The following is a 71712-nucleotide window of genomic DNA, read 5'->3' on the forward strand; positions in this document are numbered from 1 at the left end:
ATGGTCTTTTGGTCTTTCTGCTTCGTATCTAGATGCTGGTGTTAACTGAGAAAACACTTAAATTACATTCCATGGATCTGCAGAAAGTTCACTGTGTCACCTAAGATGGTACTTCTACAAGGCTTTGGAGCTTTGGGTAAGGGAATGCCTCTAAAATTTGCTGGTTTATTGCAGAAAACTAAGTGTATCTTAGATTAAATGGGAAAGCAGCCTTATGGCCATTTTGTAAAGTTTATCCAACATTCCAGTCTAGGATTTTTCTGAACTACCTTTTTTATAGGTGGTAATCCTGCCTATGTTTCAATTTTTCCAATGTGGAAGTCATTATTGTGTTAAAGAATTTGAGGCCAGGTGTGGTGGCTCACGCCTGTAATCCCAGCACTTTGGGAGGCTGAGGCGGGTGGATCACGAGGTCAGGAGATCGAGACCATCCTGGCTAACACGATGAAACCCTGTCTCTACCAAAAAAAAATACAAAAAATTAGCCGGGCATGTTGGTGGGCATCTGTAGTCCCAGCTACTCGGGAGGCTGAGGCAGGAGAATGGCATGAACCCAGGAGGCGGATGTTGCAGTGAGCTGAGATAGTGGCACTGCACTCCAGCCTAGGCGACAGAGACTCTGTCTCAAAAAAAAAGAATTTGAAGCATCAAAAAATGCTTCCATATATTTTGTTGAGATCTATGATTCTACATCATTTAGCCTTTTGTTCTTTTTCTCCCCTTTGAAGAAACATAGGATATGCAGAATATATCTATTATTTCTTCCCTGCACTACTGCTTTAAATACATGTATAGATACCATATCATTCCTTAGTCTACTCAAGGTTAAACATCACCAGTTGACTGAAGCACTCCTCATGTTATGTTTTGTTGTTTTCATTATCTTGATAGTACTTTAGTGCTCTCAATATCTTTACCAATGTCTGTCATACTATGTGACTCAAGCTATAAACAATATCCTACATTGGTGTAAGTCTAGAAGTGAACTATTAATACATGATAGGAAACCTTTATTCAATTGATGCAGACAAAAAACACATAATAGTTTTAAACAGACTTACCATTGCCTCATATTGAGATTGCTGCATAACAAATTACCCCAAAACTTAGCCTGGTGTCATGGTGCATGTCTGTAGTCACAGCTATTTGAGAGGCTGAGGTGGGAGGAACACTTGAGCCCAGGAGTTCAAGGCTGTAGTCTGCTACTATCGTGCCTGTGAATAACGACTGCACCCCAGCTTGGGCAACATAGTGAGATCTTATGTCTAAAAATAAATAAAAAATAATTTAGAAAAGTAGTGGCTGAGAACAACAATAAACATTTATTATTTCACACAGTCTGTGTGGCTCAGGAATTTGGGAACAGCTTGGCTGGGTGATTCTGGTTCAGTGTCTCTCAAGAGATTGTGGTTGACATTTCAGCTGGGGCTACAATCCCCTGAAAGCTGTCTGAGGCTGAAGGTCTGCTTCTAAGATGGCTCACTCACATGGCTGTCAAGTTTATTCTAGCTCAGTTTCTCACCAATGAACTTCTCCATAGGACTGCATGAGTATCTTCATGACATTATATGACAGCTGTCTTCTCCCAGAATGATCTGAGAGAGAGAAACAAAGAGATCCGAGCCACAATATCTTTTATGTGCTAGCCTTTGAAATCACACATTGTCATTAACATAATACACTATTGGTGCACAGGTCAGCTCTATTCAGTATGGGAGGGGGCTACACAGTAGTGTGAATACCAGAAAGCAAGGATTATTTGGAGGTCATCTTGTAGGCTGGCACTATAGTCTAACCTCTGTCTCCCAATGACTAACCTCCATCCTACATGCAAAGAATACTTACATATTCTCAAGGCCATCAAAAATCTCGTTCCATTACAGCATCATCTCAAAGGCTATAATCTTGCTGTTCCAAACAGACCCAGATGTGAATAAGGCTTTTTGAGTGTGGTTCCTTGAGTATAGCTCCTTGAGTAGAATTCCTTGATCTGAAGATCTGTGAACTAAAGAGATAAAAAGTATGCTCTTCTTTACCCACATACACACCCAACATACGATGATGGGCCATAAATAAGATAACCACTATAGACACTCCTGTTCAAAGTGTGGAAAACAAAAGGCATATAAGAATCACTGATCCATAGCAATTTTGAAATCTGGCTAGGCAAATATAGAACAGTATTCATTCCTACTGCTTCCTGGGAATGATTCTCTATGACTCTTGGTTTAGACCTTTGAAGTTTTGGCTCTATCTTCTGAACCAGATTATTTTTCCATGAAAAAGGTAGCCTAGGTTTGCAGCTGTATATTTTTCCTAGTCTGGTTCCTGCCAGTAGAAATTTGGAGGTACAAAAGCCTCATTTAGTGTGTTCTCTTCAGTCCAACCTGTTGATGTTTCTAACAGTGAAATACTCTTAAAAACTTTGTGAGTCTCCTGTGAATCTTACTGGGGTTAATTTCATTATACAAAAGCCACACCCACAAATCTGTTTGAAATAAGCTCTGCTCTACTTAGAGCCTGTGCTGAGATTATTCTTAAGCTTCTTAGAACCTCTAATGTGACTCAATGGTTCTCTGAGGTACAACCTTAGATCTTTCTAAGGTCTTAGCAAAGGATTTTATAACCACATCCTCAGCTTCATTTTTTTTTTTTTTTTTGAGACGGAGTCTCGCTCTGTCACCCAGGCTGGAGTGCAGTGGCCAGATCTCAGCTCATTGCAAGCTCCGCCTCCCGGGTTTACGCCATTCTCCTGCCTCAGCCTCCCGAGTAGCTGGGATTACAGGCGCTGCCACCTCGCCTGGCTAGTTTTTTTTTTGTATTTTTAGTAGAGACGGGGTTTCACAGTGTTAGCCAGGATGGTCTCGATCTCCTGACCTCGTGATCCGCCCGTCTCGGCCTCCCAAAGTGCTGGGACTCAGCTTCATTTTTACACCATAGTTGTCTGACATCTGGTAGTGTCTGAGTTTGATCTTTGTCCAGAAGCCATTTCTTTGTTTTAGCATTGTTTCCTATCTTGAGAGACTAGCAATTTTCAAGGCCAGCAAGTTTCAGCTCCTTTTGGTTTGACAATCTGTCCTTTAGCTTATCTTCTTCTCTCTCATATTTTACTATAAACAACAAGAAGAAACCAAGTGGCACCTTCCAAACTCTGACTGGAAATTTTTTACCTAGATCATCCATTTTATTAGATACAATTTCCAGTTCCACAGTATTGCAGGCAACTGTATTGCTTAACTTTCTGCCACTGTATTAAAACTATCCCCTTTCCTCCGGTTTCTGATAATGTTTTGCTCAGTAGAAGCCTCCTCAAAGACATCAGGCTTATTAATAATAGTCTATTGAAGACATCTTCAGCTGTCACTAACACTCTCTTCAACATCTTTCAGTTTCTGCCATTGCCTAATTCCAGTGCCTTTCCTATATATTTAAGATGTGTTAAAACGGCAGCAACTCACTTCCAAATATATTAGTTGTCTATTCATGTGTAGGAAATAACCACAAAACTTGATGACTCAAAACAACAATAACCATTTATTATCTCATTCCTGAATTTGACAGCTACTTAGCTAAATGGTTCAGGATATCTAATGAGGTTGGATTCAAGATACTGGCTGAAATTGCAGCATCTAAAAATTTGACCATGGCTATAAATTCTGCTTCCAAGACGCTCCCTCACATGGCTGTTAAGTTCATGCTGGCTGTTGACAGGCAGCCTCAGTTGCTTATCACATGGACATCTTCTTAGGGCTGTCTGTGTGTCCTCATGACATGGCAGCTACCTCCTCCAGAGAAAGTGATCAAAAGGAAAGCAAGGCAAAAGTTGCTGTATATTTTACGTGCTATCCTTGAATGCCACACATCGTTATTTCCACAATATTCTATTAGCTACATAGAGAAACTTCATTCATTGGAGAGGGGGTGGGGCATGACATTGCAGGGGAATGTGAATTATAGGAGCCTGGAATCATTGAGGCCATTGTGGAGGCTGGCTATCATATTCACTGAAGTTCCTGATAATTTAATTTTGAGATGCTTCATTCCTTTTGGTATTAATTGATTTTTTTAAACCTAAATTGTACCCCAATCTATCATTAAGTTTTAGTTATAGTTTCAATTCTGTATTTCAACCTCTTCAGATTTTTTTGAATTTCACTTTTGTCATATCAACAATACTCTTGAGCTTTGAATTATTAAGCATTCTAAGTTATAAAATTTTTGAAATCCAACTTATTAATAAAAATGTTGCTAAACACTTGTGTCTCCAGGCCTATATACACTTACAAAATTCATAAAATAAGTACATATATCTTTACCTGCACCATTATAGAAATGACACACACACTAAATTCACTTTTTTGTTAGATATAAATAGGAGTCTAGTTCCCCCATGCACTATGATAATATAGTATACTAAGCAGTGGGCAACTCCAGGTTCACCAGGAACTCTAATATATTTTTTTAACGACTAGATTAATTACACTGACAAAAACCTTAAGAACTGAGTACTAAAGATTATAAGTTCTAAATTTTCTAATTTGGAAAACTGAAACTTATAATCGAATTGCTAGAGTTGTACACAAAATACTAGCTTCTGGCAAAATTATGAGGTAGGATAAAGTCATCAAGAATAGAGATGATATGGTTGTTTTCTCCCCTTGGATTTAGCAAGGTGCCTTATTTCCATTAGATCATTAGCAAATATTTCTTAATTGATGAACTTGTTAATAAATTATTGGCAGATTATGCCCTCAAGTCTCTTGGTATCTGTATTAGTCAGTTTTCACGCTGCTTATACAGACATACCCAACACTGGGTAATTTACAAAAGAAAGAGGTTTAGTGGACTTACCATTCCACATTGCTGGGGAGGCCTCACAATCAAGGCAGAAGGCAAGGAGGAACAAGTCACGTCTTACATGTATAGCAGCAGGCAAAGAGAGAAAGAGTTTGTGCAGGGAAACTCCTCTTTTTAAAACTATCAGATCTCATGAGACTTATTCACTATCATGAGAACAGCATGGGAAAGAATTGCCCCCATGATTCAGTTACTTCCTACTGGGTCCCTCCCATAATATGTTGGAATTCAAGATGAGATCTGGGTGGGGACACCTCAAAACTATGTCAGTATCCAATTCCTCTTTCCCCAAGGAACCTTCCCTTGGCACCATAAAAATGCCCCCAGTGTTCCAAACTGAGTATTTTTAAATCTTCAACTATACAATCAAACTTTGACTATTTCTGATAAGGAAAAAGTTGGTCATTCTAAGAAAATTTAGGGAGCATTTGTTGTCAATGCCTTAATCTATAGTAGACTATCTAATGGTGTAGATTTCCTAATAAAACTGACAAATAAATGAAAAGTTTGAGGCAAGCTTCTGACTGCCTTGCAAACCATAATAATTGTCATTTCTTGATCTCTCAGTAAGGTCAGTCTTAGATGAACATGTTGATTGTTTCATTCTTTACCAAACATCTGGACTTCCTGATGCTGGGATTCTAAAACTTTATTTCTTTTTAGCTGCCTTGCCATGAGTGATTCCCTTTCTTGTTCATCCAACTTAAGAAACTCCTCTGGAAATAAATAGCATTTCTGAGTTTTGTTAATAACTTTCTCATTCAGTCACATAAGTTCAAAAACTTGAAGTTACTTGTTCTTTCTCTAAACCCTGTCATCCATTATTTTGGTGGTCTTCCTCAGCTTTGTCTTCTTTTTTTCTCTACCATAATCCCAGTTTAAACCCTTTAGTTTAGTTCTTGTTGCAGTTCATCTGGCCACATATTATTGCCCCATTAACTCACTAAAGCACAGCATCTTTCCGTTTATTCACTGGTCAGAAACTCCAATGGCAATCCCATATCCTCACTGCCTATACAATAAACTCTAAACTTCTTAGCTTAGTTTTCTATGTCTGCCACGTTCTAGTCACAGTTTAGTGTTCCAGACTTATCTTCTACTGTTACTTCACACTGGATTATTCTTGGTTCACCAAACTCATCCCACATCTACCATCAAGTGTTGATTTTTTTTTTCTTTTCTTTTTTTTTTGTTTGAGATAGGGTCTCACTCTGTTGCCCAGACTGGAGTGCACTGGTGTGATCTCGGCTCACTGCAATCTCCACCTCCCAGGCTCAAGTGATCCTCTCACCTCAGCCTCCAGAGTAGCTGGGATTACAGGAATGCCAACACACCCAGCTAATTTTTGTATTTTTTGTAGAGATGGAGTTTTGCCATGTTGCCCAGGCTGGTCTCAAACTCCTGGGCTCAAGTGATCTTTCCACCTCAGCCTCCCAAAGTGCTAGGATTATAGGAGTGAACCACTGTGCCAGGTCTCCCATCAAGTCTTTACTATGCTTTTTACTCTGCCTGAAATAATTTTCTGATGCTTTAATTAAAACCCTGCCCAGCCGGGCATGGTGGCTCACGCCTGTAATCCTGTAATCCCAGCACTTTGGGAGGCTGAGGCGGGCAGATCACGAGGTCAGGAGATCGCGACCATCTTGGCTAACATGGTGAAACCCCGTCTCTACTAAAAATATAAAAATTAGCTGGGCGTGGTGGTGGGACAGAGTGAGACTCTGTCTCAAAAACAAACAAACAAACAAACAAACAAATAAATAAATAAAACCCTGCCCATCTTTCAAAGTCAAAATCAAAAGAAATCTCAAACATGATGCCTTGATCATCCCAGCTAGAAGTATTCTCAATCATTTCTGAAAGCCCATCATACTTTGTACAACTCCTAAGGTATTCACTGAATTCTAACATAAATTTCAGTTATTTGCCTACATGATTTATCTCTTCTTGTGTATTTTAAGCTTCCTGAGAGCATTGGTTACCATTTTACGCAAAGTGGTTAACACATTTGCCTTACTTAAAAGTGGTTCTTCATGAGTTGGAATCATGAAATGAGTTGGCTAAGTATTATACATTGGTTTGGGGGTGCTGGGTAGGAGCACAGTATAGTGTGGTTAAGAGAAAAACCTTTAGAGGTCAAATGATCCTAGATTTAAATTCAATTTTACTAATTCTTAACTGAATGATCTTGGACAAATTAATTATTAATCTCTTGGTACCTCAAGTTCCTCATTGGTAAAATGGGAATAACAATGCCTATTTCACAGATTTGTTGTCAGAATTAAATGAGATATAAATTAGGTACAAAATACTTTTTTTTTTTTTTTTAAGACAAGGTTTTGCTCTGTCACCTAGGCTGGAGTGCAATGGTGTGATCACAGCTCACTGCAGCCTTGACATCCCAGGCTCAGGTGATCCTCCCACCTCAGCCTCCAGAGTAAGGCGTGCAACACCATGTCTGGCTAATTTTTGTAGAGATTCGGTTTTGCCATGTTGCCCAGGTTGGTCTTGAACTCCTGGGCTCAAGCAATCCTCCTGCCTCAGCGATCCTCTCCAAGTGCTGGAATTACAGGCATGAGCCACTGCACTTTGCCAAAACACTTATCTTAATGAATAATTATGATTTTCTTATCCTCTATTATGCCTAGAACAGAGTCTTGTAATAGTGCTCACCAACTTTTTATTAAACAATTTAGAAAACAAAAACATATTATTAATTTTGATACATCTTAAATATTCACGTGTATTTAACAAGAAAAATCTTAGATACAACAGAGAGGATAGAAATGGCAGGGTAGAGTATGGAAATAAGATGCTGCATTTTTTAAAGTGAGTGAGAAGAAATTTAATTTTTGACACAGTCTGTGTCATCATCTTAACAACAGAATATGCTGGGAATTTCTTAATATTTTCTAATGGGAAAATTGGAGAAAGCCAATTACCTATTGTTAGTTCTAATAGTTCACATCTTAAATTACACATAAAAATGTTTAAATACTGAAGCTTACGGGAGGCCTGGGCAGGCTTCAGATTCTCAGCCAGTGGGGAATTTTTGTGCCAGACCACCCACTGTGAAAGTGAAAAGTTGGTACCTTTGCCAGTGTGGGTATCTCTTCAGAGGAGTGCTCTGGGCTATTGTAACCATTTCCCCCAGGAGGACTGAGGGGAAAAGAATACATGAGAAATTACTGGACAAACACTGTTTGTCCAAGTTTCAAAGTAATAACCAAAACTGGAATTAATGCCCTTAACATCACCACTCTCCCTAACCTAAATCTGTTTACATAGATTTGGGATGACTTGTTTTGAGTCTGCTTCTTTTGGGGACACAAACTTATATGAATAAAGCTAGAATTTCAAGGCAAGTCACGCTAATTAGTTATAGTTTGATTCAAATTTTTTTGTTTATTTTTAATCATCTTTCTCAAAAACATCTTTAGAAACAAGTCATTCAATTAGTAATGCTAAAATGGCATTTACATTTGAAATTCTATTGCATTTTTGGGGGATAAACTTATAAAAACAAAAGAGACATCCAAATAGTGGTAGGTTAAACCTGGAGAAGGTGTGGAAAGGTGCACCTAATCTTTACTCATAACGTTTACATTTTGTAAAGACTAATATTTAACATATTTTATTTTAAAGATATCATCTCATCTATAATTAGGAACAGTGTGAAAATCTAGTGTCTTGGACTAATGTAGAGTAGCTGTTTATGAAAGTGCCTGAAACATAATAGACCTTCAATAAATATTACTGTGTTGGCAAAAAAGCTTAACAGGTGTGGGTGTGTGTACACAACTCTCCTTCCTCACCCCCTCAATAATTCCCAGGCAGTGTTAGTAGAGGACCACTAGAAGATGAAATTTTTCTGCTTACACATGAGCATCTGAGGATCCCAAAAGACTATCTCAAATCCTGGCTTCAGAGGCACTTTTTTTGCTCTCTAGGGGAGAGACTATTTATGGGGGAGGGAGGGAACACCAGTCTATTGAATCAGGAAACCTTTTCCAAGTGACAGAAACCCAATTTGAACCACCTTAGGCAAAACAGGAAATATGATGACCAGAGTAGCAAAATCTCAGGAAGAACATTTAACTGGACCTCCAGAATCATAGTGAAGGACAGGAGAGAGAGCAGGACTCTCTCTCTCCAACTCTGATCCACGCTTCTCTCTGAGTCTGTTCTTTTGGGACTAAAATCTTCTGCCCTGGAGAACCTGGACTTTTGACAACTCATCTCTTCATGTTGAAAAGCACTGCTTCTCTTTTTGAAATTATCATTTGAAGATTCCTGTGGAAGGACACAAAAGGCAGCCAAGCTCACGCGCCTACTCTTGTGAATACAGAGATCAGTTCTAGAATTGGCAGCATCCATTAGAACAATGTAGCACAAGTAAAGAGAAGAACAGGATCCCCCGCAAAAGGACAGTTCTGTTTCCAGAAAGGGGGACGTGCTGGGGAGATAAAATAAGTATTTATAAGATTATATTTTTAAAAACCAGAATTATATTTACTAAATGTGAAATAAAGGTATCGTTTTCAACTGCTTTCTATTTTACATAAAATGTTTTTCTTTGCCTTCTAGTGCTTATCTCATCTTTCTTCTGGCACAAATGCTTTTCTTACACAGCATCACTAAGTCCTGTCCCTTCCCTCCTCCAAATCTGCACTTAATATTTACTTCCTTGGACTTCAAGTAAAATTTGGTGAATTGATTACGTTTGTTTCTCTCTGTTTTGCCCAGAGTGCTATTAAAGTGGCAGCGGAAAAGAAAAATAAAACCCCAAGTGCAGAGGAGGAGAGAGACCATAATAGATGAAAAGTGATGAAAAATTTGGGAATATAGAATGTAGGTGGTGTATTTATTACAAAGCAACAGATTACCCCAAAATGTAGCATCTTAAAATGATAAATATTTGTTATCTCATCCCAGTTTTGAGGTTGAAGAATCTCACAGCAGTTTAGCTGGGTAGTTCTAGCTCAGGGACTCTCAGGAGGTTGCATGTACATTGTTTTCTGGGGCTGCCATTATTTGAAGAGCTGGAGAATCTGCTTCCAAGCTCATTCACATGGCTGTTGGCAGGAGGTTTGAATTTCTCACCATAAAGCTGCTCATGAAATACTAATTACAATGGAAAAAGCATAATGTTAATAGAGAAGCTATCAAATAACTTTTAAATATTAAAGTAATGAAGCAGACACCACCTTAAGTAAAGTAATGAATTAACATAATCAAGTATTGAAAAATCACTATGTGTGCCTCCTGATATGATGCAGGAAGAACATGGCAGCAGTATGATATCCTGAATATCATAAAAATATATAATCTGAGTCTAATCATGCAAAAATAGCTCAAAGGGCAAGCTGTGAGATGCTACGAAATTACTGATCTCTAATCTTCAAACGTGTTAAGTTAATAAAAGTGTGTTAGGTGCTTTGATATGGTTATGGAAACACACAGGAGGGGCATGTTGACCTAACCTAACGCCAGAGTGTCAGGGAGGCCTTTCCCAAAGTAGGGACGTCTAAGCTGAGATCTGGAGTTCACCTTAAAAAGGGTCAATAGGGGTGAAGAGAAGCAAAAAAGGAGTGAACAGGTCATAATGTACAAGGCCAAGGAAAAAAATCACTTGATCTTATGCCAACTGATATGTGTGTATGTGTGTATATATATGTATATATACACGACCATACATATGTATATGTGTATATTTTTGTAATTATATGTATATATATAAAGAAGGTATGTGTATATGTGTGTGTGTGTGTATATATATATATATATATCCTTTTCTTAATATCAGCAAGTTGGCTGCTTTTCCTATCATGTCTAAAATGTCACATCAAACTGCCTTGACAAGTTGTCCATTGCTTTAGTGTGGGAAATGTGCACTGAAACACATGTGAAAGAGTAAAACATCTTTACCTTTGATTGGCTCGGTTACTATAATCTTTATCTTTTTCTTTTACTACTCATCTCATAAGATAACTAGGAAATATTATTTTCATAGCACTTTTAATTTATGAGTCATATTTTCTAATCACATCAGCAGAAAGTGATACAGAAGACTAGCAATTCTTTGGTCCTGTCATATTGTGCCTAACTTGAGTCCTATTCTAGTTCTGACTCTGACATTCATTACCCAGGCAGCCTGAGGCAAGTTACGTCTGAGAATCAGTTTTCTTATCTGTCAAATAAGGAAATAATATTATCTACTTTATAGTATTCTTGTGAGAACTGATTGAGATAATATTAATATATAAAAGGCACTGGCACAATTCCTGGCTCATAGAAAGTACTCACCAAACTATCTTCTGCATCACTGTATATTGTTATACTTAGAAATGGTTATGAATAAAATAAAGGTAAAACGTGTTAAGAGTACTGTGAAAATAATATTGACCCATTGCTTTATGAGAGTATAGATAATTTTTTAAATTATAGTAATTGAGACAATCAAAGAAAATGTGTCAAATCTGTTACCTTTTTGTGAGTTTCCAGTCATCTTCCCCCTAGGTTTCTGGAATCTCCAGCCATCTACCTCTCCCTGCAATGCCGACCCGAACTAGTGGTTTTCCACTAGACACTGGGGTCTTTGAAAGTTCTGCAGGCATTGCAAAACCCACTGCATTAAAATTCATTAAAATTTCTCTTCCATTCCAGTCCCTATCATTTTATTTATTTGTTTGTTTATATATGCATTATTTACTTATTTAGCACAACGAGGTGAAACTTTTTTTTTTTTTGGTATATATTAAGAGTTACCAAATGCTCCATGGATGTTTCATCAAAGGTAATACCATTCTTCCCACTGTTTGCAGTGAAGTGTGTCTAGTTTGTTGTTTAGGTAACAGCTGGAAAGTAGAAGTGGATATGGTTAGTGTTCTAAGGAATATTCTACCACCCATAAGTTCATCAAAACTGTGTGAGGCCTACTGGACAAAAATGAGTAGAAATAAAAATAACTATAACTTGTTTGGTCTGTGACCCTAATCGAAGTCTGATTGGGTTAAGTCTTTCTTTTTCTTTCTTTCTTTTTTTTCAGACAGAGTCTTTCTCTGTTGTCCAGGCTGGAGTGCAATGGTGAGATCTCAGCTCACTGCAACCTCCATCTCCCGGGTTCAAGCAATTCTCCTGCCTCAGCCTCCCAAGTAGCTGGAATTACAGGTGTCCCCCACCACTCCTGGCTAATTTTCTGTATTTTTAATAGAGACAGGGTTTTGCCATGTTGGCCAGGCCGGTCTCGAACCCCTGACCTCAGGTGATCCACCTGCCTCAGCCTCCCAAAGTGCTGGGATTACAGGCCTGAGTCACCACGCCCGGCCTGGGTTAAATTTTTTTTGTTGTTTTTGGATCAATATTTTTAATTTCTTAGGTTTTTATATCTCTAAGAATAAAAAAAACTTTGTCCATAATATATTTTGATACACTATATTTTACTACAAATTGTGAGCAGTGAAATTTAAAAAAGCACAAAGTAAGGAAGAATTGGACATCATAATCCCTTAACCAGTAAAATGACTCTAGACAATTGCGAGCTGGAAACTTCTGTTATCTATGTGTCTCCCACCTTTTATACTTCCCTTACCACACATATTCCTGAAACTAGATTTTTCAAAACGTCTTTATTTTAATAATGTATTAGGAAATACTAAAATTTGTTCAGTATCTTAGGAACCCTGATCGTGACTCACCATCCTGAAACTGCTCTCATGTAGGGAAGATGCTAGCAGTGTTGAAAAACATTATGATGGAATTTCTGCTATAGAATTCTTTTACACTTCTAGTTTGTTGGGAAAAGGATTAGAAATTAATTAGAATTAATCTGAGATTTAATTTATGCCAATTCAATAGATTTTAATGTCTTTGAACTCTTGTTTTTGTGAACAAAGATTTTAATTGTAACATTTGATCAATAGGCATTTACTGAACATCTACTCTGTTACAAGGTATTGTGCCAGGCCACCAAAAGAAGCCAAAAAAAAAAAAAAAAAAAAGACCCTCAAAATCTTAATTCATAATAAAACACCCCATAAGGTAATTGCCAAAGGAGTAATATGGATGAAAGTTAGTTTGGGAGTATGGGAACAATAATTGCCCAGAAATAAAGTGAAAAAGTAAAAAGGGAGAGAATCATGAGATTTAGAATTAACCTCTAAGTGAGATTTTGGAAGAAGTTAGAAAGGAAGGCCGGGTGCGGTGGCTCAAGCCTGTAATCCCAGCACTTTGGGAGGCCGAGGCGGGTGGATCACAAGGTCAGGAGATTGAGACCACGGTGAAACCCCGTCTCTACTAAAAATACAAAAAATTAGCCGGGCACGGTGGTGGGCGCCTGTAGTCCCAGCTACTCGGGAGGCTGAGGCAGGAGAATGGCGTAAACCCGGGAGGCGGAGCTTGCAGTGAGCTGAGATCTGGCCACTGCACTCCAGCCTGGGCGGCAGAGCGAGACTCCGTCTCAAAAAAAAAAAAAAAAAAAAAAAAAAAAAAAAAAAAAAAAAGAAGTTAGAAAGGAAAAGGAGCCAAAGAAGGGTGAAATGTGGCAGCCCTTCTGTGAAGTTAAAGATATGTTTCAACCAAGTTCTAATCTAATGAGTAGCAGGATGACAATGAAGGTGTTTCTCAATTGTACAAGGAAGATACATCACAATAAAATACTGCTGAGCCAATAAAAAGAGTATTAGCACAAGAAAAACAGATGCATTTGTGTGAAAAGATGTGTAAAGTTTAGTACATAAACTTTACAAACTTTTCAGTGTTTTCTTGGAACATACGAATTTGACAATGTGTGTGAGTCCACAGATGGTAGTTTCAGGGAAGGAGGAGCTTTCAAGGTGAGAATGGCAAACTGGAGATTTCTCACTTTGGTGGCCATAATGCCAACGGTCATATTGCCTGGGTGAAAGAAGCCTGCTCACTCACTCTCCCAGCCTCTCCAGCATGCAGTGGCGCTTTATTAAAGAGTGTGCACAGTTCTTTTTGTGCTCTGAAAAGACAAGCTATACAATATTGCATGCTTTACTTATTCTACCTGAAACTTTTATTATTCATAGAAGCACTCCATATTCATAAGTACAAATGGTTTACAGGTAGACTCTTGACTGAATAAAATAATGTATCATATCTGGAAAAGTGAACACTACAAACAATCTGAAGCCTTAATTCAAAAGAGAAGATAAGCCGGGCATAATCCAGGAGCAGCCAAAATTCTGGGGAGTCGCCTGTTGTAGAAGAAGGGCAATAATAAAGAAGGAAATGAAGAAGGTAGAAAATAAAGGGAAGGTAAAGAAAAGGAATGGAGAGAGAGACTTACATTTCTCTCATCCATGAAGCTGTGTTGATTCTCTGACAAGGCATTTTGTGTAAATGCAGGGTCCAGCAGAGACTTTGTGTTGCCAGGCTGCTCCAGCCACTGTGGTCTCATCCTCTCTCCACCTCCATGGTGGCACCCCACCCAGATTCCTTTCTTGTCAAACTTGTTTCCAGTCACCCAAGCCCTCTAGTCTGTGACCTCTTGGTCAAACTGTCTGTTACCCAGGACACAAATAGATCGAGGGTGTCAGATAACATGGTAATTTGGTGGGGGAGAAGAGGGTTTGAGTGAACACTGCAATACCCTTTAGAATACTCCTTTCCCCAACTACTCAAACCCCTAAAAGTAAATTGCCCTTTCTCCACCTACGTTTCTCTATCTCTAAGTCACTGAAAAGCAACTGAGCATGTGATTCATAGTTCTTTGTATTTATTTGCTTCGATGCATTCATTGTCTCTCTAGAGCTAACTTAGTGGAACATTTGAGTCAATTCTATTTTTCCTGGGAGAGTGGGACAACATCAAGTTGGGTGCTGACGAAGTTGAGCTGTATTTCTCTATAGGAATGACATAGAGCATTGCGTGCACTGAAGTTAGATCAGTGACACTACAAGAAGTGATGAACACTCTGTAACCACATCTTAAACAGAAAGCCATTTTCACTGAGAATGAACTGATTGGTGATGTCCAATTAGTACACATACACAGCACTTGTCACATTGTTGATGCCTGCTGAGACTCTGGAAAGCCTTGTTTACTGCATGTCTCTGCTGCCACCCTCCAACCCCTGCCAGAAATTCTCAGGATCACTACACAGGCTGTGAACACACTGAAGCAGGAGCAGTGGCCTTTGAAGAAGCTAGGATGTGACCTTGAGAGTAGTGCAACGATGCAGAGTTCTCAGCAGACATGTACACCACCACAGCCACTTTCTCACACCCCTAAGCACAGAGATTTGAGTGAATGCTCTCAGCAAAACTTCTGTTTCAATAAACAAGTCAGAGGTAGGGTCCAGGTTGAGGCTGAGCATGCCATCTGTTCGAATATATATATACACACATACACACACATACATATATATATTTACTAAGAGGTTATAATAAGTCAGGCATGCATTTAAATAAAACTATTTTGTATAAGAAAAAAACAATCGTCTTAAGAGGTACAGGAATTGCTCTGTAGGTTGATTGGCAATTCCTGAAAGACCTAATAACATCACATCTCCCTTTTGCTTGCACCCACCTTATCTCAGATTTTTCTTCAACGTTGGTGGGGGCGGGGGGGTTGTGTAGGGAACAGAAGTTAGGCAGAGGGAGAGAGACAGAGATACAGAAACAGAATCATCTTCCTATTCAGGAATTTGCTGAGTGCCTGAGTCAGTAACGTTTCCAGGTGAGGGCACAGGAACTTAGGATGTGCACTGTCTTGAATTCTTCCTTCAGCTCTGTTATCTTTTGGTAAATTCTGTATATTTTGACTGGGCACGTGAGCCTAGCACATAAGTCAGTGCAGACGTATCATTTTACTTTCCATTACTTACGATTAAACAAAAAACAAATAGGTCAGAGTTGGAACGAGGCAGGATCCAGATCAGTTGTGGGTGGGATCCGATGGGAGCCTAGGATTTCAGCGCGACCTCAAGCCAGGACTTCTGCGAGGTCTCAGGTCCGAGGGCTCTTGCTGCCACTCCCCACCCACTGAGCCCGGCCTCCCGGGATCCCACCCCGGGCGCCAGGGATGGCAGCAGCAGGACAGTTCTCGGCCCTGTGGACAGACGCTCCTCCTAGACTCCAGCTTTCCCCCACGAACCTTTATAAGAGATGAAAAGCTGTTCACACTTTCTCAAGTGTGAAAGAAAAGGAAATGCTCTTGTGTTAGAAGCCCTGAACCTCAAACTCCTCAAGGAGAACGGTTGACTCAGCCACCCCCGCCTCCAGCCCCTCATTTGTCCTCCGCTTCCTGCGGCGGATTGGTCCTTGATAAGTGGCCTCCAGAAGAGTCGGTACTTTGGGCCAGGGACACGGCTGGGGCTGCTCGAGGTGCAGAGCTCTCTATAGGTCCTCTCTCCCAGGACCGGATAGATGATTCATTTTTATACGTAACGTTTTACCCCAGTCTATAGCCGCAGCTGGTTAATGTTCAACCCCCGGGCTTCGAGAGGCAGCTCCAAGGAGGCAGGCAGGCATGACCCGTTCAAGGTATACGGCTGCTCAAGGCCCGAGAAAGGGTGAGAAGGGATGTGGCAGGGGGATCCTCCCACCCTGGACTCCCTGGGTGGACTAGAAGAGAGCAAAGAAGCTGTCACATCTGTGGGCCAGCCTGGCGCGCGATCTTTGGAGGCGCAGCGGCAAGGCAGGGCCAGGGTTGAGTCCAGACCGCCCACGAGGCGGGCCGCCAGGCCGGGAGCTGCGGCGCGTGCGGGGTCGTCCCGAGCGCAGGCGCCAGGGCCCCCGCTTAGCCCCAGCTGGACCCTGCGGGCGGTCGGTGCAGTTAGAGCGTGTGGGCTGCTATGCCCTGCCTGAGGCTTCGGGCTAGGGATGCGGCGGGAAGTGGGGATGCGGAGGCAGCTGCAGATTATATTCCGGTTTTGTTGGCCGGAGGGACGCGCAAACTTCGAGTGCCGGGCCAAGAGGGCGACCCTGGAGGTGCGTAGGTGGCCCTCCGGGTTCCAGCTTCTCCTAGTGCCTCTGAAAATACCGTCAGGGTAAAGGGAGACAGGCAGTTACTCTTACCACCACTGCCCTTCCCGCATGTCATTGGCCAAAAAATGAACGTTAAGATAAAGCAGCTGTTTTAGTAAATGGAAAGCGGTAGGACCAGGTTGTAACTGAAACCCTGTTTAGACGGGCAGTGAGGTGCTAGGAAAAGCCGCCCCTGGGGTCACGTTCAGGTGGAGCGGCTGTACCTCGGGTCGTTCTAAGGGATGGACTGCGTGGTCTCCATGGAATTCATGGGTCCAAAAGGTCCTGGTCACCTGTCCAAATATCCATACCCTGGCGCATGGCGGATGACAAGATGGCCCGGCCACCCAGAGGAAGGAGGATCCGGGACGGGGAGCTTCGCGCCGGGAAGCTGTAGCTCAGAGCTGCAGCCTAGCATTCGCAAGAGATTCTTCTTCTTCTTTTTTTTCTCTCTTGTTCAAAGAAACAGATAAACAAGACACCGCCTCATCAGATAAGAACGTCTCCCTCGATGTCACGGATTTCAAGAGGTAGCTGGAGAAGCTGAAGTCAGGAGTGTCTTGTGAATGAACATCGCCCGAGGCCCAGCACCCACAGAAGAAGGGTTCTATTTTACTCTACTTCGCTTGATATTATTTTATTTTCTAACAAAGTGATCCGTAGTCTGCAACCTCAGGTTCTGAGAGGCAAAGCCCATTTCTTAGCGCTGGGAATGGCTTGCAGGGTCTCCGCCTTTGTCCTCTCTCTCCCTTCAATCCCCCACCCCCATCCATCCCCTGAGCCCGCACACAGCGGGGTGAAGCTGTCCGGGAGACGAGTGGGCAACCAAATGTGGGCACCCTCTGAAGCAACGCCGAGAAGGCCCTGCAGTCGATCCAGGAGGACATAGAAAGATGCCACGAAGTTCTATTGGGTGCAGCAAGCGGCTCCCCACACACACTCCCTGTGATACGTGCCCAGAGAAGCAGAAGCAGTTTCGAGGGCTGTTGACACACGCAGAGCGGGGAAACTCGCCCAAGAATTGGGCTGCCACTGGTCTGAGTCCCAGGTCACATTCAATAAGCTGCCCACCGCTTTCTGGGGGACAGCAGGGATGGTTCTAGGTCTCATCTTTCCAGAGCGACGAGGATAAAAGTTCCTGCCCAGGACTGTGTGCTAGGTTGTCCCGCACTGCTGCAAACTGTCAGCGGAGGCAGAGAGGCTTTGCTGTTTCTCGAGAGAGAAAGCATTGGCAGAGGGAGTCTGGCTGTGAGAAATCCACCCCCAGGCCTTAGTGTGGGTACATCAGGTCCCAGCATCAGCGGGCCATTTCCTCAGTTGCATGAATGGAGGAAAAACAAAACAAGACAAAACCTTGGCTGTGAACAAAGAAAATAGGAGAGGGAGAGAATGGAGGAGAAAAAGAGAGAGCACGAGGGAGGGCAAACACCTTAAACATTTTTTGCCTGAAGACTAGAAGAACTAGGTCTGGAAAGATTCGTCAAAGTCCCAGGGTGCAGACACCCACCCTGCCCAGGGAGAGGCCAGCGTGTCTGCACTTCTCTTAGTCCTTCTGAAGGAAGGAAATTTAAAAAGCACCCCCACTACCACCCAAAAGTAAACACTTTGACCATGTAGTCATTACGTGTTTTTAAATGTTTTTAATTGTAAGGAATTTGGATGGCTCTTATAGCCATTCTTCTGCAGAGTAACTTAAGCTTCAAATAGCTCCTGTTTTCCACAGCTACTACTGAACTGTTAGCAATGTATTGTTACAAAAGGAGTAGAAATGATTTTTAAAGGTAATTAAGTAGAGTTAAATATATCTTCAATGGGGTATTCCATTTCTTGCAGGATTTCTCTAATCTTCAAACAAAATCTAAAATCAACATTTACTTTTTAGAAATGCATAAAATACTCAGCACAGAAGTGAATGAAGTTATGCATCCCAAACACAGTAAATTCTGTTTTCTATCTTTTCGGATAGACAGTCAACAATGGGAAGTCCTCCCTTTGGGGAGGGGGCAGGGAAGGGTGGGAGGGGCCAAGAGTGATACATTTTTAAGATTAGAGTAAAATTTCCCTGGGCTCATCTGCTAGAACCTGAAAAGATAAATCAGTTACATGTTTACAATGGTGTTTCCACTTAACCCTCTTTAAAAAAAACTCGAATTACCATTCCCTCAAGTTCAGTTAATGCAATTGTTTGGGAAGCTGGGGAAGAAAAGCTATTTTTAAAAAATATTCCTTCTGAAAATCTGCTACCAGAAATTCCTCTCGTTTACTTCCAGACTTCTTCAGTCAGCCACGTTTCTTGCTTCCCGGTGCGCTTAGATTAACTGCAGTTCGTCAGGGGGTTTATAAATCAATCAATAGGGAGTCTATATTCATAAAGGCCTCTGATCTAATTACACCCCCTCCTTTTTTCTCCTTCTCTAAAAAAGTTAAATCACGGAGCCAAGGACTCCCAGGGTAGCTCCGTCGATTATGGGCGGCCGGAGGCTGGGGAGTCCCGGCGACGATGGCGGAGGCGCCCGTGGATTAGGATGTGGATTGCAGGACAGACCTTTGTTTGGTCACATTCGCGACAGGGATTGGGGGAAGGGTCGTCCTCCTTCGGAATCACGCTGGATTTTTATAGACTCGCCTTAAAAGGGCTCAGTCTTCACAGGGTTAATTTATAAGGCTTTCGAGGAATATTAGGACTTTGAAGACATTGTTCATATTTTCCCATTCATTTTTTTGTTACACTCCTAACCCCCCACACCCCCCCGCCCCCCCCCTTCAGCGCCTAATAGAAAGGGGGTGGGGATGAGAGAAAAAGCAGGCAAGGAGGCGAAGAGGATTTTGCCTTCTAATCAAACTGCTTATTCGGCCCAGGCTCTCTGACATATTTTTAAAAATTAAATTTCTAACCAAGTCGTAAACACTAAAACTCAGATTTAGGAATTGGGAGGAAGTTGAGACAATCATGGGCTGTATACACCTTTTCCCAGGTCTCCACCAATCTGAAATCGGTATTAGCGGAATGAAGAATTTGGGGCCTTGGAAATTTTTAAAGAGGCTTACTTTTTTTTTTTTTTTTTAATAAAACAAAACCCAAGGATAGGCCAAAGACACCGAGAGAAAAAAAGGTGCCTGAGAGTAACAGGTGAGGGATGGAAGGGGGTGGAGGGAAGAAAGCCCCCAGACGGCGGATCGCCTGCGCGGGGTTCCTGCCCTAGGCCTGGCGAAATTTTGAGCGCTCAAGGAGCGGGGCGGCAGTGGGCTGAGGCCAGTGAGGCCTGGAAGCCTCCGGGCCCAACCTCGAGCTCGCCATTTTTGAACTCAAGCGGGGGAGGTTGGTGCTCACGCTATAGATTATGTTAAAGGTTTCTTTAAGCACTTTAATACACAACTAGCTCAGAAATCATTAAGAGACCTAGAGAAGGAGAAAAAATACCCTCACACTCACCGGTAATAAGTGTTGACATGCAGCAAAAATCGATTGAGTGGAACCGAGGTGGTGGATGCAGCGACTGCTGGAGGGGGACCCGCGCAGGGGCGGGAGGGGCGAGGGGAGTGACTGCACCGGCTCTGGGAGCTAGGTTTCTCTCGCAGGATGGGAAAAGGAGGTGAGGAAAGGGGCAGGCGGCCTGCGGGCTAGCGGGGATGAGAGTTGGGGGGAGAACAGAGGAGAGAGTAAAATTATTCCTTTTAGAAGTCCAAGGGAAAGGAGCTGAGGTGAGAGAAATGGCCTCTCTTAGGTCTCAAGTCTCCGCCCCCAGCCTGCACCACTCCAGTCGGGGAAGTGACAACTCTTCCTAAACCTCGACTTCCATTTTTTGTTTCCTGCAGATTGATTGATTTCCTCGCGTTGTTCTAGTTCCGCAACCAAACTAGGCCGAGGTACACCTCCTCTACCCAGAGCTCTCAAATCACTCACCAACCTGCAGGAGAACCAAATCCTCCCGGCAGGTCTCGTTAGCGCTTCCAGCCCCTATCCCCAAATCCCCTCTTCTAGCTCCTTCCTTCCCCTCCCCGCTTTGCCCCTCCCCGCCCCCTACCAGGCTGAGAGGCGAAGGTGCCAGGACCGCAGGGCCCTGCAGCTCCAGACGCCAAAGTCCGCCCGTGGGGACCGTTTTGCTCTCCACTGCTCTCAAGCGAACAACATGGACGGAGGTGACCCTCGTCCAAAGGGCTTTTATCTGCCCCCGACTGCTGCGTGATCCCTCCGCAAGTCGGGGGCAGAGCTTTAAAAATAAAGAAAGTTAATGTGCGTTGAGCACTGATCTTAAATCGGGGACATTATCTGCGATCTCTTTAAGTGGCAGCAGCAGTTTCTTGCAGAACAAAGACTCAGTGTCTGAGCTCCAAAAGCTTCTAGGTAAAGTTTCATTCAGATGAAAGCAACTAAAGCGCGAAAACAATGATATTCTCGCTTCCAGAAAATCGGAGGTTACTTTTTGCTCTAAGTTCCCCAGTGTGGTGTTTGTTCTCGCCCACTCTGGTTGTGCGAGGGGTTGACAAGCATAACAAAAGATCTCAGCACATCCCTCCCCCCACCTCCACAACGACCCTCGTAGCGCCATGAGGATGAATTCTCTGGGACTAAGTGGTATGTGCTTCTATTTGTTATGAAATCAAATTTCACATTTTTTTAAAGCTGAAAATCGCTGATAAAGGAGGATCGGGTGCTTAAAGTTCATTTAAACACTCACACCAGACTCATTCCCTGTTTAGATGTCAGAGGATGGGAGGGAGGGCCAGGGCTGTAATTCATCTTGATTTGCTTCATTGTCCTGCAGTTTGCAAACTATAATCCTGTATAATTTCAGGAACAAGCAGGTTTAGAATTAATGGGTCAATATTATTTAAAACAAAACACCGGGAGCATGACCTTTGCCTCAACTACATATTGCTCGACAAGACTCAGGAAACTCCACTCTAACCTCTCAACCCCTGGGCTCTTTGAGAAACTGAAGGGCTGTAGTTATTAGAAATCGTCTTTGTTTCTTTTAATGTCTCCAAAGGATTTGGAAATAGTAATGCAATATAACATGAAGGATCTCTCTACTTAAGCCTGAAAGATAAACGTGGAGGCCTAAATATTTTGAACTGGAGATGTTTCCTTGTAAATTTATTATAGATGTATTCCTCCTAAGAGAAATGCATATAAACTGTACATGTATAAATGCACAAATATTTCTCCAGAGCAATTTGCTAGAGGTGTGGATTTCCTCATAAAGGAGTAAACTTGAGAGTCATTCTAAGCTGACCGACTTGCTAAATTTCTTTCTCCTTTTTTCTTTCTCATATTATTTGCTAGCCATAATGGAATCCCCTGGGTTTAAGCCAAAGAAAAATTGGAGAGACAAAATTAGATTTTGCAGCCTTTTCCCCCCTCCCCAGGAATGCCTTTTTTTTTTCTTTTTAGTTTCTGACGAATGGCTATAATTTATTTCTACCAAATTTAAATAAGGATTGCTGCCTTGTATGTTTAACTAGGCAGGCAGAGGAAACTGGTTTGTTTAGGAAGCAGTGACTGAGATGCCCTGGCCAAGTTAGTGACAGAGGAGGGCAGAAAAAATCCAGACCAATTTGTATGCAGTATATTTTACTCCCATGAAATAAAACACATTTTTTTCATATTTGCTGAAAAGTAAAACAATAATATTGTACGAAATGTTATACACAGGGTAGGTTGTACATAGCAGTTTCAGAAACATCATTGCATCCACCAGAGAAACTATTCTAAAACTGATATTCACACATTTTTTATAATAATAATAATATGTTAGAAACATACAGTGTGGCATTTAGTATATACACTCCCTTGCTTGCAAGCGAAAAATCCTAATCGCTTCTGTATAACATGCTTTATTTTAAAGCCTAACCTTTAAAAACACTGTTGTGATATTACTAACAACTGCTTTTATAAAATTAATTTGACATTTCGATATATATACATCCTTTCAGTCATTTAAATGTTAACAATGCTAAACTTAAAAAATAACAAGCTTATAGTAATGTTAAAATGTCATATCCAGTCAAACATTTGTTTGTGTATGTGTCCTTGCAACTGTTGGAAATACTTGTAGTGAAAGATGTCAGACACTGAGGACATCCCTTTGAAATCAAAGGAGCTCTCTCTTTGATTCAGTGGTTTCCTTTTCTCTATATAGCTTCTCTTTCTCTCCCTTTCTTTAGTGCCCACGACCTTCTAGCATAATTCCCAGTCTTTCAAGGGCGGAGTTGCCCCATTCGGCACGGTCCTAGGATCCCCGCGCTGTGGGTGCGGCTCACACGGGCCGGTCCACTGCGTACTGGCAAGCACTCAGGTTGGAGGCCGGGTTCTGCACGCTGGCGTAGCCGAAGCTGGAGTGCTGCTTTGCTTTCAGTCTCAGGCTGGCCAGGCTCGAGTTACACGTGTCCCTATAAACATACGGAGGAGTCGGCGGCGCGTAAGGACAGGCAGGCGTCGGCACCGCGGAATTCAGCGATGGGCTGCTCAGGTTGTTCAAGTTATTCAGGCTGTTGAGACTGGAGCCCGGGACGCCCGTCACTGCTGAGGGTACCATGCTGGACGACATGCTCATGGACGAGATAGAGTTGGGTGGGGAGAACATGCTCTGCGATGACAGGGGGTTGACGTTCATAGAGTTGAAGAAGGGGAAGCTCTTGGTGGATAGGGAGGCAGATGTAAGACCCTTGGCGGCCCAGTTGTTGTAGGAGTAGCCTGGGTACATGTCATCGTAGGGCTGCATGAGCCCATTGAACTGCGGCCCGAAGCCATTCTTGCACAGCTCGGCCTGCTGATTGCGCTCCCGCTTTCTCCATTTGGCCCGACGATTCTTGAACCAAACCTGGGAGCGGTTGGGGCAAGGGAGCAAACAGATGCCACAGTGCAGATTAATAAAACTTCCATCAGAGGCCAACCCCCGCCCTCCCCCGACACACACGCTAGCACACTCACACACCCTAGCCTCGCTTCACTGCACCGCCCTGCACACCAAGCTACTAGGGCCAGCTTTCGGTTACTGGCTCGGGTCTCCACCAACCGCGGGCGATCTGGTCTGCTCTGGCCTGCGAGCTGGGACTCGGAGCTACGCCGTAAACCCCAGCCGAACGCATGGAGACCTGCGGACAGCTTGATCACTCAGTTAGGCTTTTCTCCAGGTCCAAAAACACTTAATGTAAAATAAACGCGGGGCAGCAGGCTTTTCCAACCCTTCTCAGGACACCTTGCAAAGTTGCTTCCATTCCGAAGCCACAGACCCACGGATGAGGAGAAGGGGCTGGAAGGGCACTAGAGGACCCTCTTCCTCCCTTGCAACTCCTCCCTTCCCTCCCTGACCTCCACTGTCGTCCCCCACCTCCTGGTACGTGCTCCCTTAACAGGGACTAAGCCGCCGACACCCTTTCTCGCCTAGCAAAACAACCAAATAAAGAGCAAAAGACCAACTCTCCGTCAGCTCGTTAACTCCAGGAGCTTGGCATATTAAACTCTGGGAACCCGGAAAGAGTAGTTCTGCAGATTCCCCCTCCTTTCGCTCCGTCCCCTCTTTACCCTAAGCCCACCACAGGCATGGCCCGCGCGCCAGGCCCAGGCCGGTTGTTTGGCTTTGCAGGCGGCCGCCCAGGCCGGCCGGCCCCCACCCGTGTCCGGTGGCCCAGCCGCAACCCCGCTCCCAATCCACATCAGGCCTCCCCGTCGCCCCAGACGGCGGCTTTTGTGTATTGGGGCGAGGTCTGGCCTGAGATCTCCGAGCTGACACCGGTGATGTTTCACATTACACATCTCCGCCAGGTCCAGCCGCGTAGTCCTTTTCTCTTTTTCCTTTCATTCTTGATTTCCTTTTTATCCCCCTTCCTCTTTGCACCCCACTGCTATAAAAAGCACGCCTCACTCCCACTTGGCTCGACAAGCAGCCGCCCTGGAAGGAGAGGCAGCTGCAAGGAGAGCCCAGCGCCACCGCTACAGAGCACTAGGGCGGAGCTGCGGAATAGCGGGCGGGGTGGGAGGGCGTTTTCGAAGGATCCCAGAAAACCCATAGACTCTGTCTTTATTTTAATTACTTGCCATTTCTACCCCAGACCATCTAAACTTTGCCCAGGCGAGAAGAGTAAGTGAGAGGCCCGTTCCCCTGATGCGCAAGAGAGCTAATGAAAGACTGACCTTGCTCAAAACCAGCCGCCCAGGACCCAGCTGTGGCTCTGGGCAGTTAAACTAAAACCATTTTCAACTTCTTCCCGGCCTTTTATTCACCAGCATAGCCTCACACCTTGCATAAATACCACCCAGAGAGTGTCTTCGTTCCCTCTGATTTGGGAAAGCATTTTGGTCTTTATTCTTTTTATCATTGTTGTTTTCTTCTTTTTGCTTTCTCTGCTCTTACTGGGGGCTTTACTTTTCCTACCCAGAGCACTTAACTTTTTTTTTTTTCTTTTAACAGCAAAGCCTCTGGATGCCGCTTGATTTGCTTGATTCTGTTTTCTGCTCCAGAATCCTAACAAATTTGGAATCTTCCACCGACCAGCATAACCCAGGACGTTGCTATTGGGTAATTTATTTAAGCTCATTTTTGCCAATCCATAAAGTACACATTTGCTACAAAGTTAAGGTAAGCCCTTTTCACAAAACTACGATTATAATTTAGAGGAGGGGGTGTGAGTTTCAATCTCCAGAGTTCAACTCCTGAAATAAGATAAATAAACCAAGCTGAAAAGTCTTTTTTCATTTTTTCTTTCTCCTTCTAAGAGGACTAGCAGTTGTGTATTAAAACTTGGCCCCCGGAGATCACAAAACTAGGAAGTAGGGTGTATGGAAGAGATCTGAATGACCGAAAAAAACGTAAAGAAAGTGTAAGAAGCGCGAACCCAGGAGGGAAAAAGTTGGGACAGGGCCGGCACAAAGGTTTCCCAGGGAAGGCCAACTCGTGTGTGTCTCTGGCGGGTTTTCCTTGTTAAAGGCGCACAGGTTGGAGCCTGTTCGCGGCTCTTGGCCTGGTAGGGATTTTATTAGCTCTGGTGTAGCAATTGCAAGCCAGGAACACAACGCCCTGTGCAGGGGATTGCCCACGCAGCCCGCCTCGTGAGGTCGCGGGATGGCGGGGCAGTGAGCCGGTGCCGTTCCAGGAGCCTGCGCTCGGGCGGCAGTCCTGTCGGCCTCGGAGAGGGAACTATAATCTCGCAACCAGGCCGCCGCGAGGCCTTCTGCCTTTGCAAAGCTGCGCCCCACCAGCGCCCTTCCACACTCCCTCCTGGTCTACTTGGTCTGTACGTCCGCAACATCCTCCCCCTTATCCCTCCCAGACTCCGTGCTGGCTCCTACCCGGACTCGGGCTTCCGTAAGGTTGGTCCACACAGCGATTTCTTCGCGTGTGGACATGTCCGGGTAGCGATTCCTCTGGAAAGTGGCCTCCAGCTCCTGGAGTTGCTGGCTGGTAAAGTGAGTCCGCTGCCGCCTTTGCCGCTTCTTCTTGGACGGGTCCTCGGCGCCCACGTCCTCATTCTTCCCCTGCTGGCTCTTATCTTTCTCTGAAAACGAAACACACACAGTTTCCCGTCAGCATGCCCACCTGCAACACGAACGCCAACTGGACCGGCAGCAGCTGTGGAAGAAAGAGCTGGGCTGCCTGGCGCCGGAGAAGGGTGCGCGCGGCGGCTCCGGGCGGCGAGGAGCTCTGCGCCTGTGGGGTGTGAGGGCGCGAGTGTGGGTGTCCGTGCCCCATCTCCTCCCCTCCCCCAGCGCCGCACGTTTTATTTACATGTTTATCTCGCCGCAGCGGCACATTCACTTTTATAGACTGTGCTTTCAAGTATATTTATACACCTTTGCGCAGACACACCAAATCTCCTGGGACTCGCACACGCGCGCGGCTTACAGACCCCCTCCCCCCTCGCAGAAAGCTCAGATTTCCATGCGGTTTGGGAAGGCTAGGAAAAGATGTGGGGATTCGGTTGGGCACCCAAGTTCGCCGGCCCTTTCGAAGAAAAAAAATAATGCCTCTTTGCGAAGGGCATTTCTGAGTGGTTTTAGACAATTTCCTAACGAGTGGAGCTCCTCGGGAGCTGAAAGCCGAGAGGAAAACAGGGACAGAGGTGGGGCGGCCTCTGAAGGTCCTCGAATCGAGATGCTGGGATTTTTGTGACCCAGGAAACAGAAGGGAGGCCAGGGTAGGCAGAGAGGGCGGCAGAAAGGCTCGCGCCGTTATCGCTCGAGGAGGTTGGCTGGTCGAGGGAGAACTAAAGGGATGCGGGGTCGTCAAAATTCCGGCTCCCGGAAGTTCGGCGGAGAGCCAGGCGAACGACCACTCCCACCACGCCTCCCCCAGGAGGGGCTGACTTCCTTGGGGTGAGAGGGAGCGGGTGGCGCGGGGCAGCTGAGCTGGAACGTTTGCAGGGCGGCGCGGCGCCTTACCTGCGGCCTCCGGGCTGGAGGTGTCGGAGATAGTGTGCACCTCCAGCCTGTGCTTGGAGGAGTCCAGGGAGCGGGGCTGACCGGGAGCCAGAACCGAAGCCATGGGTAACGGCTGGGGATGGTGACAGGAGGAGGATGAGGAGACGGCCGACAGCTTGGTCCCTGCTGCTCGGTGCTCCAAGTGAAGCGGGCCTTTCATGCAGTTCATGGACGAGGGAGCGCGCCGCTCTACCAGTCCTGGGCTGCTGCCCCGCCGAGCCCCCGTAGCCGCCGCTGTCCACTCCGGGTCGCGCTCTAGGCGCGGAGTTTCCCCGCCGCGGGCAGAGCCAGGGGACGCAACCCCCGCCGAGTTCTCAAGGCAAGCTGCCCCCGTCTCCTCCGGAAGGCTCAAGCGAAAAAGTCCGGAGACCGAAAGTCAGCGGGCAAACGAAGACATGGGATGCAGGCAGAAGGGCACCACTCGGAGAGTCTTTAGGGAGCAGGCTTCCAAGCTCCAAAGCGAAATAAGAGTGGGCAAAGACCCCCTTCTTCTCTCCCTCCCTCCCCCAAAAACCCCTCCAATAAGGAAAGCTAACGCAGACCGCGCTCTGCCCACCCCCCACGCGGCAGCCCTGACAGCGAAGTGTCAAGAGTGACAGGGACAGGTAGCTGATATTAGATCCCCTGCGGCAGCGGCAGCCGCTGTAGCAACGACGCTGCCCTCGGAGCGCACCCTCCGCAACGCGCACACGCACACCCCCCGGGCGGTCGAACAGAAGCCGGGCCTCGCGGCAGCTCAGCTCCAGGCACCCAGGCGAGCGTCGGACCAGATCTGCGGCTCCGCGCTTCCCTGTTGGCCTAACATCTTAAAACCAGAGGCGGGCTTCCTGGGGCCGAGACGTCACTCCGCCGCGGCCCTCCCCAGCCCTCTCCGCCTCCGCCTCCTCCCAGACCCTTCTCCGGGTGGGAGTGACGTGACTCCGCACCAATCAGAACGCCCCGAGACGCGGTGGAGGGACTGTCCTGCCTGCACCTATCAGCAGTGCGGGGCCGGGCTAATGCCTCGCTGTGCCCACTAGGTCTACACAGGCACGCTCCCGGGAATTCTGCTCCTGTCCAGCCCAAGGCGATCTGGCTTTTAGTACGAACCCAAAGGTGAAGAGATGAGGCTAGGAGTCGAAGACTTGGGAGAAGAGAGTGGAAAGTTCAAGGGCTGAAAGATACAAGGATCAACAAACCCCTTCTTTGTGTCTCACTACATCCATTTCCAATCCCCCACTCCATATAAAAAGGACACATGCTACTTAAAATTAGAAAATTTGAAAAACAGTAACAAATCACCTCTCTGATCTTAAATTTTCCAAACAGCCTGTCAAGTGAATGCTACGCTAATCTGAAGAAGCTCGACTTTAATTGCAAAGAAGACAGCCCTGAAAAGGCAGGCTAATAAATTAGAAATCGAGAAGCAAATGGACCCGTCAAAAGAAAATTACCTTGACTTTAAACGAACAACTGTTTGGTGGTTCACTCTGGATTTATACAAGAATAAAAAGTCGCCTCAGATCACGTTCTCTGTGATGCTTATTAGTCCCCGAACAGAAAACACACAATAGAATAGAAACACTAGCCCAGCATTTTCAAAACGCTGAAAGCTTATCCATTCTACTTAACGTTGATTAAGACACATATCCTAGATCTTTCAAATTCCTTGTACACTGTATTAAGCTCGTCCTAACCCGAGAGAGGCACGCTTTAAATTCGACTCTCTTGTTTACTTTATTATCAATCAGATTCAAATCCATAAAGCCTGTAGAATCAACAACCTTGAGCTAATTATATATGAAATATGCCTTAATGAATTTCCATACAATTAAGAATGTTGCCAAATAGCCAATTTCAAGGATAATTTTTAACAGTCCTTTTCTTTTCCCAGTGAGCTCAAGGCCATCTTGAGCCGTTAAAGTCCAAGCAGGCAGCAGGGGTGTGTGTGGGCTAAGGGCGAAAAGCCTAGAACAGCTCTCAACTAGGAAAAGCAAAGCCTTATTTATTTATATAAAACAACAACAAAAAAATCACCTTTGGAGACATCAACTCTTTATAGCACTGTTTCCAAGTAAATTTAATTTCCAAATAAATTAAAGAAAGAAATCCAAACGTATTCAAAATAATTTTTGAAAGTCCTTTTGTCCCCCAGCATAGGTCAGCTGGAGAGAACAAACTAATCTCCCTGGGTTTCTGCATTGACGATTGTTTTATTGTGGAGTTAGTGTTATCATCTCTGAATGTGTATTTGTTTGACGTTACAGTCAATGATTTGCAGTGCCAGCATGAAGTATCTTTAAAACACTCCCTCCTTGTCCTTGTTCACAAGATTGGGAAACTTATTCAGTGTGGAACAAAGTGGATGAAGCAGACTACAAATATATTTGCAATTTATGTGTCTCTCCTTTGCCCTGTCCACCCCCAAACCCTGTCTGCAACTCCTCCCCATTTTAAACTTGTAGTCCAAAGACCCAAATGAGAACTGTTTTTCAATCTTTCTTCACCAGTATCATCCCACTTTAAGAGTAATTTAGCTGCAGGAGAGGAATTTCTTCATAGTAAGATTTAAATCAGCATTTCTGCTTTTAACCTTTTATTCCACTTTACCCCATTCCACACATACAGACACCTGCTCAGAGTGGAACACATCCTCATGTGACAGGTCTGCATTAGCTGAGGCTCATACATCCAACTATATTAGGTCCTGCAATCTTATCACTAAATTATACACATTACACCAGCAGCCTGTTGGTAAAGAAGGTTAAATTAATTTACATTCTGCTCATTATCTGGTGCTTAAATGACGTATTTTATCCCTGAGATTTGGCGGAGAATCTCCTTCTCAGACCCCACAGCGTTTCACTGAAGACAATGCTCTTACATTTGTAGTGGTTTTTAATCTGATAAGACTCTAATTTGCTTAAGTCTTTTAAATAAGGGTTTTAAATGTTTCTAGCCATTTTCTTATTGAATTTCCTCTAATTCCCCCAAGATCATAAAGTATATGTGTAAAGTAAATATTTCCTCCCATCGCACTGCCAGCCAATGACCTATAACTAAGTCAATAAGAATCCAGCTCTTTTCTGCCCAATGTGTTTACTAATCATATTCCAGTTTCTTCTTTCAAACCTCAGAATAGCTCTGGTCCCCACAATATCATGCCCCTTTAAAGCTTCATTTCATGAAGGGACTCCATCACATTAAAGAATGAAAAAAATCTCCACTGTAGTTAGTATACACAGCCCCTCACTCCTTGTTTTTCAAGATTCAAACCCCAGAGCTGCAAATATTTTTGGAAGCTTGGGTGTTAATGTCTTATTTTAGAAAGCTGAGAAGCTCCACAGAGCCATATAGCTTTCTAACCCCCTCTCTCATAAACCCACAGAATTTTGATTTAAGCTCTGGTGGCTCCACTCTACTGATGGAACTTTCATCACGGCAAATATACATGTACGAAGGACCTCAATCAGCCTCCAAAGTGGTTGAAAAACCCAAGGGCACGTGACCGCTCCTCATAGTACCAACATGTGGGAGACGTTGGAAGCACTGGGGATCATCAGGCAGCCTAGATGCCTAAAAAGATAAGGAGTCCTAACTTATGTGGACCCATTGAAGTCAAGTGGTGAATAAAGACCATTATCTAGAGAATTCAGATTACGGTAAAAGCAAAACCATATCTATTTGTATATATATTCACATCCATTTTATATTACACACACACACACACACACACACACACACAGGCTCTGTAAACAACTGACTCAAAGTGAGGATTTTCTTTGCATTTTTCCAGCAGGAATTTCAACATTCTCCTAATCTCCTAATCACTTTACACACTCACAGCAGCGGCTATTGGGTGACATTCTTCTCAGGCCCCCTGTGTGGCAGGACACCAACATGATAAGTCTGCATGGGGAAAAGGAGGTGTGTGGTGGGAACTAAGAAACACTGTCCATTGAAAACTCTGTGGCATGGTGGTGGTTGATTTTGGAGATTTAATGTACATAAGACTTGTGGGTACACAGGCATAGGCAGTATAGATGAGAAAGGGGCCAGAAGTCAAGAAATCTTGTGCATTTTGTGATTATAGCACTACTGTGACCTCTGGCTAAGTTCTTCTTAATTGGTTTTAGAAATTACTGTGAGTTCAGCCTCTAACATAGAAGTTTCCAATACGGTGAACACCAGTGGGATCCTTGTAGGAAAACTGGAGGTGCTGCATGGCTTATGTGGGGCAAAGAAGGAAAGCCCAGTGCAGGCATGAGGTTTTGAGTTTCAGAGACATCAGGGGTTGTCTCGATTGGAGTTTCTTGCTTATTATTTCAAAGAAAGACCCTAGATGAGGGAAATGCATGACACGGGTCAGCCATGTTTTGTGCTGGTATTTACCACTGATTACCAGTCTTAAAGTCTTATTTAATTTCACACTCTTCAGTGTTAGTTGTGCAAAGTCCCTCTGGCCATGGTGGTTAGCGGTTGGGCTGCGCCACCAAACTCTCCGTGTCAATGACCCAGGTCTGGCCTGGGACTCAACCAAGTGATCTCTGACTTTTGGAAAGAGTCTGTCTTCAGAGTTCACCCAGAAGATGGCTTAATCAGATATCTCCCTGAGCTGTCAGGCCTTAGAGGGGTGGGAGTCCTGCCTGGCCCAAGCCAGCTCAAGGGCAAGGCCTGCCTGGACTCAGCTTGGAGCCACGTGATGGGCGTGAGTGTGTGAGCTCCTGGTAAGGCACAGAGGTCAGATGGAGACCTTGCACCCTGCCCGAGAAGTGCCCTACCCCCTCCACTATCTGGCTTTTCTCTGCATGCAAACCAAGCTGAAAACCGTCCACTACCCACCACCCCTCATAGCCATGGAACCAAATAACACAGAAATTAAAAGCTTCACTGTAGCTGTCCTTTTCCCCATTTCCTAAATGGAATTTAAAAAGCTCTGACTTGTCAAAAGGGGAAGATTATTTTCTGAATCGGAACTCTGTAGATACACTGAGCAACAGCCACCCTCTCTGGGTCCCTGCAAATGGTACCCATCCTTCCATCCCACAGCTCTAGTTGCTCAACCGTTTGAGATTTGGGGTAACTAGCTGGGGGAACAGTGTTCAGATGGCAGTGGGAGTTACCACCTCACACTGGCCTGGGGAAGAGAAGGGAGATTAGAGGAGGGGGCATTTGCTAGAATCACTCTATGAACATGCCGTTAGTGCTTCCTCACATTTGCATGTTACTGTCACAGTTTTCCTAGGTGTCCCTGAATCTCCAGAAAGCAACTACTCGCCAAACTAAGTAAGATAAGGAGAATGGTATAGCACATGTGTTGGAAGAAGGGGAAAGGAGGGTGGAATATGAAATCGAGCATAGTTATCCAGGTCAGGAAAGAAGGAAGTGGCAAGGGGCTAAATGAAGTCCCCTCTCACTTTTTTAAACAACAGTTGGATTAAACGCTCATCTATCTTCCTCTTTTTCTCTTTTCTTCCCTCTCCAGCACATGTCCATCTCCCTTTTCGATTTCTTTTGCTCTCCCTTCTTTCTGTTTTCTCTCTCCCAGACATGCTGGTAGCTAACATTCGGCATTAGTTGTCATGGTGACCATAAATCACACAAATCCAAAAATACCCACCTATAATCTGAGATGAAGCTTTTATTTCCCTAGCGAAATAATATTTTAAAAGCTGTCAGCTGACAAAAAAAAGGAACCCACCTCATTGTAGTAACCCAAGTAATATATTACTTCTAAAGGTTTAAATTAAAATGTCAGCCTGTTAAAAACATGCTGGTAGAGTCTTGGACACTCTTCCTGTCAGATCCTCACAAAGAAGTTGACTCTGTCATTCCTGGTCGCTCTTTAACATACACACACACAATTCTGTATGCTCTCTCCCTTTCTATTAATTTCTTCCTCCCCTACCAACTACTTTAGCTCTCAAAGACTGTATGTATTGGGTTCTAAAAGAAAGGAATCTCCTCCTGGATCAGAAAAGGGCCTCTGGTTGCTGAAGTGAAAGATGTGGGGTTTGTGGGGAAAGGTTATTAGGACCATAATGGCGGTGGTGGTAGGAGGTCATCCTAGAGGAGTTAAGAAGAAAAAAAAAATGCAGGGAGAAGGACTGGAGGTGGAAAGACAGAGTAACAGAAAACTGAGCAGGGTGGTCAGGTGCTGTGGTGAAGTCTAGCCCCGAAATGGTAGGTATATATTCTCCCACTCCTGCCTTTTTCTCCTCGGAGAGAAAACTTTCCCAATCAGAGACCCTGGGGGGTAGGAGGCGGGCAAACGCCGCTGCAGTTGGGCCTTTTGTCTTCTACCTTGGGCTTGTTGTCTTTTGCCTATCTTGGATTACAGGGTATTCGCCTAGATGAAGAGCCATTAATTACCCATTCAGTCAATATTAGGAAGACGACAAAGCTTTTTACATAGGATTAAGAAGACATCAGATTGTTCCATTAGTATATTCCTGCTCACGAATAAGCTTTCGTTATACATTTCCTTTTCCCTCGAGCTGCTCTAACAACTGCTGCATATATTAGCAGCAGGCGGTGCTGTATAACAGCCGAACCAGCCTTAAGAAACTTTGTGTACCGAGTCAGCAGCGAGGAACGCGACCTGTAAAGACCACCTTTGCGGGTAGGGATCCGCAGGGACTGACTACCTTGGGACAATTGGTACAATTTCCCCAGGTGGTGAAAAACCACAAAGCCGTGGGGCACCTTTCCAGTGAGCTGCAGATTTGACTGGGGGCGTGCGGGGGGACAGGGAGAGGGGAGAATGGGATGGCGGAGGTCGGGGGTAGGAAAGAAAATGTAAAAATTATCCTTACCCCTATTTCGTTGCTTTTTCCTCAAGCCTCATGCCCCCTTCAGCAAGCACCTGTCCCTTCGGCGCTAGCCACAGTTAGAGTTCTCCACCTTTTCTCTACACATCCCCTTCTTTCTGACAAGGCTCAGGACCTTGGTCACTAACCCACGCACCACCATTTTGCGTTTTGCTACAGACGGTCTGGGTTGATCTCGCTGGTGTCCGCGTTAGGATTAAAATCGCTTCATAACGGAGAGGAAAACGGGGTTATTTGCTTTCAGGGGGTATATTAGGAGTCCACGTAATATATGCTCCGCAAACATTCCCTGATTGAATGAGAGGCGCAGGGGCGGGGCGGCGGAGAGGAGTCTGTGGTCCCCGAGGCGGCCAGGGTTAACCCAGGTCCTTCGAAGAAGGCTGGGACCGAGCTGCTGCCGCGTATGAAGGTGTGCGTCGCGGCTGGAGGTGCCACAACGGGCCGTGGAGCCCACCTCCCAGAGGGGGGAAGTCTGTGCACACCAGAGACTTCGGTCGAACACTTTCAGCCCATCCACTGGGCCAAAGCTATTTAACAATGTGTTCCTTAGGGAGGCCGAGGGAACAGGCGTCAGGTCCAAAGGGGCTGCAGCACAGTCCGATTTCAGCACGGAACCCAGAGCCGCTGCCCTGAAACTTTTTGAGCCTGTGACAGGGGAGGGTCAATCCGTCCTCCTCCTGAAGGTGAAGACCATTTTATGAGTTCCACAAGATGAAGGCACCTTTCAGGACCCTCAAAGCAAGAAAAGCCAAAGAAAGGCCTCTTTACTCTAGGGGGTCATTCTCAACTGGCTTCTGCACCATCTTCTGCTAGCTGCCTCCACCCTCTCAAACCTCTGGCTTTTAGGGGTCTCCAGTTGCTCTCGTGCTAGCCCCGTTTCGGGGTTCTATCCAGGCTGGGCATCCTCCCAATGGGTATCAAGGACACTGGGACTCACTTGGGAAGGAAGGCAGAGCCTGGACAGCTTAGAGGTAGACTCTGCCTATACAGAACGTTTAGTCTTTAACGAGGACATGGTATTTTGGGGGGTTGGGGAGCAGAGGTGGAGAGGGTAGCGTTATAGACTATCATGGTCCTTTAAAGAAATCATATGTCATTGTGAACTTTTTTCTCTTTAAAAGCAAAGAAAAACTTAAAAAAATACAAGAAATAAATCCTTTGTTTTACAAGCAGGCTGTGGTCAGGACTTTGGATATTCCAGAAGTTAACTTATAATCAGGGAAGGATAGGTACTCCGTCAACTTTTCCTTCAGCAGTGCTATAACTTTGCCCATTCACGTGTGATTTTTTTTTTTTTTGGTTTTGTCTACTAGTTCCTTAAAAGCCAATTAAATTAAGATTTTCAGCATTTCTTCTCATTACATGCCTTTTCTTAATTAATGGCATTAAACGTGTTTGGGCAGCAATTTTTCTTTTCGGTCTAAAAGTAGAAAACAGACACATTGAGTGTAGGGGAAGAGCCTTTCACGTGCACTAAAATAGTGCGGGCCTCAAAGTAACGGTTAAGAAAGCAATCATTCACTATTTCTAGTTCTTTATTAGCTAGTTACCGAAAGAGAACGACCAGGGGTGCCTGCCCGGCTTGTGACTGGCGCAAGCAAGACTCCTCGGCTCTTAGCCGTTTCCTGCTGACATACGAGGATCCCATCCCACCGTAGGCTTCTCCACCTGTCCTCAGAATGCATTCCCCATGTCTAGGAAACCCGGGGTGGGGACTAGGGGAAAGAGGAGACATTTTGTGTCTCTCTGGCTCCCCGCACAATAAGAAATGTCAGCCTCGGCTTGGCGACTGCGAGCCCGCCCTGCGCGAAGCGAGATTGAGGAGCTCCTCTAGTCTGACGGGAGCCAGGGCTGAGCCCGCACAAAGCATTCTCCCCAGAAGTCATCGCTGCTCTTGATTGTTAACCATATCCCAAACATACTACGGTCTAATAATTTATTTTTACTACCGATTATCAAACAGAAGAAGAATTTAACACAATCTAAATGACAGAAATCACACGACGTTATCTCTGCATTGCCCCCATTTAACCCCATGGGGTTAATCCCGGACAAGTGAGCGTTTAACTGGCCCAGCAGGGCGACTGGCGGTGTAGTGCAGTGTCCAGGCGTGAAGCACCAGACCACTTTAGACGCTCCATTTCAACAAATGATCATTTTCTCTCAGATTCACGGGGAAACTCCAATGCAAGATCTTTGTTTTCTTCTTAGTAATACGATTTGTTTTTTTGGCCGGGGTCCCAAATCGTCCCCCCCCATCCCATATTACATTTGTATTCTTACACTTTAATCCGGAAAGAGAGGGTTAGGGGCTGAGGGCTGTGGGGGGGCTTTATCTGCTCACATTATCAAAGGTCAACAGCCTCCTAAGGCTAGGCACTTATTCACTACGGAGCCAGGAAAATAGAGGAACAGTAAATTTGAGGTTCCCCCCCCCATGTATTTGAAAAGAAAGACATCTTCCCTCCTCCATCCCTTACACACACACACACACACACACACACACACACACACACGCACGCACACACACCCCTACAGAACAAGTTTCAATTCAGGAAAGGCCTGTGGCATAGGTTGGAGACTTTTTTAACTTTTTATTTAAGCCTGCAGACCTCCTCTGGCAATGTCCCTCGATCCCTCAAGAGTGAAGCCAGCCAGTCAAGCAACGATATCGCCAAAACCCAAGGCCTGGCAACCAGTACTTCAGGCAGGTTCGCGTCGACAGGGGCAAACCTCCATTCTACCCTGGGCTGCTAAGCACAGTGGCTGCCCTCCAGCTCTGCAGGAATATTGTCAGCCCGCCTCCCCTCCCTCAACCAGCCAAAGCAAAGCTTCGCCAACTCAAGTTTCCCGTGTTTGCCTCCCGCGATAAACCGCGCACCCGCAAGTCTGGGTGGGGCGTGGCTGAGAGCCTGAGGGGTTGAGTAGGCCCTGGTGGTGTTGGGCGCAGTGGGATATGACGAACGACAGAGGTCGCTGTTGGACCACTTTTCCACGCCAGCCAAGGCGCCGAGGTTTGCTGGAGAGTGCGAGGGGATCAGACCACAGGGAGAGAGCGAGAGGGAGGTGTTGGGTCTCAGGAGTGCAGTATAATTTGGGGAAAGGAATTAACGTCCCTGAGACGGCTGCTTCCCGTCCCACCCAGAGGCCGAGTGTCTAAATTCAAGCAGCAGGCGCGCCAGGTCTGGCGGCCTCGCCTCCTTGCGCTTCGCCCGAGGCCCAGAGTCCCAGAGGCGGGTGCCCAGCGCGCGGCCTGCGCTTCCCTCCCGGCCTTACCATTGGCGCCAGGATGCTGCCGCGGGAAGAGCTTGCTGCTGACTGCCTCTTTTCGGCTCTCAGGAGAGTCCGTGAACTCGACCTTTTTGATTTCGGAGTCTTTGGAGAAGAGACATTCAACGGCCGCCGGCTGCACGCCTGGGCCACGCGCGCGCCCGCCCCACGTGCGGAGAGCGGAGCCCCGGACCGTGGCCGAAAGGAGCCGGGGACGGGAGGAGGGGGAGGGGCGAAGCAGGCCGGAGGAGAAAGAGGGACAAAGAGCAAAGACCCAGTTAGAGGAAAGAGCGGACGGCATTCCCGTCCCCCGGACCCTCTGGCAACCCGGGGCAGGATGGCGTACTCTCTCTGCGCCTCCCCGGCTGCCCGCGATTCCAGCCGGGAGGAGTAGAATGGGGGGCTTCGGTATACAGCGCGCCGCTGCTTCCTTGTCCACCGCCCCGCCACAGAGAGAGGTCACTGGCGATTTGGTTCTGATTTCCTTCCTGCCCAGGCTGGCCCCTCGGGGAAGTGCCCCTCGCTGGGGCCTCACCGCAGGGCCGGTGCCCTCTTGCCGCCCTCACGTGGCGCGGCCTCCCGTCCGATGACCCGGGCAGGAGAAGGGGGCTCTTACCTAATTGCACACACGCCGACACCAGTTTGCGGCAGTTGGTCTCCATTCCCCGTTATCTGCAAAACAGAAGAGAAGGAAGGTTGTAAGAAGCGGCGACCATCGAGTGCGCAGGGCTCAGATGGGACTACCCGTTACGCTAGCTGTTAGGCGCCTACTGTGTGCTAGACTTCAGGCGTGTTTTTCCGACCTGACAGCCTCTGTCTGTGCAGCAGCGTCTCCAGCCTAGCCTCGGGCCCATGACATCTAGATTTTATCAAGAGGGGATCTCCCTCCAGAGTTGCCGCAAAAGGGCCCAGAGGTTAGAGGACTCTAAAACCACAGTGTGCTGGAGAGGCTGTGGACCTACTTTCAAGAATCTCGGTGCCGGGATTAAGAACCCATCTGAACGCGATGGCTAGGGGAGTGGGTGGGTGGAGAGGACTTTTCTCTTTGGGAAGCTGTATGCAAAGACCACCCTTCAGTGCTTGTCCATTAGTCGGAGCTCAGCAAACATTTGTACAAAGTCAGAGCCAACGTGCCCCTATCCTAGACAGCAGTTTCCCTCGGTTTTCTGTAATTCTGAAACGCACGGGCTCTTGGCCTAGGTTGTTCCAGGAGCGAGCAGACTTCGGGCCTCTCATCCATCAGGAGCCGCTTTTCCATATTTAGCCACACTTTCTCCTAGAGATACTAACCCGGCCATTTATTTACCCTAAAGTATGATTTAAGATCGCAGAGAGACACCGGGTGGACTGAGCGAGACTGAGGAGAGCAGGGCAAACGTTCTTGGAGGGTTTACTGCCCGACGAGGACGGAGAAAGAGCTCTGGTATAACTGCTACCCAGTTCTCCCCCTTTCTCTCCCGGGCAAGCCAAATCTTTTTCACGTTTTCAACCACAACGCAGCGAGCCAAGCATTTAACGCGCTCCCCCTTATTTGCCACGGGCAAGTCGGGAGAGGTGGGTCTCGAGGGGCTCCACCCGGTGGGTAGAAGAGCCGCGGTTGCTTTAAAGACAGAAGAAAAGAAGGTCCAGGGCTCCCTAGGCCCCTTCGATCTCAGCGCTTGCCTCTCTCCACGCTAACCAGGGTACGCCGGCGACCGCAGGGCCCACTTCGCGCTGCGGGGATTGGGGTGGGAGGAGGCATTGTTGGGTTGGCGGAGGCACAGAGGCGGGGCAGGGAGCTGTGGGCCTGCCTGTGGCCCGAGTCGCGTTTCCCTGCGTCTCGGCCTCTCCTGAAGGGAGCGGGTCCCTGGGAGCCTCCGGCCAAGGTTGCTGCCTACAGGCGGGGCCGCCTGGCGCTGTGGCGTGGGGATCCAGGGTGGGGACCGCCAGGAGGTTCCCCCACCCGCTAGCGAGAACGCGGGCAGGGACTCTGCCGATTCGATCCTTATGGGCCTGTGGGCCCAGAAGTAGCAGTTTGGCGGCTCCAGATTTAGTGATTCTGCAGTAAAATCACAGGATTAGTCCCTGATTGAGATGTCTGTTCGTGAGATATTACAAAATTCATTATCACAGCTTTCTACTAACTCGATATGAAGTAACACAGATGGGATTTTATTAGTCCAGACTTCAAATGTTTACTTATGATAATTTCAGAGGAAATTTGCATGTCATCATCATTTCGATAATCTTTTTTTTTTTATATGTCTGAACTGGCTGCATTATTAGCTGGTAGCCGGAGCACTGCAGATGGTAACTGCAAATAGTTTTTATTTATTTATGTTTTTTAAAGAATGAAATATACAAAAGAAAAAGATTGGGTTGCTCAGTATAAAGTCAGTCAATTATTACACATTCTTTCCCCCACTCCCCCCTGCTTCAGTGCTGAAGACCAAACAAAGCAATACAAAACAAATCTTCAAGAACTCATAGAGCTCCACTCTAAGGACTGAAAAGAAGGTCAAGGCGTGTTCCTTAACTCACTCCTACATGTCCTTGTGACTTGGAGATTTATTTTGCAGTCAAAATGAGCCTTGAGACCTGCATTTTTATGCTTCATTTAATGACCAGGCCTACTAGAAGAACGGAGTCTAAATAACTGGGGAAATAATTTTTTAAAAAGAGACCCCCAACTCCCGCCTGCTGATCCTTAAACTTGCCCTATCAAGGCAAGTCTTCTCTGAGAAATTTGGCTGCCAGACTTTGGGACTGACTTCAATGGCTAATCTCACAAATTGAGATGGGAGACTTTTCCTGATGGGAGGTAGTTCTCACTCCCAAAGTTCATGTTCTGCTTGGAATGTATATGCCAAGGAATCTTGTTTGGGCCAACTTGGGTTTTATATTGTGAGCACGCAAAAAGCACTACACGGCTAATGGAGGACGCGGAACCATGGCAAAGCAGGCAGGCAAGCCCTAAGAAATAAAATAATTTGCTTAAAAATAATTTCTGATGACTGCTGCAAGAATGAAAGTACAGGAAAAATACAGTTCGAATAATCCCAAATCCTTTCACATCTCCTCCCTTTTCGTTCACTTTGTTACCCCATAACAAAATCTTTAATGGAAAGTTTAAAAATAAACAGCACAGGAGCATGTGTTTTAAATGAACTAAATTGTGAAATTAGCCAGTAAATTAATTTGTAGTAAGTAATTATTTAAGGAAATTAAAATACTGCTCAATTCAGTTACGTATTTTACCGTGTGTACGCGTTCTTTATAACCAATTAATATAAGTGCTTTAGGAACATTTGAAGACAAACACGCTTAACTTAAGGAACAAAGCACCTAAATAATTGAAGTGTAATTTTGCTGAGTTAAAGTAAAACATCCATAAATGAAATATCTATTTAATTTTTTAGGGAAAGTTTGATTGTTGAAATCTTGTATGATCATGTTACATCAACAAAAATCTTCAATTTATTTTGCTTATGTGCTTTGTTTTCTTGATATTATTGGCATTTGAATTTTAGATGGATTTCTGCCAAAATGATATTTTGTGTGATAAAAGCATCTTTAGTTTTGATTGATGGACTAAAAAGAATGCAAGGAAATTTCTCTAAATCAGATTAATTTTTCACAAAAATATTTTAGAATGTATGAATTCTGATATTTAAATTTATAGTAGTAAAAGTTTTCTCCGTTTAGTTTAGTAAGACAATACTCACAAAAGAGTAAAAAAAATCACACCACCCCATGATAGTTTGATTTCTAAATTGCTTAAGAAAGTAAAGTGATTAAACTGGAAAAGAAGAACATATTTCTGAGGTTTAGAATCGAATTTTTTTTTCTTAATCTCCAGTTGGAAAATAATTCTCTGCATCCACTTAAAATGTATCTTCTGAAGTGCGAGATTGGAGTTGACTGGTGATCAATTTAAAGGAGTTATATCCAAAGAAATGGTGCAAGCTTGGCATCCAGGCCTGGCTCCCAGGTAATTCGCTTGGGCCTGAGAGGTCACTAACTGCCAGTTAAGATGGAATCTTTTTCTTTTCTTTTCTTTTTTTCCAGTGGATAACAATGGGAAAGGGGCTAATCTTCCAGTAGCTGAAACTTTGTACCCAGCCCTTTATCTTGAGAATGCTAATCCTTGGCCCCAGGATTTGTTCCTGCAGTGTTGGCACCGAGATTTAAGGGAAGATACCTCATTTTAAATGCCAGCCATGGTCGGGCTTCCCACTCGACTTCAGCACCCGGTAGATTGTTAGTGTCTGTGGCAGGGGACGAAAGGAACAGGGCTTTGCAAGGTCTGTTTGCCAACTGCGTTACCTTGGGCGAAACGCAGCCCCAAAAGCCACAAATCACCTACGGTGAAGATTCTCCGAAGTGGAACAAATTTCCAGACTCGCATTATCTCACATCCCTGCGGGATAGATGGCCTCCACTTACCGGCTACCGGGAGAGAGCTGCTGTCTCCGCGTCCCACTGCTTCCCGGGACAATTTCCAGCGAGCCGAGGCTCCGGCTGCACGGCAAGCGCCCGAAAGCCGGGCCTCAGAGGACTGCAGGGCTCCTGAGGTTGCCAAGTTCCTAAGGAGTCCACGGGTGCGCAGGGACCTCCGAAATCTAGCCGCCACTGGCAGTTTCTTTCTGCTCCTCTCCAGCTTTCTCGCTCGGTCTCGCACTCTCTCTCCCCTCCCTCCCTCTCATCCCTCTCTCTTCCCTCTGCTCCTGCTCCGTGTGGGGAGTGACGTGACGTCAGCAGAGATTCCACCAAACTCCACTGCACAGTGGCGCGCCGGCGGCCGGCCGAGCCCCGCTGAGCGGCTGGCGATACAGGAGCGAGCACAGCGCCCGGGCGAGCGCCGGGGGGAGCGAGCAGGGGCGACGAGAAATGAGGCAGGGGAGGGAAGCAGAGGCCCTGGCCGAAGAGTCGGGAGCCGGAGCCGGGAAAGCGAAAGGAGAGGGGACCGGGCGGGGCACTTAGGAGCCAACGGAGGAGCAGGAGCACGGACTCTCACTGTGGAAAGGAGGACCAGAAGGGAGGATGAGATGGAGAAGAAAAAGGAATCTGCGCCAAGCTGGCAGTCCTAATAAATCAGAGGGGGAGCGCCAGGGCAGCGGGGAGACAGAAAAGCACTTCTGGGGAGCAAAATCAGGACGGGCTGGGAGGAAGCGACAGGGAAAGTGGCCAAAGAGACGGAACAAAGGACAATGTGCATGAGTTTGTTTGGGAAGAGGCTCGTGGAGTGTGGGTGTGAGCGTGCGTGTGTGACCTTCTTTCAGGCCTGCAGAGTTGAGGAAAGAGGTCACAGCAAAGAAGGACTGCGGCGGGAGGAAAGTGAGGGACCGATAGAGGGCGGGAGTGGAGGTGGGCGCGGTGGGGATGGGAGAGGATGAGTGAGGAGAAATCTGAAGAATGGAGTGAGCTAGTGGGAGAGGGTGGGAGGGCCACAACCGAAGCGAGCGAGCTAGGCTTGTCAGCTGGGTAAGGCCGGGACTCTGGGCCCAGCTTAGCGGGACACCGCGCCCGAGGTCAAGGCGGGTGGACTAGGCACGCTGAGAGTGTCGGCGCGCAGGTGGGCACGGCCACGCACTGACCGGTGTTCACGAAGGGTTTGCGCTGGACAAGGCTCAGATGCTTATAGAGTCTAGAATTTCCTCTGCTGTACCTACATTCAACAAGTTCACCCTGGGTCACGGATATCTCATTTTTTAAAATGACGAGGTTAAGGTTCCTGGCGAGGATGGTATTAAATTGCACGGGATGGAAGTGGGGGTGGGGGAGAGAGTTTCCCCCAACTCCACATTTGCTCCTGTAAAGCAAAGAGTGTGTGAAATTACAGGGGATATTCTCATCCGAAAAGTGTGCCTTACTTCTGAACCCTGATTTTCTGATTTCTTGACTTGAGCAAAGACGTGTATTTCGGTAGTAAGCAGGATATTTTGGCTCTATCCTGCCTTTGAGTGGAAGGACTATAAATATAATTCGCCTGGAGGACCAGGTGTGAAGGCTTCTGCCAGGCATATGGGACAATGTTTTTTCAATCTCAAGGGCATCCTGTTAATGTATGTTTTTGGAAAGTGTCAGAACACAGCCATTGCTCCTGGATTCAGGTTTTCCCACTAATATTAATTCCTGCTTGGGAGCAAAACTCAGGCCTTCTATTAAAAAGACCTCTCTTTGGTCCCTAATTGAGAATAAAGCTCTCTCTAAAAGTTGTATCGCTCTTCCTACATCAATATATCAATATTCACAATTTTAGGAATATATAATGACTCAGGAGAATGTGCATAAAATAGATACATTTTAAAAAGCCTGGTGCTTAAAACTAACCCTAGTCACTATATAGGTGCTGGCTTTCCCTACTTTCGGGGGCTGTCTGGAACATGTTATGTGTTTTCTTGAATTACTCCGTGTTTTGAATTCATTTGAGTTAGCAGTAAAAACAGGCAAACAAACTTGCTCAATTTGTTTTGAGTGCTAAATCCCTTCACTTTGAAATAGCTAACAGTCGACAGATGGACTCATTTTATGGAAAGGGTTAGCCTCTTCAGCCACGAAGAAAACCGATGAGAGATCTACATTTTAAGCCATTTCTAACCTCCACATAACATCCGTGAAAACTCAAACTTTCTCTCTTTACCCAGTGGAAACTCAAAGCAGTGTTATTTAAGGGGAGAGAAATGAGGGGGAAAATGCCCACGTGCTGTTTAATTGTATTTCCTCTCTGACTCTGAGAATTTCTATTTTTGGTTTTTGAAATCTCACCGAGGCAAGAAAATCAAATTTATTCAACAAGTCCCACAGCTGAACTCTAATTACAGGACACCGGAAAATGCAGTCTGAGAAAGACATTTTCACCTCTGCCCATCGACGATTTTTGCAGCCTCCCCACTCCTCTGAGTAATGGGCTAATATAACCCTCTCTTTTTTTCTTTTCATTTTGTAGAGATTAAGAGGCGCTCGTAGCAGAACGGCCTCGCCTTCAGCTGGTGGCGAGGAAAGGCAGTCTTACGGAAAAGTTGGAAGAGAATGAGAAAACCAAAGACAGAAAGATTCAGAGACCCACGGAGAGACACAGGGAGAGGGAAGGGAGTTGCGGTGGAAAGACGCACAGATATGCACGTGCAACTCCCTCCCCTCTTTCAGGTTTCAGAGGTTTGCAAACCAGGGCTGAGAGGAAGGGGCTTGGGAGGCTCACGTTCCCCTCGCCCCCCCTTCTGTCTGGACTCTCACCCGCCAGGGGCTGGTTAACCCCAGTCCCGGCCGCCGCAGACACTGCACTGAGCTTTTGGGTCCTCGCCTCGCCCAGCGCCAGTGCAGCTGAAGTGAGCAGCTGGTGGGAAATGCAAATGGCTCCTGGAGAAATAGAAGATACAGAATGATTCTCATTCCCTCCTCGAGTGTGTGGAAGGAGCTGGACATACGTTTCACGCTCCTAATCCTTCTTTTACATTTTTAGTCATACTCCTATTAAACAACTAATTAATGCCCAGAATCACCAGGGAATACATTAGGCATGCAATCGTAGAAGCAGGGTACTGTGGGGCTACAAACCACCGAGCTGATTTAAGACGTGGATTTCAGGTTTTTCCCTTGTCAAAGCAGTAAAGGAAGAGTGGGCCGTGGCGACTGTATTTAGATTTCGATTACTTCAAATTAGAAGCGGGTGGAGGGAGCGTCCAAGCAAAGCAAGCAATTCTCTGCCCTGCAGATGTAAACAAGATTGTAGCATCAAAGGTACAAGCTCCTTTAGGGCAAGATCGCCTGGACTGGGAGCCTGGGGAGGGAAAACACTAACCTTACGTATCTGTGAATTTCAAGGATGTTACACTTTTACATAAACAACTCCAGTGCGGATCCTCTGGTAATCCCTGGGAGTAATCCCACCATTCTAGAATATTAAAACTTTTTTTCCCCGTCAAAGAGTATATCCTTTTTATTTCCTCAAAATCTTGAACTATGTCTAAAGATAATAGTCTTCCAGTAAACTAGAGCATTGGACCATTTCCTTCACCCTTTCCTACAGACATTTCGATGATCTGATTTTAATGTGTGGGTGGCACAGGGAATTAAAAACAGCCCACAAAACTAAGCTTAGGTGCAACAGTGCTGGCTAAGTGGGTTCAGATAATTTTTAGTGAGAATCTCATTTACACTCCTCCCCACAATATGTTGAGGCAAGTGATAGAACTGTTAGAACGGGAATCAAATTGGAAAGCTCAGGGAGGACAACAATTGCGTGATCAAAGTGGGGCAAAACCGTGGACAAATATGGGGTGACCTCCGCCAACTCCCTCTCATCCAAGAGTCAGGATTTGGGAAAGGTACAGTATTATTTCAGAGCCCGCTGTGACGGGCTGTGCGCTACCATTTACTTTCTTCACTCTGGATTATGATCTCAACCCTGGCAAGCAACTTCCCCAGCTCCTTATCTGACAACAAGCGAGTATGTAAATACCAATGGCTAGCGATGTTTAACTGCCTCAAACATTATTGATTTGTTGGCTGTTCTAAATTGTCTTCCTAGTCCAGGTCTTGTTTCGGAATTGTCTATTCTAGAGGTTTGATCCATGCCTCCGATGCTACAATACAATAATTGTTTTTTGTTTTTTTTTTAAAAAGGCATTTAGGATGAACCAATTGATTTGCATATAAATTAAAATTACTATGCGTTGCCGATTCCAGTGTTTTATAATCATTTCGAAATTAGTACTTAACCACTTGAGCTAAAAAAATATATAAATGTCTGTATTGACTCACTAATGAATTACCCAATTAAAACGTCCGGGAAATGCTGGGCTGCAAAGATTGTTAAATCAAGACATATTACAGGAGGGATGAAGATTAGAAAGGTAACAGACCAATATCTGGAACTCAAAACGGAGTTTCCGGTGATTCCTAGCTTTAATTATGGAGCAGGGGTCTTTCTCTTCTGTTGTTAAAAAGATTTTGTGCTTGTTTGTGAGTGCATTCAAGTGGAAGGAACGCTCCCAAGGCTACGGTGGCTCAGGCCCTTTGCTCGGACTGGGATCTTATAGTTCTAACTCAGGAGCGTTAAACTCTGGAAGACTCCGGGGCAGCCCTTGGAGGTGCGTGGCCCCGCAAGCCGCCAGGCCAAGCTTCCTCTTTTTGTCTGCCCCTCCGGCAGGCTGGGCGAGCTATTGCAGTGAGCTTTCCGCGCAATCGAAGAGCTGGAACCAGAGCCCACATTTAATAGATATGCTAACTGAGCACTTACCTTCGTCCTGAGAATAGGAATAAAAGGTAGCTCTTCTTAAGAGAGGCAGTGCAAAGGCATGCTATAGGAGTTCAGAAAAGGCTGGCGGCGGGAAATCTGTAGCCTGGGGGCTAGTCAACATCTCCTTTCATTTCAAGCACTTATTGATTTGCTGTTGTCATCTTTGGCGACGCAGAAGGACACTTGAAAGAATTTCTGATGGGGCTCTGATCTGAGAAAGGAGGTGACCTGCCCAGGCTCCCACCAAATTCTTAATTACCACATCAACTGCTTTTTTTTATCCCCCACCCGACTTCCTTCCCCCATGGCAACTGAGTTTGCTTATTCTTAACTTTTTAATTATTCAGAAACTCCTTACCGCTCAGTGGCTTCCCTTCTTCAGCAGTTTTCTATTTGAACCTTTTCCCCCTTTCCGTGGTAGGGCCTGTATATTGATCCCTCTGACCTTTGGCACATCTCTGTCCTCCGAAATCTCTCAATCTTTTCAGATTTGAGGATGGAAGGCTCCACCCTCTCCACTGTGTGCACACGTTCAGAGATATGAAAACTTACACAGACTGCCTTCAAACCCAGGGGATCTAACAGATGTTCCCTTTCCAGTTTGTCTCTTGAAATCTGAAATGCCTGCCTGATTCCAACTTGGATACCACTCTCTCTTGCCCTTCCTTTTTCAAAGCAGTTTGGACATGTGTACACGTGTGCCCAGAACATCTCCACCCATATTCTTTACCAAACTGTAAATAAAGAAGAACTAACGAAGTAGATTGGCATATAGATTGCATCAAGAACCAGAATCCCCGGTTTCTGGATTCCCCATTCAACTCTGGCTGTCATCTACATTGAGAGAGTCATTCTAAGCAGAGGCCCGTAGAAACCTGCATTGTGGGACAATAGGTAAAGCCACAGTAAAAAGTGGAATAATTTTAAAGTCATTTCATTAGAATGTAAATTGTATTTCTGGGTTTTGTTTGTAACCACCTAGTTTTAGCATATACAGAATTAGACAGGAAAAAATAGGTCAACACAGTTATTAGTACTAGAGAAGACAAAGTCCATGGGCTCATCAGTGAAAAGAAGATCCCCGAAGTCTATAACTTTTGATCTTTTAATTTAATTTATAATTGTGGGAATGAATAAGACACCAACTGCTTTATGTATTTCATTTACATCGATCAATTTGTGTTTCCATCAAAAGCAGTTATATAGAATTTCTTTTAACTTCTGGTAGCAAGTTCAGAAAATAAAGCTCACAGCCACTTGGAACTGGATACATCTCTTGAGCTGACCATTCCTGTAAGTGCAGGAATATAATATAGTTCTTCTATGGTCTTTTTGTACTCTTTCAGGGTTTGCGAGTCCTTATCAGGTCTGACATCACTGTTTGGGTCTACATTCATTAAAAGCAAATTTGATTTCTATGCTGATTTTAAAACAGCCTATTTGGCCAGCACAATCTTGGTTTTCAAATTACAAAAACCTTTTAATACACAAAGCTCCCAGTTTTTGCCTCCTTTAGCTCCTTGCTCCTTCAAAACTTGTATTTTAATTGGTGTAATAATAATTGTATTACTATTTGTACTTCTTTTATTTTTTTGGAGATTGGGCTGGATTTCAGAAAGAACACCAGCATCACCACCACCACAAACAACAAAATCTAAAAGTGAAGCCCTTTCTTGCATGATAATTGGTACTTGGAATGCTTCTGACTTAATCAGTGTCATCTTAGAAAGGTACCTTGTAAACTTTCTTGGAATTTCTAGCAAGAGTTTGTAGTAACTGGAACAACTTCTCTCTGGGAAGATATCCTCTTTGATGGGCTTTCAGTTTCTGGAGGAATAGATTGAGAGTAATTAGGGAGGGAGGGGACATTGGAAGTTGGCAGCTACATCAGCTGAAACAAGCCTGGGTTCAGTGAGGTGATTGATGCTGTGGTTGATTCCCCACCCCGAGTTTCTCTTTAATTGGGGCACTGACTTTTCCCACTATGGGATCCCAAGGCACTTGGTGTGTATGCAGATTCCTCCCTCCTGGTCTTTACCATGTGGTTTCATAGCAGGTCTCTGGTTCAATGACGTTTTATAGTCATAGCCCTCATATTCATTATCATGATCTCAGTGTTTAGGCTTTAATGTATTTATATGAAAGCTGCTTTATTAGTAAGCTGGAGTACACAGGAGAGATGGGGGCAAGTAAGGACTCAGCAGAACTCAAATTCAGACATGTTTAAATGGCTTTGACTGTGTAAAGTGTGGCAATGCTTCCTGCTGCCCTAGCTTTCTACTCTAAGCTTCACGTGTCCTTTGGCTAATGAAGTGTGATATAGGCCACATGGTAGGAATAATAGTATTTGTTGAGAACAAAGTGAAGTCAGGAAACTTGATATATACAAAATGCATCTAGTAATTTGAATTAGTAATAATGGTAATAACTAATATTTACAGAGTGCTTAGTTAATCTAGCTATTGTACTAAACAGTTTTGTATTGACAATCACACTTATTCCTACTACAAGGTAGGTACTGTCATTTTACAAATGAGGACAGTGAGGTTTGGCATGATTGTGTCACTGACCCAAGGTCAACCAACAAGCTTATAACCACTGGAGGCCACAGTGGATAGGATATTGCTTCAGGTCACATAGTCAGTAAGTGGCACAGTGGGAATTTGAATCTAGGTTTGTCTAACTCCAAAGTCCAAAATGTTAACTAGTACACTGAACCAACGGCAACCAGAACCAGAAGATCAGGGACCTCTGGGGGAAAGAAATACAGAACTTACATATGGAATATTTCATAAACAAAAGAAAAATGTAGAGGCAGGAAAAGCAAATATATTTCTTGAGGGATGGAGAAAGTCAGAAATGTTTTAAATGCTAAAGAGGAGGAAATGAGAAATGATTGGATGAAAAGCAGAAAAGTCAAACTCTGGTATTTGTCCTGGGCAGTTTAGGAAGAGAAAGGTTAGCTCAGGGATATTCCTGAGCCATAGGAAAATGAATGCTTTAGTTTGGCCTTAGCCTAATATAGGATCTCAGGAATGTGGTTTACTAGAACTGTTTCCCAATAATTCCAAGGGAGAATAAAATCTCTGAATTAGGTTTAAGTAATTTTATTCCAGAACCAAAAAGAGATGGAAGTAAGGTCCGAGTAATAAGAACATCTATATTGCAAGAACATGCAAGTTGAGTAGGAGCGAAATCTAGAAAAACCTGTTAAGAATCTGGTTATTGTGTTAAACCATGCCACATTCTAAGTAGAAATCAGATTTTTATTATCATTACTTACCTAGATATAGTTAGCAACTCTATTATTGTAGTCAAGTCATTTGAAATTTTAAGAGGAATGACTTCTTATGCTGAAGAAGACATCTTGGGTGGAAGGGTGTCAGGAGACAAATGCAGTGCAAATGTAGTGATTTGAAGGACATATCCTGTGGGGAGCAATGCTGGACTACGCATCAGTTGTTGGTGGTAGAATGTTAGCTAGGGGAGAACACCAGGTAGCTTTCTACAAGGTCGAAAGACAGTGACTGATCCCAAAGGTTATTCCCAATTCAGGTTTGTCCCATTATTGAAAATGATCCCAAATTGGCTTATTTTGGCCTTTCCAGGAGGGATAGATAAATATAATTTGTATGTATGGCTTTTCAGTTTTAGGAAGCATAGGAAGAGAATGAAATAATCAATCTAGTCTCCTGTTTTCTGGTGGAAACTCTCATACCTGTGCCGTTGTTGCAGGAATTCAAGACTATCTCCTCCAGAATGCTGTGCTATTTTTGAAAGTAAGGCTTGAGGGCACACAGAGCCTTATTTTCTATCTCTACACCATGGATCTCACTGTATTTTTCTAAATGGGAAAGAGAAATTAGAATTCATAGAAAGTAAGGTCTGGAAAGGATCTAGAGGGTACTCCTCTCCCTCAGCCTATGTTTAAATTACTTCCAGAAATATAGGCAGCTACCCTTTTCAGCAAAGAGCCTCCTATGGTCCCTTGGTAGTGCATTCTTATGCTTCATAATTACACAACTGCACTGTATATCTGCTGACTGAACTCCAAGTACTGAAAAAAATGATGTCACATCAAAAAGCTCTAATTAGTAGGGGGCATGTTTTCCAGAGTTCTCCAAATATTTCATGTCTTTACCCTAAAAAAGATGAAAATATTATTAGCCTCATTTAACAGATGGAAAATTGTGTCACAGAGACTTTTAGAGAGTAACACCTGGTTATGCACTGTGATGCCTGAAAGAACTAAATTAAAAACAAAGTCAGGAAATTCTATGTTCAGGGCTTTCCTAGCAGACACGTCACTTCTTGGGGGCTGGTTATTATCTTTCTGCCTGAGTAAAGTACATGTTTGATTGTAACTCTATCTGTCCTTCTGTTTGTCTGCCTGTGAGTAGTTTATCTTTTAATCCATCAATTTATCTCCTTGCTATTTTTCAAAACACTGTAAGTTAACCAATGTTGATAAAATTTCACCCTTAACATGAGTGCTACTTGAGCAGATTGAGATGGTTGTCATATTTTTCAAATATCACGTGTAACAAACAGTGCTGCTACTGTTTTGGCATCAGGACTTTGTTCTTATCTGGAAATTGTACAAATACCACACCTTTTGTCATGACAGGGCCACTTCCACTTATTAGGACTTTTGATATTTGTACCGTCACTTGGGAGAATGTTGATCATTTTGTTCATGCCACTCTTGAGGTTATAACAACTGCTTTTTTGTTTAGCTGCGTCTTTTTTTCCACAGGTGAATCTAGTTTTTTTCTCATGCTTAATTTCAAGAAACTGGTGCTTCACTGAAAGATGTTTAAATTTCCTGAAAGAAAATGTTGGAACAAGAATACTTTGTCATGTACTGTCCTTATCTGAGTATTAATGTTCTTTCAAATTCATATGCTCCCCAACTTTTTAAGAATTTCTTTTTCCTGAATGTAATTTATGAATCAAACGTGATCGTAATCTTCAAAATATCATGTTGTCCACAATAAATATATACAATTTTTATTTGTCAATTAAGAAAAGCAATAGGGTTCTTACTCCTTTTTTTGATATTTGCTCTTTGTATCCTCTCCTTAAGGATTTCCTCTCTTTTCTCAGAGATGTATTCACTGAGAGCATTTTGTTATTTTTCTCTCCCCGCAGCCATGCATGGTTAAAGCTGTGTTCTTGAAATTCTTTATTCTCTTTGTTACAATTGATAGCTCATTCTGCTTTTCATTAATTCATTAATGTCATTCTACTGGTTTCTGATTTACACAAACCAAATAGAATCTAGAAAACTCAATAAAAATAAAAATAATGTTTTCCATCCTGAAAATATTTATTTATTGTTTTCCTCTAGGGTACATCTATCATATTCCTTTTCCTCATATATCATATTCCTTTCTAAATCCAGAAGAATGTATTATTGAATACAGAGAAAACAATTTAAGAAAGGAAAAGGAATGACTTACTTAAAACGAGGAAAAAGCAGAGTTGAGGCCTGGGACTGTGGCTGAAGAAGATGATTCAGTTACTATCTGGTAGCTTCATTTTGTGGTAATTTTTTAAGCTGAGTTCTGGATGATGTAAGTAGTATTTTTAGATGATGCTGAATTAAAAAGAAAAATTCATGGCATATGAATTTTTATATGCAAATTAACTGTTTAATTAATTAACTGTTAACTATATGCAAATGAGCAAAGAGAAAGGAAAGAAAAGAGGTGGTTAAACTGACATGGTAGGGTTCAGGATTGGGGGAAGAAGAAAGAGTAATAGAGAGTGGAATAGTTAAAAAAGAATGAGATCATGCTTGCTGCAGAAATATGAATGGAGCTGGAGGCCATTATCCTTAGCAAACTAAATCAGGAACAGAAAACCAAATAATGCGTATTCTCACTTATAAGTGGGAGCTAAATGAGGAGAACTCATAGATACAAGGGGAGGAACAACAGACAGTGGGGCATATTGGAAGGTGGCAGATGGAAGAGGGAAGAGGATCAGAAAAAATAACTATTGGGTATGAGGCTTAGTACCTGGATGACAAAATAATCTGTACAACAAATCCCTGTGACAGGTTTACCTATATAACAAACCTGAACTTGTGCTCTGAACCTAAGATAAAACTTAAAGAAAAAGAGAGTGGAATGATTTGCAAATTGACTTTAGCAGACTGTTTTTTGAGTCCTTTTTGTTTCCCAAATTGAATTTAAGTGGGATTACATTTTTAAATGAAAACTTTACTTCTAACTATACGTGAAGTTAATTTCTCACCTTCCCAACAATTTTTTTTTTTTTTTACAATCTTTTGCATTGTAAGCAATGCAGGGATTTAGTTTAAATGCTGCTAGCTTAGTTTATTTTTTAAAAAATATATCTTCTGAGAGGTTTGAGAAAACTAAGGAAGTATATTTTGTTTAGCCTTTCCAAATACTATTTCCCTGGAAAGGTATAACCCAATCAGTGAATTAGTCCAGACCTCAGAGGGCTCCTGGAATTTGAAAGAGGGAAAGGATGAAGATCAGGCTCAAGACTATTCTTACATTGCTTTACTATCAAACCAGCAAATCTGGATGTCCCGCAGGCAGGCATGTTTATGAGAGTTACTCAAAAGAGGATATGCCACCAGAAGTGCCAAGTTTGGTGATCACGCAGTCCATGTGGAATGAGAACTCTGCCAGGACAGAGGAGCTTGAGTTGGGAGGCTGGGGTAGAAGCATGATAACCCTCTAGGTTTCCCTCTGTTACCATGTACCAGGCTACTTGCTGCCCCATGGGAACCAACATTTGTGTTCTATTTATTACTAGCTCATTGGCCTATGCCTGTCTGTCTATGGCCTATGGATAGTGAAAGATAGAGTAGAGTTGAGGAGTTGGGAGTAAATAAAAATAAACATTTTTATGTGAAATGAAAAATTAATTCTAAAACAGAATGAAATACTTATCTGGATAATATTCACTGATTTTAATTGATTTATCATTTCTGATTTCCTACTTTAGGTTATAAGCAGATACCTGAAAACTGTGAAATTGATATAAACCCAGACCTTCAAAGCAACTGATAGCCAAGAGGACTGTGTTATAATAGCCACATTTTCTTTACTAGTGTTAGGTTTTAGTTAATAAACATTACTATTGAGCTGAAAAATACCTCACTGTCTTTGAAGTCACTGACTGTGTTTTTTGCTATTATTTTGAACAATAGATTTTTCTGAGGTTGTTATTCTTACCAGGATTTTTCCTTTCTATTTGAGTTCACAGCTACAAAAAAATACAAATAAGTTGTTGTGAAACATTTAAGAAAGCTAAATCTGATCTCTCTATCCTACTTAGAAGTAAAATGATTAAACTATATGTGGCATTTTGTTTCATTAAAGTTTTCATTTAAAAAGACAATTTAAAATAGCTACATAATTGAGAATACATTCTCTGTGCCTATACCCTGTATTCTCTATGTACAGAAATGAAAAATTGCTTAAAAAATTCAAAATAGGAGGTTCATGTGAAGCATTGCAATTTTAAATAAACTACGCTGTATAAATGTATGCATAAATATTTATGCACATATATACATACATTATATATCAACATTTCCTCTAAGTCCTATCTGCTTATAATTTTGACAACAAAAACAAATAAAGAATAGGATAAATAATAATCAAGATGGGAAAACCCTCTGACTCATTTAGACAACTCATATGAATTCTTTAAATGTTCCCAAATTATTTATCAAAGATATTGTCTCATTTCCTAGTGAGTTCATGTAGCCTTTATTTAAGATTTAGCCCAAAATTTAACTGCACACTTCACTCAGTATAGGATAATGCTTAAATGTGAAAACAATGTTTTATAGTTTTAGAAAGCATTCTCTGAAAGTGTTGATGAATTATAAAAATCCAAGCAATCCAGTTCAGACATCCCCTGCCTCTCCTATCCCTAATCTCTTCATTCATAGAGGTGATTTTCCTATAATAGTAATAGCTAGTTAGAATATATTTAATAAAGGATTGACTCTTAATTTAAATAAGAGTAAAGTCCCTATGGTAAGATTCTTAGTAAGGGTTATGAGGGAGCTTTTTATTTTTCCTCCCCAAGAACACCTTGGCGTAGTTACACATAATTAAAAAGTATATGGCTTTATCTGATGCTGACTCTTCTTCGGAATAATGTTGAGAGTTAATGAAAATCTCCTTGTCTCAGGCCAATTAAAAAAAATAAGTGACATGGTCTTTGTAGTATAAAATGATAGGCTGGAATATTTTTAGATGACATATAATGTGTCAGTTCCAACCACTGGATAGTTTTGGCCTGAGGAAGTTAAAAATACCCCCACCCTTTTCATTCATTTTTATATTCTATGTCAAAAGGACGGCTAATTATTCTGTATTAAAAATACAGCAAATTTATGCCAGGTGCAGTGGCTCATATCTGTAATCCCAGCACTTTGGGAGGCAGAGACAGGCAGACCAGCTTGAGGCCGGGAGTTCGAGATCAGCTTAGCCAATATGGCAAAACCCTGTCTCTACTAAAAACACAAAAATACTAAGTGGGCATGGTGGCACATGCCTGTAGTCCCAGCTATTCAGGGAGGCTGACGCACAAGAATCGCCATTGCACCCCTGGGCAACAGAGTGAGACCCTGTCTCAAAAAACAAAACAACAACAACAGCAAACCAAAAACCAAATTTAAAATTTATGAAAAATGTTATTTCTCCTTATGAATATAAAGTTCCCTACAAACCTTAACTGTTCTAGTTATAGTCAGTGTTCTTTCCTACTTGCTTTCATAGTTTATTTATATTAAAATAAACTAAAACTATGAATGGTTGTACTCTCATAATGAAGAGAGCAATCTTGAGTGATAGGCCTACAACTTGTTAAGTCGTTTATCTTGTAAAAACCAAAACCAAAACCAAAACACCATGCAGAGGAATAAAATGGAGCATTAGTGAAGGTCAAAATTAAATAATATTTTAAAAGACAATTGTATATTCTCCCAAGTACTATGTATACATAGCAACTTGGGTCAGGCTCCTAAGTGTTGTCTACTTTAAATACTTGTGCTGCACCAGTTAATTTTCTTGCAATAGGAAAGCAACAAATATGTAGATAAGCAGCTAGAGAGAAATAAATACATCTGATTGACAACTCTGGGAGCTCACTTGAATTAGTTGAAATTTCTAATCAATTGCCCATGCTTTCAATTTTTTCAAAATAGTGTCAGTATCAGTGCAACCAAAATAAAAGTCATCTAAATTATCCATATGCTTTCATATGCTGTTAGTGAAACTTGTAAATGCTTTATTCAAATTCTTTAATATTACCAATCATCCTTTTTTCTTTACATTTGCTTTATTTTATGTGAGCCAAGATACTTATGCCATTGGACATAAAACAAGGAAATTCATTTCTCTATTAAAATAGTATACAAACTTATGCTTACATCAAAATAAACTGCTATCAAGACACAGGAACTAGGAATACAAAGATGGAAGGATACTGGCCCCTCTTCAATTTTAGCTGCAGGAGTAGGGCTGGTCCTGCAGTGCTCCTGACAGTAACGTAGGCTGTCATAAGCAATAGGATGTGGAAAAGCATGGGGCATGATGCATGGGACCTCAAGAACGCGTCAAATCACTTTCATCTTCTGACACCAGGCACGATGGTCTCGGTGCCACAATGCCAAGCTGAGGTGCATGCTCTCCCTCTATTCTGTAGATACCACCATTGCAAGATGGTGATTTCTGGGTTCCCAAAGCCGAGTGGGTCCACCGTTCACAAGGCCCGGCTCAACAACTCCACTTGGGAAAATTATGGCTGGATCTGGTTAAAGATCATGTTCACCCACCGTACCTTCACCAAAGAGTCACACTGGAAACCAGGGCTGGATGTAAACTGGTGGTGGTGGGAGTGATAACCTAAACTCCTTCTCCAGGGACCAGGCGAGTGTCGATTTGTCCCGCTGGGCCTCAGCAGCACCAGCATCTTCTGTCTACCATGTTGGGTCTAGCAGCTCTCGCGGTACCTCCTCCAGTCAATAATCTTGAGAAATAAGGAATGAATGAATATTTTTCTTATAAATATGGAGAACACTGAATGAGCTAAATTTCTACATGATTATCTGACTACTTACATATATGCAAGCTTTAGGTATGCTTGCGTGTGCACAGAACATATATGTAGTTTTATAGACCATGGGCTAAGTATTAACTATCTTCGTGTTCCTATCACAGTCCCTTGATATTAATAATTGCTATTTTTTTGGTTTTTGTTTTGTTTTGTTTTTAAGAAGGAGTTTTGCTCTTGTCGCCTAGGTTGGAGTGCAATGGCACAATCTAGGCTCACTGCAACTTCTGCCGCCCGTATTCAAGCTATTCTCCTGCCCCAGTCTCCCGAGTAGCTGGGATTCCAAGTGTCCACCACCACGCCCGGCAAATTTTTGTATTTTTAGTAGAGATGGGGTTTCACCACATTGGCCAGGCTGGTCTGGAATTCTTGACCTCAGGTCACCGGCCCACTTCAGCTTCCCAAAGTGCTGGGATTACAGGCATGAGCTACCACGCCTGGCCGCTATTTGTTGAATGGAAAAATAAATGGATCAAATTGACAAATTGTCCTTGTGATGAAAATAATCAGAACCTAAAATTGGCCTATCTGGCAATTGTGACAATTGGACTGACCTGTGGGCAGCTTGGTTCATTTCTTTCTTTCTTTTTTTAAAATGCTTCCCTGAAGTCAAATTGCCTACCATGGGTCCCTTACATGGGCTCAAAATATGTCTTATCTATTGGTTTGTCACACAAGCAGGCTCTTCACCAGGCAACAGAGAATGTGGCACTCTTTTATGTTCTTTTCTTTAAAATTATTTTGCAGTTAAGTATTTTATTTATTCAGACTAATGCTTCTCCCATTCCCAAGACTGAAGCAATAAAGTTTTATTTTCATGTATATGTTTTGGATGATAATCATAGTGCGTTCATAATGAGTATAATATACTCATATGCATATATGAGTATGCAAATTGCATAGCAACTTACTATTATTGTTCCCATTTTGTAAATGAGAAAACTATGACTTAAAGAGGGACAGTAACTTTCCCAAGATATCACAAAAGCAGAGAGTGAAAAAATCATCACCATCTGGAATACAGATCTAGGTCTGTCAGACTTTAAAGCCCAAACCTTCACACTCACTTTTAACTGCCTCTGTTAATGAAGAGTATAATTCTAGCACATGCTCTTGTTGGAAATTTCATAATTGTAGTTAGGAAGCATAGAGAGTGCTTTCTTGTGTAATAGCTATGGGAAAGGGCTAGGCAAGAAAAAAAATCACCAAATACTAATAAAACAGTTTTATTTCAGAAAACATTTATTATGCATCTTGATATCTTGGAGCGATAGAAGTAGTCACAATATGTAAACTTGGGTGAATGTGACAATGGATTGGCTTCTTCATTTTAAGAATATGCATCTTCCCATCATTACTTTAAATCACCTCTAGCAGCAAATTTGAGTGAGATCGTAGATTTTGGTTTGGCTTAGGTAAGAAACCAGAGTCTATCTCCCCTTGGATTCAGTCCTTGGATGTATTTCTAAAATGTCTGAACCAGATTCCCTGTCTGAGTCAGCTGATGGCGCCTAGTTTCATTTCAAGAGACTTCAGAATCAGCATCTCCACTCTCACCTCCTAATCGCCCTTCATCTCTTTGGTCATATTCCTACATTCTACAATTAGAGACAAAATAATTGGAAGGCAGCTTAATCAGTGAACAACTGTAAATGATAAGTTCTTTGCCTGGAAGGGTTGCCATCAAGAGGGAAAAGAAAAGTACAGGAAAGCAGGTGAAAAGTGAACTTCAAACACTTTACAACTTTGTTTAAGGCCAGATGTGTTTACTTTCACCTGGGCAGGGCAAAGAGAAGGAAACCACCTATGCCAGGCAGCTGCTACTAAATGCTTTCCATACCTTTTCAAGTTGGGTCCTCACCATTTCTCCTTGGAATTTACATTGTTACAGTTTTCCCTTTTTCAGGTGAGCACACAGGTTCTGGAAAGTTAAGGAACTTGTTCAAGATCTCATAGAGTTAGGACTGATTACAGGTGGAATTAAATCCAGAACCCATACTTTTCACCACAACATCCCCCTAGCACAGTACAAAATTGGGTGTGTGTCAAGCAGTTATGAGCCACCACTAGGCAGCTCTGCTTTAGATTAGTTATGCCAGGTTTTTTACTTCTTTCCCTCCTCCTTCTTTTTCTTTTTTGCTAGAATAGACTTTGCAAAAATCAGTTTAAGTTTTGGGGGGGCTCGTGGATTTTAGCATCACTGAAAGATTCTGGAGATTATTGTTTTAATTACTGCAATGGCTTATTTATTGAGATTCTGAGGACTTCTTTTACTGGGAAAAAGAAGGCATTCACCAGTGTTTGTCAAATGGAAGACTAGCTGGGATAACATTACTTTTGTCTGTTTTCTGTGTGCATGCTGGGCTTTAAAATATGCTCGGAATTTTCTGTAGAATCATAAGATGCTGAAGTTGGAAGACTACTCAAAGAGCATCTGAGCAATCCCTCATTTACAGATAAGAGAACTGAAGCCCTGAAAGGATAAATGAATCATCCAAGGTCACATGCTTGGTTGGCAACATGGTTGGGATGGGGACCCAGTGGTTTTTTCTGCCTTTCTCCTCAGGGTATCTCTGCAATCTCTCATGTTAGTGTTTTGCTTGATGAGGGAGGGAGGTGGGATTGTAATATATTGTGCTAGTGCAGTGTGGTTTTCCATTTTTCTCACTTGTTTTTTGGTGGGGTATAGTGGGTTAAATGTTGGTACCCCCAAAAATATGTCCATATCCTCATCTCTGGGACCTGTGAATATTAATTTATTTGGAAAAAGGATCTTTGTAGATGTAATTAAAATCATATTTTGAAATGAGAAGACAATTTTTTCCACGGACAGGTTGGGGAGGGGGATGGTTTCCGGATGAAACTGTTCTACTTCAGATCATCAGGCATTAGATTCTCATAAGGAGTGTGCAACCTAGACCCCTCGCATGCACAGTTCACAGTAGGGTTCCTGCTCCGATGATAATCTAATGCCACTGCCACTGATCTGACAGGAGGCGGAGGTCAGGTGGTAATGCTCACTGGCCTGCTGCTCACCTCCTGCTGTGTGGCCTGGTTCCTAACAAGCCACAGACTGGTACAGGTCCATGGCCTGGGATTCAGGGACCCCTGCCCTTTAGCATCCAGAGAGAGTGCAGCCCTGCCAACACTTTCACTTCCGACATCTGTCCTCTAAAACTGTAAGAGAATCAAATTCTATTGTTTTAAGCCACCCAGTCTGTAGTAATTTGTTACAACAGACACAGGAAACTAATGCGTGGAAGAACAGAGAGAGCTAGAACTGATGTTGTTTTAACCACTTCTGACTTCACAGACTCTAAGGAGGAGTGAGTGTCTGCTGGGGTGAGGGTGGACAGTTGAAGAGCTTCAGGGACAGATGAACGTTTTTATTGTGATGGAGACTGAGAATAGTGACCTTTCTGCAAATAACAGGAAAAGTCCCTCAAAGTGTCTCAAAGATGGAGACATCTCATCAAATAAAGTGAAGGAGGGAAGGACAGACTATTCCCTGTTTGGTGCTCACACTCCTTCAGTCCTTGGTGCCCTCTCACTACTGCTTCCTGGATGTCTGTGAGCTTTTCTTGCCAATCCACACTTCCTGAGACCTCTCCTCCTTCTCTTCTAACCTTCGATAGCTTCTGTCTCATTTCATCAAGGCTCTATTCCTAGTGCAAACCCTCACCTCCAAATTAACATGTTGCAAGGAGATAAAGGCTGATTGTAACTCGTTGTTACCCTGTGCTACTTTCATTTATCTTCTATAGCTCACCTTGAATGAATTAACTGAAGGAGGAGAGAAATCAGTGGGGATCTTGTGCAGGTTCCATACCAGCCTAAGGGAGAGACATTTTTGAGAGAGAGGAATATTCCTCCTGTCCTTCCTGCCATACCCCATAAAGGTCATCCCAGTTTATGAAGAGCACTGGGTATAGGTATTTTCTTATAGCCCTAGATGTATTGGAAGCAGAAACCTGAATGTAGAAGAAAAGAAACTCTTTCATTTAGGCTGGAGTTTCTCATAAAGTTCTACAAGTGCTATGATATTGCTTGCTCCTCAGTGAACTTTATACTTAGTTATGGTTTTCCTTTCTCTCAATGACTTAGCCTTTATGTGCCTCAAGTTTCCTCATCTGTAAAATGAAATAGTACTAATGAGAACATATGAACATAGGGAGGGGAACAACACACACTAAGGCTTGTTGAGGTTTGGGGTGGGGGAAGGAGAGCATTAGGAAAAATAGCTAATGCATGCTGGTCCTAATACCTAGGTGATGGGTTGGGTTGATAGGTGCAGCAAACCACTATGGCACATGTTTATCTATGTAACAAACCTGCACATCCTTTACAAGTACCCTGGAATTTAAAATAAAAATTAAAAATTGTAAAAATGAAATAGTACTCACCTCATATGCTGGTTGTATTAAATGAGTTAATCCAGATAATGCCTTATAGCAGTGCCTGGCACATAGTGAGAACTGAATAAATGTTAGCTATTATTCTTTATCAAGGAGAAACACCTGATTCCCTCTTTCTGTGAGAAGGAATGATCCCTATGTACACTCAGTCTTGTGACTCATTCCTTACTGTTCCTCCTGGTGACCCGCTTGGCTAGTGACAGCCATTATTCCAACTTCTTTGCTTGTAGAGGTCTATTCTATTAAAATTACTAGGGGTGGGGAGATTTGGTGTCTCATTTTTTTTTTTTTCCACTCTCCACTCAGAGCAACAGGAGACAGTGACCTGAGTAAGTGTGTCTGCTTGGTGGCCTCAAAGTTTCTCTCAGGTGGGCTGTTCTGAGTCTAGTAGACCGAGGGTTGAGAGTGAGCAAGCACATGTTTCTTACAGTAAGCAAAGTTCTTCCATATAGTCTGGATTAGTAATGTGATATTTTTGTTTATTCGCTGACTCTTTTGTGTTACTTCTTATTGGCTTAGTGCTCACATTGGGGTCCCTCAGAAACACCAATGTAATTATTATTGTCAGGGAGAACTTCAGCCAGGGTGGAAAGAATCTTGTTTGAGGGAAAAGTCTGTGTCTAAGCAGGTGCATCAAATGATTCCCTGTGTTTGAAGGCGGAGTGCAAGGCCGAAGATCTGTGTTCCCCTCTACCTCCAAGGCACCAAGTTAGTGAGAAATAGCTTGCTTTCCCGTCACATTTCTTAAGTCAATCAGCACCAAAAGAACATCTGCAGTCATTCTTTCTTCAAGCCCACGTGCTCCCCTGAAAGAAGCCTTTAAGGATACATCAACAATTCCATGCTGTGGAATGAGTAAAATTGTGCAGCGAAGGGATCATAAACAGAAGATTTTTATTCCTGAGCAAGCAAAATGAAAATTCAGCAAACAAATCAAAGAATCAAGATAAAAACCTGAAAGATGAAATGAGAACATGAACTATATAACAAGGAACATAAAACAAAATCCTTCCAACACCCTGGCAATTACTTTGGTCCTGTGGTGAGTCTGAATGAGAAAAATACTCCTAGAGGAAAGAAGTGCTCATGGTTGCAGGAATACTAATGTCTTGCATTGATGTATTACTTTATACTGTAAAATGTGCCTTTACACTTGTCTCCTTTGATGGTTTTTGTACTAATTCTATGGTGTTTGTTGAGGAATTTGATCCCCTTATTATCAATGTGAAAAGAAAAGGATGCTCTGAGACATAATATAAATCTCTGACAGCTATAGCTGGTCAGATGACTAGTGTGTGATCCAATAACAGATGAAAGTACCTACCTAGTTTTTTCTTTTATATAGAGTCTTGCTATATTGCCCAGGCTGGCCTCAAACTATCCTCTTATCTCAGTGTTCTGAGTAACTGGGGGTACAGGCATGTGCCACTGCACTTGGCTGAAAGTTCTCTATCTCTTATCACACAATTGTTTCTACACTTTTGGTGGTGGTGGGAGTAATACTTAAGCTATTTTTTTTGTGTGTGTGTGTCTTGGGTTCTATGAATCTGAACTCTATTGTAACATTGAAAAAAATCATTCTCCACTATTTTTGAAATGCAAAAATTCTTCCACCCCTGCCTGAACTCAGAGGATTTCCCTTCATAAGTTTATTAATGAGAGATTTGGATTTGTTCATTTTAACAGTGATTCAGAATAAGAGGATTATCTCTTTAAATAAACTCAAGGGTTTAATAAAGAACAGTTTCATTGATAAGAGTAGAAGAAGTATAACCAGGAACGGAACAATTGAAGGCCTAAAATGAGTTAGCTGTGGGTTCTACCATAAAAACAATCTTGTTTTTAGGATTTATACTAGAGCCCTCAGATGTGGATCAATAAAGAAATTAACATGGTACTTTAAGTACAAATATACATGTATTCTAGAAAGTAGTGGTCAGTTCTTACCTCACTGAAACTTGCTTTTGCTCTTTGTGGATGGATGTCACCAGTGGGTTGTGCTGGAACTTCACCTATCAAGGTATTAAGATGTATTTTCCCCACTTACTATTTGGCAATTGTCATCAGCTCCTTTACTTTTTAGGGCACAATTCTGAAGGGTACTTGATTCTGTGGTTGTGGTCAGCAGTCTGTGACAAGGGTTTTCTGAATCCACTCTTGTTAAAGTCATCTGACAATCTACCTGTATGCAGTCTTTTTTGTTTCTGGATTTCTTTGTCTTAGCCTTCTGTCTCCAGTGAGGAATTGGGGGACAGCCCACTACTCTAGCTGGCTTATTGGGGCTTGTTTCCTGGTCTTTTTTTTTTTTTTTTTTTTTTTTGAGGCGGAGTCTCGCTCTGTCGCCTGGACTGGAGTGCAGTGGCCGGATCTCAGCTCACTGCAAGCTCCATCTCCCAGGTTTACGCCATTCTCCTGCCTCAGCCTCCCGAGTAGCTGGGACTACAGGCGCCGCCACCTCGCCCGGCTAGTTTTTGTATTTTTAGTAGAGGCGGGGTTTCACCGTGTTAGCCAGGATGGTCTACGATCTCCTGACCTCCTGATCCGCCCGTCTCGGCCTCCCAAAGTGCTGGGATTACAGGCTTGAGCCACCGCGCCCGGCCTCCTGGTCTTATCTGTATAAGATCTACTTCCTAGAGCTGAGTTTTCTCCCCAACCCCCTTTATATTACATTAAGCTACCCCTTGTAGTGAATATTGTGGTCTGTGATGGACTTTGACTATTACCACTACGGGGACTCCAGAAGCATTCCTTGCTTTCATCTTCCCTTAGGAAGCATTCCTTCCTTTCTCTCAGCTTAGTTTGGATGACCATTGATCACTGCCTACATGGGACTTAAGTTGTTGTCGTTCAATAGATTTTTTTTTTTTTTTTTGCCACAGTTTGAGGTAAAAAATGTTTGAGGAAAAAGTCTATGTCTAAGCAGGATGGGCCAAATAATGGGTACTTATAAGAGAAAGGAGAAGGAGACTTGAGACACAGAGACACAGGGGAGGAGGCTGTGTGAAGACAGACACAGAGATTGGAATGATGCTGCCACAAGCCAAGGGATGCCAGGAGCCACCAGAAGCTGGAAGGGGCAATGAAGAATCCTCCATGTCTTGTCTCATGATGTCCTCCCTCACCAACACACATTGCCTAAGCCTCAGGTGCCTTTTCTCAGTTCCCTGAAGAAGCTAGACTCTTTGTCTTAGCACATTCACACATGCTATTCTAGAGCCTATGGATATGATCACTTTGGACTTCTGAATACTGAGATAATAAATTTCTGTTGTTTTAAGCCACCAACTTAGTCGTATTTGTTATGACATCCTAAGGAAATTAACACAAAGGATAACACTTTTAAAAATAAATAGGAGATTTATCTAAGTCATAAAATGATAATTTAAACATAGACCCAATAATTTCTTCTTGGGCACTATGTTTATGCCAGGCTTGGAAGAAGTCATTAAAACCATTAATACATCATCTAGAAAAAAAAGGCATTTTTCTGCCAGAGTTTATATATCTTGTTGAAAGTCTTCAAGGGAGCAATCTTATTAACATATCAGAAATCCAATTGTGCTCATATATAGGTATAAGTTTCCCTTTGAAGATTTATCAACTGGCTAAAATTCATCAATGAAAATCAAATTAATGGTTTTTGCTTAAAATAATACCACCTTTCCTGGGCAAATAGATGAAGTATTTGAAGTATTTCATTCTTTTCAGAAGAAACTCAGCTTATATAGTAACAAAAAACAGCACTTAGCTTTGGCAATAAATAAGCTATTACAGTGTTTATCAATTTTGCAAAATGGCACTATATTAAAATCAGTCATTAAAACAACACACTGAGTATTGACTTACTTTTATAAGTGTATCTATCTGATTTACCATTAGTATGAATGGGCCTTAGTCAGGTGACAGTGCATTTTGTGTGTGTGATTTACAAATATATCCTTCATTTTCATACAAATTTTATTAAATTATTCCACCAATGGGAGATTGACTAGTTGGTGAGCATTTTACTCTCAAGATGTCTCTTGGGGGATTTAGGAGGAGCATTCATTCCCATGTTGATTGGGATAAATTGGTTCTTGTCACTCCTTCTCACCTCCTCTCTAGACTTCTAAATACTAAATGGCTTCCCCTTGTTCTTAGAATGTGATACACAGTTTTGATTTGCATGTCTCTAATGATGAGCAATGATGAGCTTTTTTTCATATGTTTGTTGGCTGCATAAATGTCTTCTCTTGAGAAGTGTCTATTCATATCCTTTGCTCACTTTTTGATGGGGTTGTTTGTTTCTTTCTTGTAAATTTGTTTAAGTTCCTTGTAGCTTCTGGATATTAGACCTTTGTCAGATGGGTAGATTGCAAAATTTTCTCCCATTTTGTAGGTTGCCTGTTCACTCTGATGCTAGTTTCTTTTGCTGTGCATGCAGAAACTGTTTAGTTTAATTAGATACCATTTGTCAATTTTGGCTTTTGTTGCAATTGCTTTTGGTGCTTTAGTCATGAAGTCTTTGCCCATGCCTATGCCCTGAATGGAATTGCCTAGGTTTTCTTCTAGAGATTTTATGGTTTTGGGTTTTACATTTAAGTCTTTAATCCATCTTGAGTTAATTTTTGTATAAGGTACAAGGAAGGGATCCAGTTTCAGTTTTCTGCATATGTCTAGTCAGTTTTCCCAGTAAGAAAAAGTGTCAGGAAGGTCTACTTTATCTTTTGTTACTTATACAAGAAACTGATCTTAATTGGAGAAGGAATGTCCACATTTCTATCTTTTCCATAAATAAAGCCCAAGGCATTCCTACACAGTAAGGCATGCAGGAATTTCTTAGCTCTATTTATACTAATGCTTGAACAAATACCCTGGTTAGGTAGGAAACAGGCTGTGCTGGAAACAAGCAGCTTGCTGTGGTGGAAAATGTGAAAAGTGAGGGCTCTTCTAACTGTCCCTAGAGTTTTGTCTTGCCTGCCCATCTTCCACACGCTCAAGCAAGCTTGCCCATACTACCATTATGGCAATTACTGTACTGTATTTGTCTGCCTGTCTTTCTTGCCACTAGCCTGTATACTCTTTGAGGACAGAATGATACTTTTAATAGGCCTTGGTGTCCTTAATATATTGCATGCTTCCTGGATCACTGTGGGCAACCAGTTGGAATTTGGGAATAAATAAGACTTATGAGTCTGATAGACTTGACTTGTGTTAGCATTCTGGCTCAGTCACAACTGGAATTTTGGGAAAGTTCCTTTATCTCTTGGGATAGTTATTGTTTTCATTTGTAAACTAGAGATAACTGTTTAAGTATGTTACAAGGTTGCTTATTTATCTTAACCAGAAATGGTAGATTGAATTATTGGTTTAATTTCTACATCCCTCCCTATTCCCACACCTTTTGCTACATGACTTTGCATTTTCTCACTAGATGCACTCTCCTCCTCTTTACCTTTTGTCTATGGGATGTTAGCTGTACCCATACCACCTCTGTACCTATGCCACCTCTGCGAGAACTTCCCTTGGAAGGCATTGCTCCTTCAGTCTGAGCCCCATAATTAATACATCAATGCATACATGTGGAGTTGACTACAGCACAATATGCAGCAAGGAGCTAAGCCCAATCAGACCCACAGCTAGGAGCAGAGTCATTTTAACAACTGCAGACTGAAGCAAAGCTGCCCCAACTGACTGGCAAATTTTGAAGTGAGAATTAAATCCTTCTAGTCATATGCCACTGAGATTTTGTAGTTTGCCATGCAGGAATAATTAATTAATGTAGCAAGGTCTCCCAGAAAATAGACAGACTGAGGCAAATGCTTTTGTAACACTGTTTTAAATAAAAGGGCATAATAAAGGAATGCAATCCCAGGGAAACAGGAGTAAGGGAAAAGAGGGCGATGAAGGAAGAAGCCAGTGTAAGTGGGTGTTAACAAGCCTGCATCTACTTGGTGTACAGACAGTCTCATGGCACTGTCTCCCGAAAGGGCACGTGAATTGCTGCATCCCAGGGAAGTTTATGGAGATGGCAAGGAAAACAATTTATCTACTGTTTCCTAGTCTCCATGTTTGTTGCATGGGTATTAACTCCTTTTCACTTTGGAGTTGCTCATGTGTGTTGAGGAGGAAGTCTTGAACATTTTGTACTCCAGGCAGCAGGGACTCTGCATGATGAGAGGTGAGAGGTGTGCAGAGCGTGAGGGGTTAGGAGCTCTGGGTGGTGTTGAGGTACAGTGAGCCTAGGTGGCTGGGAGAAGCTCCTGCGGAGATGGTCATAGAGGCAGCAGCTGGAGCAGAAATAGGGCCAAGAGTCCCGGAGGCAGCTGATGCTTAGAGGCTCAAAGGCAACAGAGAAGAGGTGGCTGATCATGCTTTAATTACTGGTAGCTGTTATTATTATTAATACATTAATACACTTTAGGGGGAACCTATTGAAATATAGTTCAATTTTAAACACAGTTAATTAAGAAGCATATCTTTGTTTGTTTTGCTGTTTTCCAAAGTGAAAACTCTGATTTGGAACATTAGAAATCAAGTGAGCACTGGTGAATTTTCATCCCTCTTCTTTCATTTTTAGGTATTCCAATGCTTTGCCTTGTAACATCGTTAATACCTTATCTTATTTTGCAAACACATATCTAGGTAAGGTCACTGAAGAAGGTTCTGGAAGCATTTAATGGGTGGAGTAAAATTCTGATATTGATATGGTACTATAATTGCAAAATGGAATAATTGATAAGAAAAGTAAGACTTTTGGGTGATCTTGGAAATCTAATCCTCTTTTTAAACCTTGTAATTCCAGTAGAGGTGAGATTTGGGATAATGGTCTAAGGTGAGGAATTTTATAGTGAGCTTCTCAAGAGCTCTAGTTTTAATGAATTTATAGCCAGATCTGTTAATGGAGCCATAATAACAACAGGGAATGTGATAACAAAATTAAGAAGAATCAAAAAATATTTGTGATAAAGAACAAATTGATAAGAAAGATTCCTAGATTGAAGGTTCGGGCTGCTGTGGTAAATCTAATTTCTTGTTTCTTTCTTACTGGCAGGGATTGAAATATAAGTGCTTGATAAGCAACACAGGTCTGAGCAGTATCGCAATGGGGAGGATTCACTAAAAACCAGAACTTACATAAGCCTACGTTAAATGGGGAAAAATAAAGGAGTTTAATTGCCAGATGGATCTTTGACCTATATTGCTGGTCACACACCAGTTTCTTAAAAACTACACCCTGAACCAAGCTTGCAAACTGTTATTGAAAAAGCAAGGGGGGCACAAGAGTGTTACATTTTGTATACCAAATGGTAAAGATAATACTTATTTACTGACATTTATGGATAATATAATCCTTCGAGTGTTTAAATTAAACGTTAAAGTTAATCCTCTTTACACAGTAAACTTCATCAGAATTTGGATGAGAGGACTCATGGCTAAAGCCAAGTATTGGGCACTAAATTAATGTCATTTTCTAGAATTAAAAAAAATGAATAACCTAGAAAAGGAAGCTGAACTTTTCCTAGGACACACGCTTCGGGGGCTTATATTGAATAGAAATTCCTTATTAGCAGCTACATAAGAAAGAGGCATATAAAGGGAACTTTTGTTTTCCATGCTGAAAATGATAGATATTTACATTTACTTGAATCTTTTTTTTTTTTTTTTTTTTGGCAGAGGTTTTAAAATGTCTTTTTCTTTTGTGTTTATTCTGACTCATCAGTAATTCCACTAATAATTTAAGTTCTGGTAAGGCATGGATTCCGAAGCTCTTAGAAGTCGACTTGTAAAGAGCTGGTGCTTAAAAGTAGCTGATTAAATGGCAGTACAAGGTGGAGAGGAGTGAATGATCCTGAGGTCAGCAACTCCCCTTGTGAAAATGTCATAGTGATGTGGAAAAAAACCTGGACATCCTCCCTTTTCTCCCTTCAAGTAAGCAGTGGTTTGGGGGCGGGGGCTGTGTGTTGGGGATGCTGCTCTTGTGGGCTTCCAGGAGCTGAGGCTGAATGTGTGGGAGCCATTGTCCTGAGGCTGCAGGGTATGAAGCCATGGGACACAGGGGTCAAGGGTGGAACAGGAAGTAAAGGAACTGGTAAAGCCTCTAGCCTAGAGAGCTGGCAGAGAATGAAAACAGAACTGGAGAGAATTGGTGGGTGTGGATTAGACAACAGGCAAAGCTGATTGAACAGGTTTGGGAGGTGAGGGCTTGAAAGCAATTTTTCAGAGGCTGTATGACTGTGGCTGAACCTGCTTCAGACAGTCAGGCCCTCCTGTCAAGCAGGAGTTGACACTGCTTGACTGCATAGTACCATGTGCTTCCTCAATGCTTCTCCTTTCTCTGGATTATCCAGAAAGACTTGAAAGAGAAGGATGAAGATGGTTAATCAAAAGACTCCTGGCTTACAAATCTGCAACGTAGCTCATCGGCAGCTGATCAGGATGCTTGCACTGGGAAAACTGTGCTTTCAGTATAGCAGAAACAAACGCTTTGAAATAAAGGCAAAAAAAGAGATCATGCAAGTTTTCACCTTCAAACTCTAAAGCTTGTAATTTTTATGAATTTTTTTTCCAAGCCCCTTTGTGCTCTTTTCAGTACTTCCTCTGAGAGAAGAAACCCCCTTCAGTTTGGTAACCCAGGGTACTCTCTGGTTAAGTGATGTGTGCTGTGAGAAAAGCAAGGAGGGTGGAATGTCAATACAACTGTGACCATGACTGCGACCACGATAGCCACTGTGAACACTACCAATTCCCATGCTACTATTAGGAACAGGGCCTTGTTGGAGGGAATCTACCTCTGCTTTTAAGAATGTATATGTTTAAGGGCATTTCATTGTAGAACAAAAATAGATTGGTGTGAAGCTGAGACATTAAATACCTTAATGATTTCTTACATCACTTGAAATTTATTTTCTTCTTTTTTGGGTCATTTTTGAGGCTTATGGACATAGGGGTGCTACTCAAACACTCAAAAAGCTATATGGCTTGGGCACTGGTCATCAGAACAGATGCCAGCTGCACTGTTTCAGCAGGGCCCAGGAACACCCTGCTCTGCCTGGCATCACTTCTGCAGCTGCACAATAGGAGTGGGGATATCAGGAGACCCTGGAGAGGCATCAAGGTGGCTAGCTCAATGAGGTCACATTGTGGGAGCTCAGAGATACAGCTATTTACCGGCCAATATAGAAGTATTTACATTTTGTAGCAAAAGGTTGGCCCCACTAGCTGAGTAGCAGTTCTGCCTTATGAAAATGGCTTGCTTGTCCTCAGCCTTTGTTACTCTAATGACATCCCTCAGCTCTTCAGAATTGCACATATCCAGACAGTTGATGTCCCCAATTCCACAAGAGGGGCTCTTTCTGTTGGCTTCTAAATAGTAAATTTCCCGTACATCTTTCCCACAAGTGTTTATACTAAGATGTCTACTCAAAATGTGGCTCAGAGAGCTCTAAATGTCTTGACAGCTTTGGTTCAGTCATGTTAACTCCCTGTATTCCATGGACACTTGAAAATCTAACATCCAAGTGTACTGAATTCTTCATTTGTTAGATATGAAAGACACTTTTATGTCTAGCTGGGCGTGGCAGCTCATGCCTGTAATCACAGCACTTTGGGAGGCTGAGGCGGGCAGATCACTTGAGGTCAACAGTTTGAGACCAGAATTGCCAACATGGTGAAACCCCATCTCTATTAAAAATACAAAAATTAAACGGGTGCAGTGGCGGGTGCCTGTAATCCCAGCTACTCGGGAGACTGAGGTAGGAGAATGACTTGAACCCAGGAAGCAGATGTTGCAGTGAGCTGAGAATGACCACTGCACTGCAGCCTGGGCGACAAAGACTCTGTCTCAAAAAAAAAAAAAAAAAGATAAAATAAATAATAAATAAATAAATATAAATAAATAAATTTTAAAAAGACACTTTTCAAATTCAAACTCTTCTAACAAAGTCTCATTCTGTACAGAATGGCTTATATGAGGAGCTGAGAGAGTGCTAACTGCCAACATGTGTTTTAGTTGAAACATATTTGCTAATGTAAACAACTTATGCCTGCCTGTGGCACCCAAGAAGGTCACATGAGGCTTGCATGACACTTGGAGAATGCTGCTCTCACAAAGATTAATACATGTAAATCTGTAACTCATATTTCTGTGCTCACATGTGTCTCACGCAATTAAAGAGAAAGGGAACTTATTTACATCAGGCCAGCACTCTGAAAACTCCAGCATTTGATCCATAGAAAAGAAGGGGAAAAAAATCAATGAAAAATGAAGGAAAACTGAATAAAAAATGAATTAAGTAAATTTTCCCCCTCCTTCTTTCAGTTTGGATTTATTTGCTGTGGCTTTTAGTTTTTCAAATGCAAGCTGTATTTCTCAAGTAGCTTTTTTAATTTCAGAGAATAAAATGACTTAGAAGCTGTTTTCAGTGTTTAGGTAGAGGATAGCTCTTTGACAAAATATTGTAAGGCAGTGGTTCTCAAACTTGAACAAGCGCCAGAATCACCCGGCAGCTTCATAAAATAAAGCTTGCTAGGCCCCACCCCCAGAGATTTTGATTCAGTAGATCTGAGATGGGGCCTGAAGATCTGCATCTCTACCAAGTTTCCATAATGCTGATGCTACTGGTCTCCAGGTTTA

The 71712-nt window shown here is 43.2% G+C and overlaps 1 protein-coding gene and 1 long non-coding RNA gene across 4 annotated transcripts; both read right to left on the bottom strand.

Annotated features, from left to right (window-relative positions):
• Positions 1-1312: 1312 nt before the first annotated feature.
• Positions 1313-20551, bottom strand: LOC117086411. Its single transcript, XR_004438329.1, has 3 exons — positions 20284-20551; positions 1846-2005; positions 1313-1595 (listed from the first exon to the last, which is right to left on the bottom strand). It is a non-coding gene; the product is annotated as an uncharacterized LOC117086411 (long non-coding RNA).
• A 1857-nt stretch (positions 20552-22408) lies between these two features.
• On the bottom strand, positions 22409-47130 carry PITX2 (paired like homeodomain 2). 3 transcript variants are annotated; one of them, XM_033215007.1, is made up of 6 exons: positions 46928-47130; positions 41775-43140; positions 37966-38021; positions 37356-37493; positions 26143-26348; positions 22409-23674 (listed from the first exon to the last, which is right to left on the bottom strand). In XM_033215007.1, the coding sequence occupies exons 3-6, from the start codon at positions 38009-38011 to the stop codon at positions 23111-23113; spliced, it is 954 nt and encodes a 317-aa protein (XP_033070898.1). In that variant the 5' UTR covers positions 38012-38021; positions 41775-43140; positions 46928-47130; the 3' UTR covers positions 22409-23110. The 3 variants fall into 3 exon arrangements, with proteins under 3 accessions (XP_033070898.1, XP_033070899.1, XP_033070897.1); XM_033215008.1 differs by lacking the exon at positions 37356-37493; XM_033215006.1 differs by lacking the exons at positions 37356-37493; positions 37966-38021; positions 41775-43140; positions 46928-47130 and adding an exon at positions 27232-28144.
• Positions 47131-71712: the final 24582 nt, after the last annotated feature.

Source organism: Trachypithecus francoisi, unplaced genomic scaffold (assembly GCF_009764315.1).
Source record: "Trachypithecus francoisi isolate TF-2019V2 unplaced genomic scaffold, Tfra_2.0 Lachesis_group1, whole genome shotgun sequence".
Classification (NCBI taxonomy): Eukaryota; Metazoa; Chordata; class Mammalia; order Primates; family Cercopithecidae; genus Trachypithecus; species Trachypithecus francoisi.

Excerpts from the sequence above, each read along its gene's own strand:
- PITX2 (XM_033215006.1), bottom strand. The coding sequence starts at position 27,439 with ATGAACTGCATGAAAGGCCCGCTTCACTTGGAGCACCGAGCAGCAGGG. Across the intron at positions 26,349-27,231 it reads CTCCAGCCCGGAGGCCGCAG|AGAAAGATAAGAGCCAGCAG; the intron begins GTAAGGCGCCGC and ends TTTCGTTTTCAG. Across the intron at positions 23,675-26,142 it reads TTACGGAAGCCCGAGTCCGG|GTTTGGTTCAAGAATCGTCG; the intron begins GTAGGAGCCAGC and ends AACCGCTCCCAG.